The following is a 71245-nucleotide window of genomic DNA, read 5'->3' as shown; positions in this document are numbered from 1 at the left end:
GTTAAAACTGTTTTAACTTCTGTTAGTCATGGGTGGCATCTGGCAACACATCATGACCATCCAATTACACAGATGATGCTGTACTGTACAATATCACGATCCAGTAAACAATTTACTTGTGTCAGTTCTTCTGTCTCATAGCTATCAGATCAGTTTCAAGGTAGATGTGTGTCATCCTTGGTAACTGTATCTTTTCTTGATCTTGAGTAGATTATCAAATATAATTACTCTTGTAATTATACCGCATGCAGATAATCTAACTCTATCAAGGGGCCCAGTGATGCTATAGCTCGTATAGAGATACGAGGGACAAATAGTATTCTTAGCAGACTATCACTTCCTCAGCTAAGTTATATATATGGAAATGCTACCGTTATGGCTGCTTTTTACGGACAGCGTTAGATAACACTTACTCATATATATTTCTTAGTGGGAACGATAAATACCTCATACTGTAGAACTTTGACACTGAATGAAAACATAAATGACACGAACACAATTCTATTTAATGTTTCATTCGGGGTCTGTCAAATACCATGTTCCTAGAACATGTATCCATGTGATTAAAATGACATCTCGTGTCAGGTGGTTTGTAAAACTTAACCATCTTTTAATCCACATGCTAACCTTATCGCGGTAATTAGTGTTCCTGCTAATTACCTTGGTCAGTGACTTTTAAGAGTATATATTATCTATATTATGGAGTTTCACAATTTCAGTCATGAACTCGAAATGATCCATAATTTCAATAATACTCAAGGCAACAAAATGATATATAAATAAACATTCAATTCATGAACAAAGCTTTATGATTAACTTATCGTATTATTGACTTCTAGATTATTACAAACTAACATAGACCATAACAAGGGGCCCACTGATGGTCTCCCCTGCCACCTAATCTTGGAAATCATGAGTGTCCAAATAGAATCCGGTTCGTTATACAACTTCCACCACCAACGGAGTACTAATGAGATGTTTCGCAAATGAAGGTCCGGAAGACCTAACCCTCCCCAATTCTTAGGTAAGCAAACTAGATTCCATTTGTAGAGGGAGATTGCCCGGCTACTATTAGCCGAGTGACCCCATAAGAAACGTCGCCGAGCTCTGTCTATGCGGGCAATGACCCATTTTGGGATAATGAAGCAGACCATGTAGTAGATTGGAATGGAGGAGAGTACCGTTTGAGTGAGTAATAACCTACCACCTCTGCTTAGTAGTTTGGACTGCCACCCCTAGAGCCGATCCTCTATTTTTTCAATCAGTGGAATGAACATCTGCTTTGTGGGTTTTCTAATGGTGAGAGGCATGCCAAGGTAAGTCGTCGGGAAGTCCGATTTTGGACAACCCATTATGGCCTCAATGCATGGTAACTTCTCTGGAGCGATATTCAGGGGGATAAAATTACTCTTCGAGAAGTTGACCTTCAAACCCGATAATGAAGAAAATAGCCTGAGAACAAGTTTAAAGGAGATTAAAGAGAGGATGTCCCCATTTGCTATTATAGCGGTGTCATCTGCGTATTGGAGGGCCAGAATGGAGTCTTGAAGCTTGTTCGAGAGGGAAGCTTGTGAAATTGCACTTGGCGCCTGCACCATTCTTTGGAAAACGTCGACACCTAGGTTGAAGAGCATAGGTGACAACGGATCACCCTGACGAAGGCCCCTCCTATGAAAGAAGGCAGCCGAGTATTCACCATTAATGATCACCTTGGAAGAGGAAGTAGACCACATAGTCCTCATCCAGCAAATCCATCTCGTTGGGAACCCGCGTGCTTGCATCACTCTTATCAGGAAGGACCATTCAATTGAGTCAAAAGCCTTCTTGAAGTCAATTTTTGCAAAAACGGCCGGTGTTCCTTCATGTGATATGTGGTTGAGTAGCTCTCTAGTGGTGACAAAATTTTCCGCGATTTGACGGCCATGGACGAAAGCCGTCTGATTTCCAGAAATCAGACTAGGTAGAAACCTTCGTAATCTATTGGAAAGAACCTTGGAGATGAGTTTCGGGATCAGGTTAAGAATACTGATCGGGCGATAGTCACCGGTGGTCACTGGGTTGTCCTTTTTTGGAACCAAGACAATTTTTGCTTCATTATACGGGGCCAAATCAATGGTGTTGTTGAAGAAGGATTCAAAAATGCATAAGATTTCATCTTTGACCTCGGGCCAATAGATTTTCAGAAACTCATTCGGCAATCCATCAAGGCCCGAAGCTTTTCCATTTGCCAGTTGCGAGACTGCCTCCTGAATCTCCTGAGAAGAGAATGGGATTTGTAATTGTTCTAGGTTTGGGTCCGGAGAATAGAAAGCGGATGGGTCAAATTGCAAGGTTTCAGAGTTGGATCCCAGCATCTCTTTCATTGCCGCACAGAAAACCTCCCTTATTTCGGCCTGATCAGTGATAATGCGGCCGCTATCTTCCACTGACAAAATCAGGTTTCTTCTTAATCTAGAAGAGGCAATCGCATGAAAATAACGCGAGTTCCTATCTCCTTGAGCTAACCATCGACAGCGAGATCTTTGTTTCCATTTGCTTTCGATATTGGTTGCCAATTCATAAGCCTTTTCTCGAATTTTAATTCTCATCCTGAATTCATGATTCTCCAATTGGCGATGCTCTTCAATCAGATCGAAAAAGTGGAGGGCTTTTTTGCATAAATCAAGTTGCTGGTCCATTTTACCGAACTTCTGTGAGTGCCATAATGATAGTTGTTTGTGAAGAGACTTTGATTTCTGATGGAAGCTCAGGATCGGTTCCTGAGATGAGCTGATCGTTCCCCATAGGTTCTGGACTATGGTTTTTGGCTCACTGTAGTTGAACCAAAAAGATTCCAACTGGTATCTTCTGTGTTGGTTTTGCAGACCCTTGCAAGTGAGGAGAAGAGGGGTGTGGTCAGAGGCCAGTACACCAAGAGCCTCCAGAGTGATCACTGGATATGAGACAGCCCAATCGGAGGTCAAAAAAACACGATCAATCTTAGAAAAGACAGGGTGCGGTCTGTTGCCAGTCCAGGTGAAGGAGCGGTTATGAAGAGGGACATCAAAGAGGCTTGCGTCTGTTATGAATTGGTTGAATAGTTCCATCAGCCGAAAACTTCTCTGGTTGCCAGAGCGATCTATCAACCACCGAACAAGGTTGAAGTCACCTCCTAATAGCCAGTGAGCATTGGCGTTTGAAGCGGCATATCTCAGTTCCTCAATGAAAGCCGGTTTGATGGTGTCATCACACGGCCCGTAGGCATTAGTCACCATTAACAGTTCTCCACTAGCTATTTGTTGTAAGATGACCGTCACCGTATGCCTGGTTGACCATGAGGAAATCATCCTGAAAGATCTTTTCCAGGCGATTATTATGCCCCCAGCCGATTCAAACGCCAAATTAAAAGCAACATCAAAAGAAAAAAAGGAAGGCAGGAACTTCATTACCACTGATAAATCAACATTGTTACACTTAGTTTCTTGTAAAATGCAAACGTCACACCTCGAACTTCTAATCGTATTCTTAACCACCAAACATTTGTCATCTCCTCCAAGACCCCTAACATTCCAAGAAAGACATATGAATTTTTTAAAAAACATTAAAAACGGTTTGACTGCAATCTTCGACTCGACCCAAGCTAACTAAGCCTGAGTAGGCTCCTCCCCATCTGAAAGTAGGTCTTCATCAGAGTCAAAGTCCATATCCAGTCCTTCTTCATCAACTGCCATATCTAAAGACCCGGCCTGGGTAGTGGGGCCGAGCTTCCTCTGTTGGTTATCCTTTGCTAATGCCTCTGTGATATCTGTTGCTTTGAGCCCAAGCCCTTCAGCTAAATCCCTGCACAGCCCATATTTTACTGAGACTTCATAGAACCCATCAAGGCTCTTTAATATTTCAGCGGCTCGTTCTTCAGCCCGTTTGTTTTTTGCTTGTTTAGCAGCGGTAGGTGCCTTTTGTTGTGATAACTGTTGGGGTTTCCCGGTGGGTGCTAATCCAAAACCCCTTTTAGGCTTAAGTTGCGGAATGACCGTAGAACAAAAATTTCTACAGTCAACTTAAGCTCAGGATTAAACGGGGTATGTCAGGAAACTTTCCAAGGCGGTCCACCTTCAGTATTCCTTTGGCATCAAAACCCAATTTAATCCTTTTTACAGATCTACTCCATGATTGATTTCTAAAACTTTAATCTACTTACAAATTAAATAGATTAATATAACATATTTATACCTTGTTTCCAAATCACAGTTGGAATGCAGACCGAGCGAGTAGAGCCTCACCAGGGAAGGAATCGACTCGGAGCATCAGACGTCTGATGCCTCTATCGGTTATCCACCAGGACTAACCAGAGAGCGGTTTGTTTCTTCTGCCAGAAATACCGTAAACCGCGGAATTATGCAAAAACACTATTCATGGGGAAAAAGACGAAAACCCGTAAACACGAATTTTCGGTTGCTCAGTTTCATCAATATGCAAAACTGACATACCGCTAAATTCGGTAAAACACTATTCATCGATCCCGTAAATATACTCCACAACAACCCGCAAGATTATACGTCAACTACGTATAACTTTCTTTTCTCAACCGAAACACTATTTGGGAGAGAAACCGAGAAAGAGAGAAAATACCGATCCGTTTTGACACGAAACCGGTATGAGTGAATTAGTTAATTTCTCTCTACCCCTCCACCCATATTTATAGGGTTTAGGGTCGGTTGCCAAAAGACTAAAATGCCCTCCAAGTTCGGCCTATTTACAAGGTATGCCATTGAATGGATAAGGATGATGACATGTGGATAAGATCGATGACGTGTCATCTGGATAGGATCGATGACATGTCATGCGGATAAGCACGAATCTGAAAAGACCCGAATGCCCTCGGCCCGAACACAAATAATGTTTGTATAATTATTCTGAACAATTATATATATTTTTCTGCGGTTGTTTGTTTCGGTATCGATGACGTGTCATCTGGATAGGATCGATGACATGTCATGCGGATAAGACGAATCTGAAAAGACCCGAATGCCCTCGGCCCGAATACAAATAATATTCGTATAATTATTCTGAACAATTATATATATTTTTTTTGCGGTTGTTGTTTCGGTAATTTATACAATGTGTCATGCACATTTATAAATTAACCGGTTAACTTTTATACAACGTGTCACACACACGTTTATAAATTAACCAATGTTTTTGCTTGTTATTTTTACATAACATTTATAATTTAATTATAACACGTATAATTAATTATAACCATCTTACTATTGATCATAACCAATTTATAATCAATCACAATAAGATTCTCCGATTAACTCCTATATGGTGTGACCCAATAGGATCTGTGTTATGTTGGTAAATAGAGTTAAAACTGTTTTAACTTCTATAATCATGGGTGGCATCTGGCAACACATCATGACCATCCAATTACACAGATGATGCTGTACTGTACAATATCACGATCCAGTAAACAATTTACTTGTGTCTGTTCTTCTGTCTCATAGCTATCAGATCAGTTTCAAGGTAGATGTGTGTCATCCTTGCTAACTGAATCTTTTCTTGATCTTGAGCAGATTATCAAATATAATTACTCTTGTAATTATACCGCTAGCAGATAATCTAACTCTACCAAGGGGCCCAGTGATGCTATAGCTCGTATAGAGATACAAGGGACAAAAAGTATTCTTAGTAAACTATCACTTCCTCAGCTAAGCTATACATATGGAAAAGCTACCGTTATGACTGCTTTTTACGGACAGCGGTAGATAACAATCACACATACATATTTCTCAGTGGGAACGATAAATACCTCATACTGTAGAACGTGACACTGAATGAAAACATAAATGACACGAACACAATTCTATTTAATGTTTCATTCGGGGTCTGTCAAATACCATGTTTTTAGAACATGTATCTATGTGATTAAAATGACATCTCGTGTCAGGTGGTTTGTAAAACTTAACCATCTTTTAATCCACATACTAACCTTATCGCGGTAATTACTGTTCCTGCTAATTACCTTGGTCAGTGACTTTTTAAGAGTATATATCATCTATATTATGGAGTTTCACAATTTCAGTCATGAACTCGAAATGATCCATAAATTCAATAATACTCAAGGCAACAAAATGATATATAAATCATCCAATTCATGAACAAAGCTTTATGATAAATTATCGTATTATTGACTTCTAGATTATTACACTAACAATAACTTCTTGAATAGAGCAGGATTTGGTGGGATAAGAATAGGGAGCCCCTTTTTGGGCTTCTGGGCCGCTTTTTTTGGGTCCAACAATTTCTTTCCTTTTTCACCTTGCATAGAGGAGCCTCCACGTGCCCTGCAAATGGGGATCACCCCTTTGTCTTTTTCCTTCGTCTGGCCTCTGCAGTCCGTATGGGGAATCAACAGACTGGCACTGGAAGGTTCAGAGACGACAGTGTTGCACGGAATGGCATGAGCTGGCTTTTCCGGATTAACCTTTTGTGGGAAAATCCTCCTCAAAATTTGGACCGGGGGTTGGTTCCTCTGCGGCACTTCCCTGTTAATGGGTGCAGCGGGTAGGCTAGTAGGAATATTGTCACCCGCACCAAGAGAGTTTGGTGAATTCTCTGTTGGGGTACGTTTGCTCAGCGGGATTTGGTGTGGCATGACCTGTGGGACTTCTTGTGGTGGGTCAGGGAGGTCATGTGACTGAGAGCTATCCCCGTCATGCCTGGTTGCCGGCGACCCCATGGCTGTTGCAGAAGGTTGCTCCTGAGCAGCCGCCAGGTGATCGACACCACCCCATGAGAGCTTGAGTGTGGGGTCTGTTCCATCTAGTATAGCCTTGACCTCAGCCGGCAAGGTGGCTATATCCAAACTTTTACAAATTTCAAGCAGGGCTGGACGGGATACGACGAAGTGCTCCGGGATACTTGGCTGGTTGGCTCCCGCTTTTTTCTGTGGCTTGGAGAATTTGGGTTTGATCTTTGGAAGCTCAGAAGCTCGATAGAGCGGAGCTCGGAGCCAGTTTTTTGATTTAACCAAGACGATGTGTTCTGAACCGAGGTCATGCATGGCTAATTCTTGAGGGACCCTTTCTAGGCGATCCACCGCCACTATTGCCGACCAGACAGATAAGTCAGCAATGTCTTGAGGCGGAGCCGAACCAACGAAGGTACCAAAGGTTGAGATGACCTTTTTGACCTCCTCTTCCCTGAAGAGGTGGGGTGGAATGTTGTGAAGGTCAATCAGGACTTGGTATTCAGGTAGGGAGAGCTTGGCCCCATCAATCTCCGACCAGGGTTGGAAGGAGAAGCCAGCGTCCCATAATTCCGGTGTGGTGGCAGAGATGAAGGTTTCGGGGGCCATTCCATGTGGCAACAGGATGAGGAAGCGGTCAGGGGCAAGTCAACTAATGGAGACCTCAGTAGGTTGCACCAACTTGGTTCTTTTGGCAAACCCTAAAACATCCTGGAGGCTGAAGCAGAGCTCCTTCCCATGCGTGTCAAAAACAACCCCTGCCTCGAGTTTTTTAAGTTCATCAGTGATAGCCGTGTCACGAGAGACATAGTAGGATAATCTCTGCGGCCGGTTATTCGGGAAGGAGTCAGCAGCTCTAGGGCAAGGCTTGAGCAGTTCTTCGAAAGGCGTGGTCAATTTGGGAGGGGGAGCCGGCTAGTTGTGCTTGTTAGACCAATACGGCATGGCCGTCGGGTTGAGTGTGTTGGCAGTGCACCGGGAGGCCATATGACCTTCGCCCCAGCATTTCCCGCAACGCATCGGATTGCGGCAGGCAGCGGCATTGTGGCCGGTTCGGCAGCACCTGAAGCAGCGGCCGCGCCATTCGGCAAACTGAGAGGAGGGAGGGAATCTGAGTTTAGTGGGGCTGTGAGGGGAGAAGTAGTAGACTGCCTGGGATGGTGGAGATTGGGGAGGGGAGGGGGTCAACATGGTCATTTGACGGGGCTTTGGCTTGGTTTGGTGGCTCTGGTAGGGTTTCTGAACTATTTGGGAGAAGAGTGGCCTGTTGCTGAAGGGGGTATATAGGTTCAGAGGTGGGTTCGGCTGGGCGGAGGAGGAGGAAGGGTTTCCTTTACGGTAACTAACAAGCTGCCACTCTCCCATCACTCTTTCCCGATCAGAATACCTTAGCGGACCGTTTAAAACGAATTTAGTTTTATATTTTAACCGAAGTGGAAGAATAGTAAGGAAAACAAAAAACCTAGTATCCATAATATTTTGCTCTAAATTATATAAAAAAAAACTATGTATAAATATGAAAATTTTCAAAATAAATGAGAGTCAAAAATTTCAAATTAATCCGTCCCCGCTACTTATCATCAAAAGTAATCGCACATATTTTGATGCAGATGAGACTGATATCTTATCATCAAAAGTAATCGTAGATATATTTTGATGCGGATGAGACTGAAATCTTACCGAATTTGATATAATACCTATAGAATCGTCTCAGATTCTCTAATTTGAATCTTTCTGCAATCAAAATATAATCTGAGCAAGGAGGCGAATACGGAATTACTTAAACAATTTAATATGAGCTGTCCGCATATCATTTGGAAATATTAATCACCGGAGATTAGGTACCATACCCTGATCCGAATTCGTCCCGTACAATATTTCATACGCAGATTCAAGATTCAGCTCATTCGTTTACTCGTAGTAACAAAAATATTTGATTTACATCTTCCTTGTACTGTTACTCTGTTAGGTATCCATTTCGAAATACTCTTTTTAAAAAAAATATATAAATTCTGAAGTTTATGGAAAGAATGAAAAAGCTTGTCTGTGGATAACTCGCGAATAATTCAGAAGTATTTCATGAATTATTCGTAAGATTTGCTAATTATATACAAATAATTAGGAATTTGTTTAATTTGTCAAGTTGTCTCAAAAAATACTGAAGATTGCAACTGAGACATTTTATAGTAGAAAAAAGAAATTCTCATACAAAATTATATATTTTCATAAAAGAAATAGACCGATGAAAATAATAATTATTTAATAATATCCATGAATGGTATTAAAATATATATTGGTTCTAAATCCAAATTATATATAAAAGCAATTATTTAGTATAACAAAATCCAATGAGAAATAACATTGATTCGGTGTAAATTGAAAATACCATAATATAGCTATATTATATATCTTATATCTGTCAGAGAGAAAGCAAATATTAAACTACTCTATATTTTGATCTTATTCATTGAATTATCCAGAAAGGCATTTGGATTTTAACAGCAGCAGCTTTAAGCTGTGCTATTATATATACATTTAGAATATAAAAAAAAATGATTAATCGTATATCGGAGGTGGTTGTTACACTGAGATTAAGAAATTATTATAAGCAAATTTTCTGGTATCAGATGATAAATTATTTGCTGGTACCGATTGGTACGAGAGTATAGAAACAAAGATTTTATTATATTTAGTTAAATAAAACAAAATTAAATTTCATTCTAAACAACAATTTCAATTACATTAAAATAACTTTTGACCATATCAATGTAACAAGCAATTTAAAAAATACATAAAGAAATAAAGACATGACTAAGTCAATCATCAATAAATCCAAAATTTAAATGATATTTAAAAAATAGAAAGAAATCGGCCAAAAAATCAAGTGTGTTGATAATCACATGACATTTAAAAAAATGAAAAAAAAAATCAGGTAGAAAATCGAGTGTTTGATAAGGAGTTTAGGAAAGTTTTCAAAAAGAATGAAAAAAAAGAAGGAAGCATAGATTACGTGAGATAAAGAGTGTTGGGGAGGTGTCGGCGTGTACGTGTCTAAATAAATATGGACTTCTTACAATAAAATATCAAAAAGATGCATAAAATAAATAGAGACATACTATTTGATCTGAGGACTGATATTCAATCTAAAATCTCATCTTTTAATCACAACTATAGACAAATCAAAATATCTATGTACCTAATATAAGAGAAGAGATGTTTAGCTAGACAATATAGATCTCACATGAATTGTCTTTACAACTCCACAAAAATGCAAATATCCGATTTAGAAATGTTAGAAATTTTGACAATGTAATTACTTGAATAATTCCCGAATTAAAATAATAATAATAATAATAATAATAATAATAATAATAATGATGATGATGATGATGATGATGATGATGATAGTGATAGTGATAGTCACGATGACGATGACGATGATGATAATAATAATAATAATGAGATTTACTTCCTATACCACTTTTAAGATAATAAAATTATAAAATTACTTTTCACCATCCGATAAATCAAGAGCAACATTAGAAAGCTAATTATACTAATATATAAACTTTTTGGTAACAAATCTTATAATTTAGAATGTTATAAATTGAGAGACTATTAAAATATTTATTTTTACTCTCAGATAGAATGAGAAAATAAAATAATTCCTATTTAGTATTGTTTTATTCTCATCAAGTAAATCGGTAGCTGTATATTAGTAATATTTTTGTGGAAAACTTATCAAATAACATCTATGTGATCAAATTAACAATAACTATTCGTTTTTTTTTATTTTAGTTAGGCTATGGTAATATTCATAGTGCATATTAGTCTGTACTATAGATCTAAATTTAGTTTAAAAGTTCTGATAGTCGATCTGAACCATTTAACACGACCTCTATATAAATATGTATTTATAAACTAAATGTGACATTATTTTAGATTTTTTTTTACGATTTGTTTAGAAGGATAAAAAATTACTTGATCCGAAAAAATTTGGACCATCCAAAAAAAGTTATTCTCTACTCATCTTAAAACTTAGTAAAATATTTAAAAAAAATGTTACAAGTATATATGAAATATTCATATAGATACCATATTTGATAGATTGTTAAAACTTTTAAATAAAAAAAGAAATCCGTAGCACGCACCAATCCCACCCTATACATATTAGTCTGTACTATAGATCTAAATTCGGTTTAAAAGTTCTGATAGTCGATCTAAACCATTTAACACGACCTTTATATAAATATGTATTTATAAACTAAATTTGACATTATTTTAGATTTTTTTTACGATTTGTTTAGAAGGATAAAAAATTACTTGATCCGAAAAATTTGGACCATCCAAAAAAAATTATTCTCTACCCATCTTAAAACTTAGTAAAATATTTAAAAAAAAATGTTACAAGTATATATGAAATATTCATATAGATACCATATTTGATAGATTGTTAAAACTTTTAAATAAAAAAATAAATCCGTAGCACGCACCAATCCCAACCTATACATATTAGTCTGTACTATAGATCTAAATTCGGTTTAAAAGTTCTGATAGTCGATCTGAACCATTTAACACGACCTCTATATAAATATGTATTTATAAACTAAATTTGACATTATTTTATATTTTTTTTTACGATTTGTTTAGAAGGATAAAAAATTACTTGATCCGAAAAAATTTGGACCATCCAAAAAAAATTATTCTCTACCTATCTTAAAACTTAGTAAAATATTCTAAAAAATGTTACAAGTATATATGAAATATTCAAACCATATTTGATAGATTGTTAAAACTTTAAAATAAAAAAATTAATCCGTAGCACGCTCCAATCCCACCCTATACATAATAACATAATCTCTCTCATTTTTATTTTTGTACGAAAACTCAGTATTAAATATTTAGGAACTTAAGATCTCTCTGATCGGATAGGATATTAATTCTTGGAATCTTAGTAGCCTTTTTCATGTGGTATTTCTTATTTTTGTTTCTCATATCCTCCTGTCAGAATGTGATCCACTATTGTATCGGAATTGGATCGAGTAAAGAATTTGGAACTTGTTATAATTTACGGGACATATTAATAAGAAACGGAAAACTTTAAAATCCGTGTCAATTTATAACAGACAGTTCGAATTTAATTTGAAACCTCTCGGGTACCTGTGATGATCTGAACTCCTATTATATAGAAGTTTACTATCATGACAGCGAGTAACTTAATAAAAGTACAAATTAATGGATAATTAACGGGTCAAACGTGGGTATCCGATTACCCAATTTATTCCCGACCCGACTAACTCAAACACACCTCAGCACCAGGTTAAAAAAGGGATTTTCATGTATATCCCTTAAAAAACTTAGAAATTACATATCTAAAATTCATAATATCATATTTACCCTTTCTTAAGTTCAGAAATGTATCAATTTACCCAATAAATTGTATTTTTTTTTATAAAAACTCATATTAAATTTATAAAGTAAAAAAGTTACCCTTTATAAGAAATATATATATATAGATAGATAGATAGATAGATAGATAGATAGATAGATAGATAGATAGATAGATAGGCTAATGTGCTTTCGGTAGCATATGGGCTGAAATACCCACGGTCCAAATTTGAAATTTCAAAATTCAAAAAGTCGATCTGAACCGTTCATCTTGTTCTCCATATTAATACATGCTTGGAGACCAAATTTTACATTTTTCTGAATTTGTTTACTAATTATTAAGCCACTTTGAAAATTGCTGATCCAACGGTGGCTTAACAAAACAGTAAAACCGTTGGATCAGCAATTTTCAAAGTGGCTTAATAAATAGTAAAAAAATTCAGAAAAATGTAAAATTTGGTCTCCAAGCACGTATTAATATGGAGAACAAGATGAACGGTTCAGATCGACTTTTTGGATTTTAAAATTTTAAATTTTGACCGTATGTATTTCGGCCCATATGCTACCGAAATCACATTAGTCTATATATATATATATATATAGAGTTAGGCTGGGGTGCTATGGATAGCATAGTGGTATCTCGTGCTACGGCTCAATATTCGAGTTTTCAAAATTCAAACGGTCGATCCGAACCGTTCATCTTATTCTCCATATTAATATCTGCTTGGAGACCAAATTTTATAATTTTCTGAATTTTTTTACTTTTTATTAAGCCACTTTGAAAATCGCTAATCCAACGGTTTTACTGTTTTGTGCAGCCACCGTTGGATCAATAATTTTGTAAAATACTTAATAAATAGTAAAAAAATTCAGAAAAATGTAAAATTTGGTCTCCAAGCAGATATTAATATGGAGAATAAGATGAACGGTTCGGATCGACCGTTTGGATTTTGAAAACTCGAATATTGAGCCGTAGCATAGAGGCCTTTATGCTATCCATAGCACCCCAGCCTAACTCTCTCTCTCTCTCTATCTATCTATATATATAGGAATATGCTAGCATGCTACACGTAGTAGCATAGAGGCCCTCAGTGTAACGGGTCAATATTTGACTTTTCAAAATCCTAACGGTCGATCCGAACTGTTCATCTTGTTCTCCATATTAATATGTGTTTAGAGACCAAATTTTACATTTTTTGGAATTTTTTACTATTTTTTTAGATTTATTGAAAATCACTGTTTTTAGTAAATCTGGACTATAAAAAAACAGCGATTTTCAATAAATCTAAAAAAATAGTAAAACAATTCCAAAAAATGTAAAATTTGGTCTCCAAACACATATTAATATGGAGAACAAGATGAACGGTTTGGATCGACCGTTAGGATTTTAAAAAGTCGAATATTAAGCCGTTGCACGGAGGACCTCTATGCTACACGTAGCACTGTAGCAGGTTCCATATATATATATATATATATATATGGAATATGCTAGCATGCTATGCATAGCATAGAGCCCCTCCATGCAACGCCTTGGATTTTGACCTTTCAAAATTCTAACGGTCGATCCGAACCGTTCATCTTGTTCTCCATATTAATATGTATTTGGGGACCAAATTTTACATTTTTTGCAATTTTTTTACTATTTCTTTAGATTTATTGAAAATCGCTGTTTTTTATAGTCCAGATTTGCTGAAAACAGCGATTTTCAATAAATCTAAAGAAATAGTAAAATAATTCCAAAAAATGTAAAATTTGGTCCCCAAACACATATTAATATGGAGAACAAGATGAACAGTTCGGATCGACCGTTAGAATTTTGAAAAGTCAAAATTTGCACAAACTACATTTTTTTATTTTTTAAATAAAGGATAAAAATTATAAAATGAGAACTTTATAAATTTAGAATAAGTTTTGATAGAAAAAAATGAGTAATTTGTGAGCTTTTAAATTTAGTAAAAAAAAAAATTATATTATGATTTTAGAGAAAAATATAATTTTGAAAATTTTGAGGGACATACATGAAATTCTTCCATAAATAAAAAATATAAATTTTTCGTGCACTGCCATAAGGAAACAGCTATCCTCTGGAGAGGCACAAAGCAACCTAGTATTATCACATCTGGAGCATTTATTACTCTTCAAATAATTTACCCCGATAAGATTTGATTGTAAAATAAATACTGTAAGCTAATAACTAAGAATTAATGCCATTTAGTGTTACAACTATAAGCCCGGAAAAATGGTTACAGATTATTAATTACAACATGCTTTTTCTTAAAAAAAAAATCAGAACAAATCTTCCATTAAAATAAAAAAAAAGATATGATTTAGCGTCTAATTTCATCAAAACAATCTCCATTTAAGGTAGATATATTGCCTCGGTCCAAATTTCTCTAACTCTGATTTATACCGAATGATCCAGAATCAAGTTAATTACATTGAGCATCATCACCAGTTCTAACTCCTAAATAATTGCTGATTTATTTAATCTGTATAAATGCGGGGTTTGATATATATATATATATATATATATATATATATATATATATATATTACATGTAGCATTTGATCTAATTACAACCGTCCAATATTAATTAATTATACGTAAAATTGCAAGAAGCAAATGCAAAAATAAAGATATTGACAATATTATTTTCGCTTCATTTCACGCATGGATTCGTATCCTCACACGTACCTGATTCAACACAATTGAAACGGATTGTTCAGATTTACTCTCAGTCGGTGCTTGTTCGTGATGGTGCCGTATTATTTTTGCACTTACCAATAAAGTTGAGGAGGAGCTTAACCTAATTAATCGATCGCGCTTTAAACTCGCATCTGTTGTCATTATGAAAAAAACACAGTTTGTATGATCATTATCGGATTCAAGCTGTTCAATTATAATAACATAGGTTTAATTGCTCAAGTTGGAATGTATCGGATTAATTAATTACACATTCATGTTATTAATTGCAGCAATAACATAAAGATCGATATACTAACTCTTAAGGTTATTGTAAAGATTAATTTCAACACAATCGCCTAATAGCTTTCATAATAATGATTGCTAAAAGATATTAAATATTCAGACATAAGCCCTGGAATTTTTTTAAACATATATATATTCACTATTTTTCAAAAAATTATATCAGTATATTATATAAGAGCGTGTTCGAAGGATCTATTTTCCATGACAATTCATGAAAATTTTGATGGGACGAGATTTAGATTCCGAAACATATTCGGTAATCTTTTAATCATAAAAAAAATTGTCCACGAAAAATTACATGAGAATTAAATTTATACATGGAACAAAAGAAACATGATGTTAAACTTAATTTTTTTCTCTCCCCATGCTATCTCTTGCATGCTCATTCTCCCTTTGCATCTTATCAAGTTTGTTTTTTTATTTTCATAACAAGTACATTTTATTTAATTTCTTTATTTTATTATAAATTATTTTTTATCCGTCACTTTTATTCAGCTATATTTTCATCATTAATTTGTTCATTTTTTTCATTACAACTTTTACGTTTTATAATTTTAATTTGTTTGTTTTCCTAAATATTATATATTTTAATTATTATACTTTAAATTATTAGTATTGATCAGAAATTTATCAATAATTATTAATAAAAAAAATTATTATTGACAACTCAATAATTTTTTAGAAAATATATATAGTTTTTCATGAGTATGTTTCTCATTTAATAATTTCTCATAATTATTTTCATAGTAATATCGAACATTAATTTTAGCATATTTCTATTGTCATTTTCGAACATACTCCAAGGATATGGATTCTCTTACCAATGATCATTTAAAAATTAATAATAAGAAACATTCAAACTCTCATAAACAAATGTAAATATTGGACACTTAGAGATTTCTTATTTAATTAGAAAAAAATGAAATTGTATACTAATGAGTTCGATCGGAAGCACACTCTTAATTATATGTATGATAGATGTCTGGTAGCATGCACCTCAACTAATTAATTAACAAGGTCTCTTAGAGTTAAGAATAAAAATAAAACAAAGGGTCTGTTTATGACCAACACAAAATCAACGATCTACGAATATTTTAATATAGATCATAAGAAAAGGAGAAAATTTTAATAATTAATAACCAAATGCATACAAAAAACGCAGGTAGCACGATATATTTCAAACTAGTTCTTGAGACGACAATTTTCAAACTATAGTAATAAATCACACTAAATAGTAAATACTAAAACAAATAAAACTAAAAATTATATATGTATCTATCTTCTTCCCTTCAGTTAACTGCGAAATGGTTATCCCATGCCGAGGCGCTCTCCACGCTCAATGGCATCATCAGCGTTGTCATCTCCTCGGTACAACCAAACCCGAAACCATCTGCATGGTTAAACCAATTCCTCATCTCTGCATCAACCGGCATTTTATCCTCGCTTGGCTGCGGTGCAGCAGGTGCCATTGGCATGACATGGCGTGTTGCCTGAATGGCCATCATCGTTTCACCGCTAATGTTGTAAGGCATCCCTGAGCGGAGCTGATGTAACCTCTCCTGTACTGTCTTGAGACGCACCTCCACAGTACAGGCAAGCCCGGTTATTTCCTCAATGGATACGATGTCAGACAAGCCACGCTGGCCCGTCATCACGTCGTGCATGAGCAATTTATTCTCCATATCCTTGTTCTCCCGGTCGACCTTGCACAGTCGTTCCCGTGCCTTGGTCATGTGCATGCGCAGGAACCCCTCCTGATCGACCATCTTCTTGCACTGGTCCAGTTGCGGCATGTTCTTGAACTGAGAGAGCACTTGAAGCGCCTCCTTCGGAGAAGACCACACTTCTGGTTTTGGGTCCTGTGGGCCATAGATCACTACGCATGTGTCGACGCCACATAACGTGGAGAGCTCGCTGGCCTTCTTGATCAATCCCTTCTTTCGCTTCTTGAAGGTGGCACGGCGAGTCGCGTCGTTTTGTATCCATGCCAGGTTCACCTTCTTCCTGGCCATGTTGAATTGATTTCGCCTTTTTTTTCTCTTCTTCTCTTATATATCCTCCCCTCTTGGTTTTTGGGTGTTGTGATTTTTGTTGTGCTAATTAAGCAAGAAGGTATGTGTTTATATAGGTTGCAGGGATGGGAAAGGAATCAATTAAGTGATTCCATTGATGGTAAGAAATGGTGACAGGGATTTCTCGGAAGATACTGGTTTGATTCCTCTAGAATTCTGACTGTGTGTTATACCTAGAATGTGACAAATGACCCCATCTAATTGAGAAATATATGGATGTTTTTATTTGATTGGTTTGTCCCGTATATTACGTTCAAATTCGTGATCCCAATTGTACGGCAAAAATTGAGTAATCGACTTTAATTGATAGATCTCTTGGTGCATCAAAATGTTTTGGTTTTGTAATAGTGACATGTTTAAGTTTTGGTTTCTATTAGACAGTTGACACAGAAATGGAGGTATCCATTCGGATGAAGCACAGGAGGAGCATTTGCAATGATTTCTAGCATTCAATTCTGTAACAAGATTCGCTGGTTTATATTTTACTCAACTTGTTAACCGTGGTTTAAGGTTTGCTGCATCCTGCATATAGGTACATAGTACATTCCACGGACAAAATTGCAGAGAAAGATTGTACATTATATCCTGCCATTGAAGCAAATTATGGCAACAGCGAATCCATTATTATGCATTGAGATCAGTGTATTGATACATATATCTATGATCTTTAATTTCTTCCAATTCTGTAATTAAAGCGTGGATGGTTACGACAAGACTACAATTAAATTAGGGTAAGGGTATTGACAATACAGTTTTGGTTTCATGCAATGCACAACCAATAGAATTAAAACGGCACTGTGTATGATTCTTATGCTGCATGAAGCAAAAAACTGTTCCGTCAATATCTATACCCTACAATTACTACGTTATATCTGTACATAGACAAAGGACAACTAATAAAATATTTCCCACGCAATCATGGATGATCAATGGGGATGCCCTACCCCTACGGTGTCCGGATCCCGCCAAGTGACCAAAACTTTGAGTTTGCATCCAGACCGTCTGATCAAAATCCGAGTTAATCCAACTCGACATACAATGCACGGGTCCCTTAGGGGGTGTTTGGTTCGCGCTATAGGTCATTCCAGGGAATAGAAGGATTCCAGGGCATGTATCATTACCATGTTTGGTTCGCGGATGACCATTGCTTCAACATTCCCTGGAATGAGCATTCCCATGTTTGGTTCGCGCTATAAGTATTACAATGGCTATAGACATAACTTCACCATTTTTTAATTATTAACTAAATAAATTATGTTATCTAATTTTTTATATATTGTTCGAAGATAAATTAATAATCAGAAATTATATTAATGTAAAAAAAAAAACACATAACGTGAAAACACTAAAATTTCTGTGGCTATAAGTTACTGGAGGAATTTCTGAATTTCTGAATTCAAAATTACAATTTGAGTTACTGGAGGAAACTTGAGTCCTGTTCAACGACAATCCAGACCGTCAAATTAGATCAGAAGATCAGATATCATTCACTGCATCAATGCCATTTCAACATCAGGAACTCATTGTTTGGACAAATTATAAACACCTTGATTAAAATTGTATTTATATATATATATGAAAATGATAAATGTTTGTACTTATAGTTGTCTAAACAATTTTCTCAAATTAATTTAGTCGACTCCTGTCATAAAGGAGTCATAATTTGAGTTCGGATCTCCTAAAGTAACTCAATTTTTAAGTTTAGATCTGGACCATCAGATTAAAGAGTCTTGTGCACTTCATCTTTATCCGGATTAGTCTGAATTTGAATCGGATGGTCCTGATCCAAACTCAAAAATTGAGTTACTTTGGGGGATCCGGATGACCCTGATAATTTGTGAGGTACGTCTAGCTTGTAGTAGCCTAGTAGGGTTGTTAATGGATCCCATTCGGATTAAAATTTAAATTCATTAAAATTAATTTTACGAATCCTCATATGGATTCATGACAAATAGAAGTAAGAAATAGTTTCATCCCTGTAATCGGATCGGACAGCACTAATTTCAAATGACGAATTTGAACTATTGAAATCTATCTATTTTATGAGTGATACGTCTATATACGGAAATTTTAAAATTTTGAATTAATTTTAAATACATTAAAATTAATTTATAAACTTTCTAATTTTGACCGCTTGACTTTATACTAAATTAATGCAAAATTTTGAAATTTTTGTATGTAGATGCATCACTCGTAATGTAGATAGATTGCCACGGTTCAGATTTGTCATTTAAAATCAATTCAATCAATGTTAAAGTTGAATTCACAAAAAAACTTGATGAATTTAAGAACACCCTAATTATACTCTAGACAATATATAGACATATATATTTGTTTGAATTCACCGTTCGAAGTCGATTTGATAGATTTTAGAATTGGTGTTCTTAAATTTTGAGGTTTGTACCTAAATGCTCATGTTTATGTCTTATATCTGCCTGTAAGAAGAATTTGCTTAATTTTGAGTTTTGATTAGATTTTGGTTCCGGTTTCTTACAGAGGGGTTGTTTAATACAATTTTTGTACCAGCAATGCATGCGTTGGTATTATGTTAGATTGGGACAAGGCTTTCACTGTGTTTGAATATTACTTTACTAAGACTTATTTAACATAGATATGCACTAACTTGTGTACTGACTTAGTGAATAACTCATGATCTACTTATTATGCATATGAAAACTAATGCAAAGATTAAAACCGATCTACTTCATTAGTTGTGCGTTTACATGCAAAATTTATAACTTTTCGAATTTATTTAGTATTAAGTCAAGCGGTCAAATGTGTGAGTTTTTAAGTTAATTTTAATACATTAATTTTTCAATATTTCTTTCGATTGATTTGATACTAAAATAACTCGAAAATATAAAAAAAAATTATGTAAACGCATCACTCATAATGTAAATCGGTTTAAACGGTTTGAATTAGTCGTTCGAAGTCAATTTGATAAGTTTTAGAGTTGGTGTTATATAGACTAAAAAAACACTGATGTTATACTAGCCAAACTCATGAATATGCTTTCACAAGCAAAGCAATGATTTTGCTCCAAGATTTTCTTTGTTTCTCATCAAGTGCATCTTTTTGGTTGGGACTGTTTTGATTTTATAGACCTTATATTATAAGGCAGTTTATCTTCATCATAGCATATGATTAATCAGGAGGGACCGCTTAATAATTTTTATTTAGGGGGACCACTAAATAATTTCCAAAATAATTATGGGGGGCCGCTGACCTCCCATTTATCCCTGCAATAACTTCTAACTAGGGGCCGCACAATAACTCCCACTCCTCACTCCCATTTAATAGATTGATTTATTCTTTCATAAATAGAGACCATGGTATAGGGATTAATATTTACAAATTCAACATAAATATTTTGATGTTTCAAACTAAATACTAGTAATTTATTTATGATTGAGCGGTCTCTCCATTATTATTTTAAAAATTTATGTGGAGATAAATGGGGGGTGAGAGGTGCGGGGTTAATTATTAGCTTCATCTGTGGTCTCTAAAAGAATAACCAAAAAAAAAAAAAGACACCAACAATAAACCATGGTAATTTTGCTTAATACTAAATCTATTAGTTTGATATTCAGTACAGAAAGTATTCTAACACGTAAAACTATAATGAATTGAAACAAACTAGCATGCTAGATCAACAAGATCGGATTTGCAAAACCAAAAGAAGGCAAGAAAAAAAAGGAAAATAAATGAAATGAAATCATGCTATTTTGGTTAGATTTCACTACACTCTAAGATTGATCTATCGATCATACTTAGACATATAAGTTACATAGAACAACTAATCAACTACAGTAACAAGGATTCTACTACAAATTAACACTAGAAGGTCGATCCCTGAATGAAATTAACCGTCCTTCTTTTCCAAAGCTCACGAAAAAAACTTGTAGCTTTTTGCACTGACGATGATCGAATGTAGCCCGCCAATTGGAGATGAAATCATCAACATCAAACCAAGAATGATGCAAATCTGAGAATCATTATCACATATATTGCAGTTAGAATATTTTGCCTTCAAATCTATGATTTATTTTTCAATGTATCAAGATTCTTCAAACTTTAGTGCCAGAGTTTCAATATGTAAGAAGCTCCTATATATATATCCAGCCAGTTAAGCGGTTTTACTGTTTTTCTTCAGAGATGCTAATAAACTACTAATGTGTAACATGTAGAAATTTAAATTGATCACTTACCCAGTTAGCAAACCATGACCAGCCAAACCTCCTAGGCTTGTAAACACATAGCCACATGATGCAGGGAAGCTTAAAAAAAAAATTGTGGTGTCAATTAAGATTAGTCGTTAATATAAATCCTTTCGTATATGTTAGAATATGTTTGTATTGACTTACGAAATAGGTTGTCGGTGCCAAAGCGAATCCACCGAAGAATCCAAGTAGACCGCCAAAGAAAGGAATGCAAATGGCGACTATCATCGTAAATCCTGTGTGCATACATATACAAATAGTTCTATTACCAATTGTGAATAACAATTATTTTGATTGTTGCTAATTTAGAGTTGTACTGATGAAGAAGTTGAAGCCAGTAATACACTATATATGCAGATGAGGCCATGTAAGCTTGCTTTATTTTAGATGGAGGATAGTTTATGGTGACACTTGAAGTTGAATATATATATTTTTATAACTTTAATACGCATGGTAGAGAAATTATTATCAGTAAGAGAGTAAATAATTAATACCAACATAAGTAGAGCGAGTCACCAAACGAAGCATGAAACATGGCTTAAAATGGAGTTGTTTTACAAGAAATGTTTCCAGCATGTCAAACACAGGCATGGCATAAATCTGCAAACAACAAAATTGACATTAAACCGGATCTCATTATAACCCTTTATATGAAAAAAAAAAAAAAAAAAAAACATGAATGACATACCCAAGTCTAGTTAAAGCACCAATATTAAAGAAAAAAAAATTAGCTGACAATAAACTCTTCAATAATATATATATAACTGTTTAAGAATAGATTTAAGCACCTTCGCCTTTATGCACTACTTAAATTGTTTAATTATAACTTTTTTGATTCCTATATATGTCTATTTCTGGAATGAATATTTGATGCTTTGCATAACATCTTAATGGCCAAAAACATCGAGAAATTAACATAACCTAAGCTAATTAAACACGAGGAAAAGGAAAAAAAAGAGGGTAAAATAAATAAAATGCAATACCTGATAGCTTCCAATGACATGGATCACTACAAACATATTTGCAGCCGCGATAAGCCACCATGGTTTCTCGAGAGAAATCAGGATATTATCTTCGACTGAATTACCGAATGCCCAGTAACCGATCAATGCGACCGGGAAATAGCAGACTACAACGATAATGTACGCAACAAGGACTCCCTTCCACATGGGCTTTTTTGACGGCTTTTCGGGGGAGGAGGGAATGGTTGCCTGGATTTCAAGCACCACATTGTGCCCTGCGTATGCAAATGCCACCTCACCAAGGCCACCGAGAAAACCGAACACATTGGTGGAAGTTTTCGTAGACCTGTAACTATAGTCGACATCAGGCTCCTTGCCTCTCCCGAGCGCAGCTGTCCAGCCGATCGTGGAGTACCTATGATTTTAAAAATTATGAAAAATTTAAGATGGTTCATGATGATGGAATGAATTATATTAGTACAGGAAAAGTAATGTATAATTTTTGGTTATGTTTGTTCATGTTTACTTATTTTAAATTAGTCTATATATAAATGGATAAACTCCCTTACAAAACAGAGTCAAACTGAAGGTGCCGAAAAATTTAGTTAAAAATGCGTACGTGAGAGACATGACGGCGGCTGCGAAGGACACAAGAGAGATGGAATTGAAGTTGGGGCACTGCGAAAGAAATAAGTGACACGTTCCAAAAATCATGATGAAATAGCTAAGCCTAATTGGTTTTTCATTGGGCTTGACGAGCTCCATGAACTTCTTGAGCGACCTGCCACCAGTCACCATGTACACAATGTTGGTCCCGACCTCGACAATTAGTTGTTGAGGCACCACAATCCAAAGACCGAGCTTCTCACCGAAAGCGTGCTGTCCTAGCTCATGATACCGATCAAACCTCTTGCCAGGGACCATCTCATGCATCTCAACCATCTGCCAAAGAGTGTACAGAGTGATGACCCATGATACCACTAGCACCGCAATACCCGGTCCCCTGAAAAATATGTTTTAGTAATGTTTCTTGTAAATATGAATAATATATATAGTACTTTTTAATCTTAACATTGAGTTCAATTTCTCTATTGGATCAGAAAGATGATGAGAAGTTGGAAGTTTGGAGAAAAAAAATCTTACCAACCAAGCTCAGACATGGCATAAGGTAGAGTGAGCACACCGGCGCCAACCATGGCTGTGACATTATGAAATGCTGAATACCACCACTTAGCATTTCTCGAAGAAGTGATCGGGAGCCACTCGTCAATGTTCTTCTGTTCATCTGTTTTTTCCTGATTTGAAGCTCGATGAATCATCTCCATTTTTACAATAAATTGATCTAGTGAATGCTCACAATATATATCAAGATTTGCTATATATAAGAGAGGATCTTAGAGTGAGATCGAGAAGGAGCTCAGAGGAATGCATGGTATAAGTAGGTGAGATAATGTAATTTTTAGCGAAAGAACAACTAAGGGAGCAAGCAAATTTAGCAAACAAGGTAGATTAATTGCTTATTTTTGAGGGTGCTAAACATATCCTTTTTTGGATGGTGTCAGGAGAGGAACCGAATTCTCTGCCCACCTATGGGCAGGAAAATTCTGCCAATTATTGAGTTTAGCCAATCTTTGTTTGACACGTGGCTGTTATATTTCATCTCATTAATGAGATTAAAAAAGTAACTTTCCAAATTAATTAATTAATGAGAATCTTTCCTCTTTCCTTTGTCTTTTCACCTTCCATTTCAAAATTAATTAAAAAATAACTTTACTGTTTCTTCTTCTTTGTACCTCTCACCGTTGAGGAAAAAAAAATTACATGGAGGCAATCTCTTTTCATGAAGATTTCTTGAGTTAAATACAGTCGCAAAATATTATATTTGTAAGTCATTTTTATATATTTTTTTTATATTTTCTTGTTGCATACAAGTCAAATTTGAAAGCCTTTTTTACCATAAAGATTTCAACAACTCAATGATACAGTACCAGTACTTGGGCATTTTTGTCATGAATAAAATAAGATTAGGCTATTAAGTTGAGTGAAATCAATATATCAATTTGTCCTTTGTTATCACCTCAAAATTAGTTAATGTTGTGTAGTTAGAATTTTTTGTTGGTATTTTACTAGTAAGGTTATTGGTACTTAGTTGCAACTGTTTCAACTTTAATAGCTGACCAAAGCTTCTTGAGATCTAACTCGTTAGTCATTTGAGAGACAAGTCTAACATGCAAACTATTTGAATCATTTAGATGGTATCAGAAAAAATTTTGGACTTGAATTTATGCATTGACGTGGATTCTCTGCATATTATTCAACAAATTGAAACTTCAAGCAAAAACCCATCAAATATACTCAACGAATTGCCAGAACGTAAAATAAAGTTTTCAAAGAAGCCCCCGAACTCTCCTTATTTTACGATTTAGAATAGAAAGGTAGTTAACAATTTAAACTTTTAGATTTGGTTAATTTATTTAAGTTCTAGTTTTTATCACGTAGTTGTAGCTTTTATTTTAGCTTTTTTCTCTTCTATTATTTTTAGTTTTCCTTTAGAGGAATGTTGAAACCTCTCTGTTAACACATAACGCCTGCCTACTGGCTTCTATTAAAAAAAGAAGAAGTTGAAATGACAAAGGAGAGAGAAAAGATTCTAATTAATTAATTGATTTAGAAAGTTATTTTTTAATACTCATTAATGGGATGAAAGATAGCAGCCACGTGTCAAGTATAGATTAGCTAAACTCAATAGTTGGCAGGATTTTCCTACCCATAGGTGGGCAGAGAATTTGGTTCCGTCAGGAGAGTTTATTTGCTGCTGCTTTTCATGCCAAGATATTTTTTTTTTGAAAAAAGTGGATTACCACTTGTTTCAGTAGAAACAAGGTCCTTACATCAAAATAGACATAGTTCAGCATGAAAAATATAAAAAAAAAAAAAAAAAAAAGCAACATAACAAAATGGCTTAGGCATAACTAGTACAACAAATGCCAGAAACTAGAGTAGAAAATTTAAGATAAAAGCATAAAAACTAAGCAAGGTCAAGTGAGCTGTCGATAGAAGATGATGAACTAGTAGTAGCTGCAGATTCAAAAGTAGAAGAGAGTTGTACCAAAACACCTTGGTTACCGATAGATTCAAAAGCAGTATCAATGTCATCCATTTCAGCTCGAGTCCTAAGGTAATCAAAAAGATCCGACCCTTCTAAACCATGACCAGGATCTGTGTTTTCTGAATTCAATGGGCTGTTCTGGGTACTTGAATCCGAGTTGATTATCATGAGACCTGTCTGATTCAAGAATGAGACATCCATAGGTAAAATTAAAGTTAATTTTAAAAAAGTATCATCTAATTTAACTTTACACCAAAAAGATGTTAAGGCAATAATTTGAAGGCCTAATGAAGAACTAGATGGAACTACAGTGTGTTGGAAGCAAACTTTATTTCTAGCTAACCAAATTACCCAAATAGTTGCTGCTCTAATCATTTCAATGAGTAATATGTCTTTCAAGGAAATACATGCATCTAGTTGCCATAAATCAGAAACTGAAGAACAATTAAAGGAAAATGAATTATGTGATGCAATCTATATCCAAAGAGAATTAGCTATAGGGCAGGTTACAAAAAGGTGATCAATGGTTTCAAATGCACCACAGAAAGGGCAAGAAATGTCACCCTGCCAACCTTTATTAAGCAAATTTTCCTTAGTTAAAATTTTATCTTGCATAACCAACCACATAAACACCTTAATTTTGAGAGGAATATTGGAGTTCCAAAGTGTATCATAGATTTTATTAGGGATACCCATATTCACTATCCACAAATATAGAGAGTGGACTGTAAATTTTCCACAAGGACCCCATCTCTAAGAGATATAGTCAGGTTTGGACAGATCAAAAAAAACTTTATCATAAGTAATGGTAGAATATAAAGACAGCCATTCATTAAGATAAACACCAGTTAATTGCCTATTAAAAGATAAGGTTAGAGTAGAGTTATGAAATGCATCAAAAACAGAGATAGAAGGATCAGAAACTATACTAAATAATTGAGGAAAAGAACAATACAGTGCACAATCACCAAACCATCTATCAAGCCAAAAATAAGTATCCTTACCAGTACCTATACTTCTATTAATTCCTAAGTCAAAAATAAATCTGAAAGAGAGAACACTAGACCAAAACGAAGAACATCTAGAACAGGATAACCCTGAAGAGCTATATTTGGAGGAAAGAATTAATTTCCATTTTCCCACAACAGTGAGATCTTTAAACCTATACCACCATTTAGCAAGTAACGCAATATTCAAGAATTTCAAATTGAGAACACCAAGACCCCCTTGATCTTTAGGGGAACAAATAACTTCCCATGAAATGAGATGATATTTTCTCCTTTCTGAAGAATTACCAGCCCAAAGAAATTTTCGTCGTATTCTATCTATAGTGGCATGCCAAGATATTAAGTACCTCCTGCATAGATCTAAGCCATCCAATTTGATTTATTGGTTTAGATCATTATTCATGAACCGTCCAAATTAAATATCCCTTTAAATTACAAGTATGTTTTTTGTTCAATTGATTTTGTGTGAGATTTGAATTGAGAGATCAGAAATTAATAGTAAAAATCGCACTATCTCCCATGAATAGTAACATATGTAGACCACGATGGAGATTCTCTCTCTTCCTTTTTCTCTAAAAAAAGTAAAAAAAGGTATGTTGCAGGAGATGCAGGATTTTCATTATGACAGGGAAAAAAATATTAAATTAGATTTAAATAATTAATTGAATTCAAACTTATTAGATAATCAAGTATTACATAAAGCATTACATAAAACATGATAAAAAAACAAAACAATATTTTTTTACTTAACAAAAAAACAATAATAATATTACCCTTTTACATATTAAAAAACAACAGCAACAAAAATATTTCATCAGAGAGTCTGTTTTTTTTTTTCGTTTCTGAAGCAAAGAGTAGATCAGCGGAGAGGAATTAGAGAGAGGTAGAGATCGAATTTGATCTGCGAAAAAGAAAGAACTAGATCAGAGAATTCAATCTATGCTATAATCAAATTGGATTAGTAAATTAATTGTTGGGCTCGGATTTTGATTTATTTAATTTATTGGACTCTGCTTTAGATCAAATTGGACTTATCTCTAAATCTATTAGATTGTTGAGTTCACATCACAAATTAAGGTATAGAATAATTATTTTCCAAACGTAGATCAAAGATCCACAATTCAGTCCCGGTAAATTGGTTTTGTGCTTCGGGTGCATCCGCCACTAGCATATTAATTGAGATATTGTTAGAACTATGAACCATTGGGGGAGATTGAGTGAAAAATGTAATATTGGATAGTAGCATTGCTATATACACATCATTTCATTTCAGGGATTATTTAGGTTTTTTTTAAATAAAATATTTGGGGCTATCTTCATTTAAAAATTGAATTAAACTGATTCATGATTAATTATTCAGATAAATTGAATAACAATATTATACTTCTGCATAAAGTATTCATATTGTTTGGTTGAGCCTAAACTAATTAGGGATAATTTCATATATACTACTTAAAAACTGTGAAATATACATATTTATCATCCAAATTTTTATAATTATGTAGTTATCATCCTAAAGTCTAATAACTTACATATTTACTCAATATAACTTTAGTATATATCAAATATATGCAAAACTTAAATTAATTATGTTTACTATTCTTAAAACTATAATTAATCAAGAATTAACTTAGCATCATCTCTTTCTCTCTTTAGAACTGACTGTTCTCCTTTATACTCGCATCTAGATCTATCTATCTCCTCCGGCGCGAGTGTTTCTTCCTCTTTGCATTCCATAGCCTTCTCTATCTTTTCTTTTTAGGTTTTCGGTTTGCTTGGGTTTGATGAGGAGAAAATTTCAGCGGACAAGAGAGGAGGATAGGTTTTAGTGTAGAAAGGAAAAATCGCAGTTCGACAAGGAGAAAGTTTCAGCAAGGCGGGAGAGGACGATAGATTTTAGCGTAGAAAGGGAATGTCGCGCCAAAAAAATGGAGGGATTAATTATATGCGTAGAAGGGAAAGGGACTAATTAAAGTTACTAATTATATTCTTTATAATATTAAACTTAATTAATCTCTAATTAATCTCGGATTTTGATTAATTGAATAAATATACGAGTTATTAGATTTTAGGATGGTAAATATATAATTGCAAATGATAATTACATAATTTTATAGTTTTTTAGTGATATATATGAAATTCTCCCAACTAATTAATACAATGCCCCTTCACAAATTTTTTTCGGTTTAGAGTTTGATTGAGTTTTATTCAAATATACTGAATTATGATAATGTCATTAAACAGACTAATAACGCTATAAAGATGACTTTTACTAATATATAGTTACAAGTGGCTTTCATAAGCAAACCGACCAAGGTATAAACAAATATACGGCCGGTAATTTGAACCAGACACTCCAATATTCTCCTGTTGAGACCCCTCCAACCAGATCTATATAATTAAAGAGGAGAGTAACTAGAATTATGCAAAAAAATTGATTTAGTGGTAAAAATACGTACATATAATCTGATGTAGATGACCATAGTTCAAAATTTAAATAGAAATTTTTTATGAACAATTAAATAAAAGTTGATAGACTAGATTTCTATCTTTATATATACAAAAGTCAAAAACTAGACCGACGTAAATTGAAGTCCAATGATTGATAGATTAGAAATACAACTAGACCTATATGAAGAATCCTATCACACTTCAATATTAGAGCTCTATCCAACAATTTGAAGTTAACTTTCGAGTGGGACTATAAGAAATTCCTAAATGACCCACTGAAGTTATTATATAGAGGGTGTTCGACAAGTTAAGTGGGCTTAAAATTTAAGTTTCTCTAAAGAAGAGGTGTTTGACAAGAGAAATTTAAAAAAGTGACTCTTTAGCTTTCTTAAAAAGGCTCAATTACTTAGTTCATGTGAAATGATAGCTTAAGAATTGAGGCATGTGAAATGATGGATTAAAAATAGAAAGCATTTTGGTTATTAATCTGCTTCTCCGTTTGAGTTTGTTGCACGTGCCAATTTTTTTTTTCATGGACATGATAATTACGGATGCTGATAACACCACAAAAATTATTATTAACATAACTCACTTTGAATATTTTAAAGAATAGATAATTTTATCCCTCAATTAGAATTTTAATCAAATAGTCATTTACTTTTTTTTTAATTAACAATCTTCTTAAATATCAATTTCTAAATTTGTTGTCATCCTTTCAAGTTCTCTTCCGTGATAAAAAAAATAGCTTACTATTAGAGGAAAGAGAAGAAAATATTTAGCATTTTATCATCTAATTTTGAAATAATATGCTCCAATTACCGCTTAAACTATAATTTTTTTGCTGATGTAATTAATTCCTATTTCTAGTAATGTTATTCAATTAATTGAAACTTTTTGTTGACGATATTCTTTGTTAGTAAATTACATAATTTAACTTAGTACTTAGACCAATATATATTTAAATCTCATAATTTTTAATTAATTAAATCTGCTATTTATTTTATGTAATTTTTTTTACCTTGGTGATCTTATAGCACACATAATTATACTGTTGATTTTGATTGAAAAAATGTACAAATATATAACCGACTAATTTCACAATTATTACACCAATTAATATCTATACAAGTGGACTGTTGTTGATTAAAGTAATATCAATCCAGAGCTGACTTAAAAAAAATATTATATATTTATCTACAGACAGTTTCCGTGTTATATGAAATGGTATGCCTTAGTTCATTAACTTTTTTGCTTAATGCATCAATTCGAAGCTTGTAGGTTTTCAATTAATTTGTAATGAAAAACCATGTAGCAATATAATGATGACTAGAGTTTTTTTTTTTTTATTATTGTCAACGTTGGTTGACTATATATGAAATTTTGTTTGTAGAATTTTTATACTGTTATACATCAATTTCAAATGATACAAACTATTTTTTTTTTTTTTGCGGAATGAAAATTTTGTTTCTTTTTTTGATTTACTGGTTACAAGTATATATATAAAAAAAAAAATCTACTACAAGTAGCAAACGTATAAGAGGTTTATTTACTTTCTTAGATTGAAATTTAAGAAAACTAATATTGTGTATTAATTGTTAAAATTTAAGAAAACGTACAAGTAGCAAACGTAATTTGGTCTTTGTGGAGACAAAGGAATGAGATGATATTCCATAATGTTAAACAATCGGTTTGGCTGGTGGCAACTCAGGCAAAGGAGGATGCAACACTTTGGGCTCGTTAGTGTGGGAAGGTCAGAAAGATGGACTGTAGTGTTGTGAATCAGAATAGCTGAAAGGGTATAAACAAAAAAATTACTGATGTAGTTGTGTTGTAATAGGAATAGTTGTTGTAATCAAGTTTATTAATATAATCTTGGTAGCACCTACCAAGTTTTCAAAAAAACAATATTGTGTATTAATTGTTAAAATATAATCAAGCTATTAAAGAGGCAATTAGTTGCAAAGTTGTTAATCGAAAGTAAAAAAAAATACAATGTTATTGCAATAACAAATAAGATTTGTGTCCTACCAGTCTTTAAAAAAAAAAACAGAAAAAAAAAAGATTGTGTAAATATCAGTTCCCGATAATTACAGAGAATTAGGTTTGCCTATGCTGCGAAAAGAAAGTTTCATCTAATTTTTTTTTTTGAAAGGCTTGACAGTGGCTATCAAGAAAGTTTCATCTAAATCAATGTCAGATTTAAATGGTCTAATTTGTATTAAGATTCAATTTGTAATAAGATTCGTAGGAACGATTTTAAACTGAATAAATTCAAATGATTCTATAAATTTAAATTGTTCGTGTCAAAAAAACACATATTGGACGCAGAGGCAGACCCACATGAGGACAGAGGTGTCAGTTAGGGGTGTCAATGGGTATAGTACGGGACGGATGGAGGCATTTTTACATCCATACTCATTAAAATTGACTTTACCCATACCCTACCCATACTAATTAAAAATTAACCTTATCCTATCATATCATTATCTGTTAATATTATTGGATAACGAAACAGTAGTGGGTAAATAACATATAATACTAACATAATAATTAGTTTTATTATATTTTACAAACTAAACATCAAAAACTCATTCATTACACACATATGTAATTGCATTTCTAATAAAAATAATGTGCAATCAATTTCAACTAAATTGTTTTTTATAAAGGAAGAAAATTCAAAAACACAAATATATATATTTAAGTAGGATGGAAATTAAATTGAATATATATTTAGATTTTATAATTACCCTATAGGGTAACAAGTACGAAATAGTCATTACCCATACCCTTGCCTATTTGGTTAACAAAAAAAAAATCTTATCCGTACCCATCCCCAATAAGCTAACAAAAAAAATATATTACTCATTCCCGCCTTATTGAATACGATACGGGTCAGGTAAACAACTAAAAAGGTACCATTGACACCTCTAGTGTCAGTCGCCTCTTCTAGATTTTGAGTTTTATTAGAGATCTATTGGTCCCGACTGTCTTTGCTTCTTCTGAAAATATTTTTTGCCCTCTTCTAAATTTCTAATTTGTAATTCGAGTTTAATTTAGAGTTAAAATTAAAATAAATTTCTTGTATTATGATTGGAAATTATAATTACAAGTTAGAGCATCATAAATTATAAGTCAGAGCATTGAAAAATATAAGTTAAAGCATTATTTTTTTTATCGAGTATTCAATTAATTATTGGGTTTATATCTAATTAGCTATTTAAATCAGTTTTGTTATTTTTTTTTTATCCTCCCTAATGAAAATTCTGAATCCGCCTCTAGTCAGACGGTTTAAGTCAAACTTTGGACAAGGCTTTGTTCCATTCCTTCGGACAAAAACCCCAAACCTTGTGATGACATATTCAATAAATTTTTAGATACAATTTCACGATGTATATTATCATTTGAAATTTTTTATAGTATGTGTCTGCTATATTTTGATGATTTGGAACTTATGTGAATATGGAATATCAAGATTTTTAACGGATTAAAGATTACTATTCTTTATGAGTAAGACTTGAGTGCTATGGATAATATAAGGTCATCCGTGCTACGGCTTTAAAAATCTATCGTATAAATTTCAAATTCGATTTAAGTAGTTCAATAAATTGATTATATAATAAACTTGTAGAATACTAATTTTTACTATTTTTTGAATTTTTTTACTATTTTTTATGATTTACGAAAGATGGCAATAAATGGTCTAAAATATCGATAATTTTCTTTTATTTTGTAGGCCATTTTTGTCCATATTTCATAAATTATAAAAATAGTAAAAATTAGCATTCTACAAGTTTATTATATAACCAATTTATTAGATTACTTAAATCGAAATTTGAAGATTATACGATAAATTTTTGAAGCCGTAGTACGGATAACCTTATGCTATCTATAATACTCAAGCCTTACTCGTTCTTTATATGAATTTTTTTGACGTCGTTGAGGGAAAAAAATAATTATCAACATGAAACGATTAGTTTATTGTAAAGCTATCATCATTAGAACTAGCTTTTCAAATTTGATTGTATCTTGTTAGATTCAAAAGGCTACTCGTAGAGGGAAAAATACATGCCATGTCATGTGTCATATTGTGATTAACATGTTGTGATTTCAGTCTTGTGTTGTAACGTGCCATACTGTAATTAAATTAATTTTTTATGTGTCGTGTTGTGATCAAAATTTTAAGAGATAGTCACGCTACGTGAGTCACACCGTGCTCAAACGTGTTGTGATTAAATGTGATTTGCTTGACTATTTGATTATAATTTATGTTAGTTTATTCAAAATTCATTATTTAACTCACGTGACCGCATGTCGAGCCATCCCGTGTTAAATTTTCTTATGCTAGTTATAACACACGATACGGCACACGCGAACCGCAACACGCAACCGACATGCGTACCGTATCATTCCATACCATACTTGTACCGTTCTGTAACAAAGCCAACTATGTCGTACTATTTTTCTCACTCTAACTACTCAATACTAATTAAATCACCGTTTTCTTATTATATGAAAAATAAGTAGTCCTCTCATCTACCATTTGTTTTCCATTTTGATTTTTTATTTTCATGATTCTAGATTTGCTCGGTTCCAGCAAACACCAAGTTATGTTTGTAAATTAAATTTAAGAAGAATAAATCGATTCAAAATTTCGATGTATGCACCAATCCTTTGAGCCGATAGTAAGCCTGAAAAATTCATAATTAAATTTCAAACAATACAGAATGAGAAATTGAATTTTGAGGCGGTGTATACAGGTTGTACGTACCTACATGATTGCACTAAACAAAAGAATCTTTTGACGATAACAAAAGAAAAAATGATAAATTTGATAAGAGGAACTGACAGTCGTTGAGTAAGCTAATCAAAATACACCACGTCATCCCTATTTGCATTCATAAGATCAATTTTAAGCAAATTTAAAACTAATAATAGAATTTGCACTTTATAAAGTCTTTACAATAATTAACAGACCGCATGGTCTGAACTAGTGTTGTAAAAAACATCTATTTAGACCGATTAATTGACTAATTAGTTGTTAGCGGTAATTAAATCGTCATAAATTTTTCAGATCAATTATTCTCAATTATTTCTAATTAATTACTTACGGTATTATATTTATGTGACGACCGCATACCTTGTTTACAACTAGTGGATTGATTTTACCCCAGTCGGGTATACCCGCCCGTACCCGCCGCCCGGGGTACTCGTGCCCGAGCTCGGGTATGGATCGGGTACTCGGGTACGTGGGTACGGGCAAAAACCGGACCGGACCCGTTATTTTGGACCAATATCCGACCATACCCTACCCGAGTTTACCCGTACCCGACTAAACCCGTACCCGAGTACCCGTACCCGTATACCCGACCACTGTTCATCCCATTTCAAAATTCAAAAAATCTGATTTTTTTCCCCCCAAACCAACAAAAAAAACCAGAAAAAAACTAAAAAAAACCAACAAAAAAACCAAAACAAAAAAACCAGAAAAAAACAGCAAAAAAAAAAAAAAAAAAAAAAAAACTCGTACCCGTACCCGCCTTACCCGTCAAGGGTACACGGATAAGGGTATAGGACGGGTAGGGTATGGGTTTTGAAAATTATACCCGCCATACCCGTACCCGAATACCCTTGTACCCGTACCCGAGACGGGTATACCCGGGGTACCCGTACCCGCCCGAGTTGCAAACCACTATTTACAACATCGATGAACAATTAAAAAATGACAATACCAAACCAACCAAGATCATTTCTCTCTGGTCGAAAGGACAGAATTTCTGTGCATAAGCGGAAAGAAAGTCACTCTCCTACTCCATACGTATCAGGCCACGTGTCCAATTCCTCTCCTTTCCTACACCAACGCCGCTCGCGTGTTTTGGAGGTCTCCACCACATTCGGGACGCAAACACCAGGCATTAAACAATTGCACAGTGAGTATAAGTAATTACACGCGCCTTATCGTCTGTGATTTCACTGACAGTAGGACAACGAGCTAGTGGACCTCAGAATTCGGGAGCAGTTAGACGTAGGCGCTTGTGCTCCAAGATTATCCAACGAAACAACGTACAATTTTCTCTCACCTTGCAGCCCCTTCTAGAATTTTCCACTGGCACCCATGTGGTTTAGCATTAAATCTGTGCACCGTAAGAACAAAGAGAGACCCTTCCCATTATCTGATTAAAAATAAATACGTTCTAAACAATATTGTCAGTTAGTGTGAAAAAAGCCAGTAAAAAGCTAATGTTTTGAAAAATAATCACTGTTATTGTGATCTATTTGAAATTCTAAATGTGTCCAAACTTCATGTAATAGCAAAGAATTTGAAAATTTTGAAGCATTTTTGTTCTCTAATTAAAGCTTGCTTATGCTAAATAAATAGATAAATTTTAATACCAAAGTTGTTCCAAATTGTGGATATTATCTTTATTGTAAATTTGAATTATTTTTAGTACTAGCTAATCATATAACATATACAAATGAAAAAAAATTAATCTTGTTAATAAAATTAAAATTTATTTAAAATAACTAAGCATTTTTTTTCTGGAACAAAAAAAAACTCCGTTTTCAAAATGTTATTCTGGCTCAATTATTAAATGCAAAAACCAAACACAGCGATACTTCCAATAAACCTTTCTCCACGCTGATAAAAACCTACCCCTTATCTCTTCTCTCTCGGCTGCGTGACTGCGTCTTGCTTTCAAAACCCTCGACTTTAGTTCAGCTTTAGCACACTCTTCTCTATTGTAAATTAGTTCTAGGTTTTCCGAGAGATGGCGTGCTCAGCTACTCAAATCCCTGGTTTCACACCAGTAGCTCCTTCTAGGCGGAGCAGCAACTCCTCTTCGGCGGTCTTCTTTGGTAAAAACCGCTTCTCGAACGGCCTCGCTGCGGCCTCTCTCCGCATGCGACCAACTTCTTCTCGTCGACGTGGCGTTCTACGAGTGGCTTGTGAGAAGGTACTTACAATTGGTAGATTACCTGCAGGGTTTGCTGAATTACTGATTTGGTTGTGAACTTGTAGAATTAGGTCTTCATTATGGGTTAATCGTATTTTTAACCTTTATATGGGTACGCTTGATAAGTTTCCTGCAAATTAAAACTAGAAAAACGGTATAAATATGTCAATTTCTTTCATATCACTTGTTTGCAGTACCATGTGCAATGTCTAGCAAGTAGACAGGACTGTTAAGTTTTCACTGTGGCATGTTGCATCTAACATAATATTTCATATTCAGTTATTCAACTGCATTTCTGAAGTCTCTAATCACTTTTGTCAGTTAATTTGTTATTTAGCTGAGCATCAAAGTTAGATTCTTAACCTGACGTGCAATGCTGTTATCTAACAGGTTGTTGGTATTGACCTTGGCACAACTAACTCTGCAGTGGCGGCCATGGAAGGTGGAAAACCAACTATAGTAACCAATGCTGAGGGGCAGCGCACCACTCCATCGGTGGTGGCCTATACCAAAAATGGTGATAGGTTGGTCGGCCAGATTGCAAAGAGACAGGCAGTGGTCAACCCGGAGAACACGTTTTTCTCCGTGAAGCGTTTTATTGGGAGAAAGATGTCAGAGGTGGATGAGGAGTCAAAGCAGGTATCCTATAGGGTGGTCAGGGACGACAATGGAAATGTGAAGCTCGACTGCCCTGCTATTGGAAAGCAATTTGCTGCTGAGGAGATATCTGCTCAGGTAATTGTTCTTTCTCTAAAAAAGGGTTTTTTTACAGTGCCCAGAACCCCAAATTGTCACATATGCTGTTGGAACACAAAATACATCAGATGCGACCCTTACAAAATATTAGGAGTTATCAAAGAACTCAAAATTTTCTCTTATTCTTATCTATAGGGATACAAAGTTGCACCTTGCTTGGCATGTATGTATCTTGGAAATTTTTTAGTTCAGTTTTACCAGAAGTGAAACATGAATCAGATATAATGTAATTAATTCTTCCAACCTGATTAGGTATAATAAATTTATTAACTATTTGATTCTGGATTTTGGTTTATGAGTTTGTGAACAAATGAAGTGGAAGTGAGCATTCGATCAAATTTCGTACAACTCATATGGAGTAATTTGCCATACTTCTTATGTATTATGCTCTTTGTTAAATGAATCTTAGTGCTGAGCATGCTCTTGATTACAGGTATTGAGGAAATTGGTAGATGATGCGTCCAAATTCTTAAATGACAAGGTTACCAAGGCGGTGGTCACAGTGCCTGCTTACTTCAATGATTCTCAGAGGACAGCAACTAAAGATGCCGGTCGTATTGCTGGCTTGGAGGTTCTTCGTATCATTAATGAACCAACTGCTGCATCACTTGCTTATGGTTTTGAAAGGAAGAACAATGAGACCATTCTTGTCTTTGACTTGGGTGGTGGCACCTTTGATGTATCAGGTACGGTAAACATCCGTACTGTGTTTCAGAAGTAAGCTGTAGATAAGAATTTTCTGTATTTAGTAATTTCTTATTCATGAAGTGTTTGTGCTGTGATGCAGTTCTTGAAGTAGGAGATGGTGTGTTTGAGGTGCTTTCCACTTCTGGTGATACTCATCTCGGTGGTGATGACTTTGACAAGGTTAGTTTTTTGTAGGTGCATTGTTTGATTAGGTCTACACTTTTTTTTTTTCCTTCAAGTAGTTCACCACTGAAAACTTGAGCCGAGGAATTTTTTTGAAGTGTTTGTTTGTAATTCAAGATTCTCTATTGTGCATCTAGGAACTGAAATAACTGTTGTCCTTGGTCCAGTGGAAACTGATCAACAGGTACCCTAATGTTTGTCAGTGGATGTGCATCTGCACTCTTGAGTGAAATATCTACTGTTAAGTCTTGTGAGGTTTAGGTGCAGATTTTGTGAGGTATCCAAACTTCGAGTTCCAGACCTGATGCAGTTGCTAATCGACATATCTTGTTTCCATATTTAACAGAGAATTGTGGATTGGCTTGCTGCTGACTTCAAGAGAAATGAGGGAATTGAGCTGCTTAAAGACAAACAAGCCCTTCAGCGCCTCACCGAGACAGCTGAGAAGGCCAAAATGGAACTCTCATCTCTGACTCAAACCAATATCAGGTAAATTTCTTTTGTGAACCTTTCTTTTTTTTGTCATTTTCTTCTCCTTTTACTCCCCACTAAAGTCTTTTCTGAATTTTTTTTGTGGAATCTCTTTAGCTTGCCCTTCATCACTGCTACTGCTGATGGCCCCAAGCACATTGAGACAACTCTCTCAAGGGCTAAATTTGAGGAGCTGTGCTCTGACCTACTGGACAGGTATTGCAATTTAGTATATTTTTTTAGATGGCACTTTATCCCATCTATTTGTCTTTTTGTTGTGGCTGATTTTCTCCTCTGTTAAATAAACAGGCTGAAAACTCCCGTCGAGAACTCATTGAAGGATGCTAAGCTGTCAATCAAGGACATAGATGAGGTTATTTTGGTTGGTGGGTCCACCCGTATGCCTGCTGTGCAAGAACTGGTCAAGAAGCTGACTGGAAAAGAACCCAATGTGACAGTTAACCCTGACGAGGTCGTTGCTCTTGGAGCAGCAGTTCAGGTTAGCATCTTCATTTCAGTACTGCAACCTTTCATCAGATAAAGGGTCAAGTCTAATAATATTACACTCATCTTATTTTATACCATCAAATGTTTGCTTTTGATCAATCCATGCAAAAATGGACTAAATCAGCCTGCATCTTTTCCAAGTAAGTACAACAATCTTCCAATTACCAGTAAGCTTTCCCAAAATAAGGCAGCAGTTTAGTTGAGTAGGATGAAACTGTTCAATGTGCTGTGTGGCAGTTTTCCACTGCATCTAATTATTAGAAATGTCCCTCATATTGCAAATGAAATTTCTAGCAGTGTTATTGACTCTGTTTATTTATGAAAATTCTAGGCCGGAGTGTTGGCTGGTGATGTAAGTGACATAGTTCTGCTTGATGTGTCCCCACTTTCCCTTGGCCTTGAAACCCTTGGTGGTGTCATGACAAAGATCATCCCAAGGAACACAACCCTACCAACATCCAAATCAGAAGTTTTCTCGACTGCAGCTGATGGCCAGACAAGTGTGGAGATTAATGTCCTCCAGGGTGAGAGAGAATTTGTGAGAGACAACAAGTCCCTTGGTAGCTTCAGACTTGATGGCATTCCCCCAGCCCCGCGTGGTGTGCCACAAATCGAGGTGAAATTCGACATTGATGCCAATGGTATTCTCTCAGTTGCAGCCATTGACAAGGGCACTGGGAAGAAGCAGGATATCACCATCACTGGTGCCAGCACTTTGCCCAAGGATGAGGTATGATGTCTTAAAGTAAATATAAGATGAGATTATGAAAATTATGGCAACACTGCAGGATGGTACCATTCCTTGCAACATTTAACTGTTTAGTACCATTCCTTTATTGTCGGTTTCCGTTTTGGGCCTTTTAGCAGATCAGCAGCTTACATTTTTTTAAGCCGATTTGGAATTTCTTGAGGCTCTTGTAGTGAATACAGCTGAAAATTCAAGTGTATAGCTGAAGAGGTCGATTATTTGTACCAAATGGGTTGCTTGTGAATCCTTATCTTTTAGATAGTTGTTTGCTGACAATTATTTATGAAAATGCGTAGGTTGAGAAAATGGTGCAAGAAGCAGAGAAGTTTGCAAAGGAGGACAAGGAGAAGAGAGAAGCAATTGACACCAAGAACCAGGCTGAATCAGTGGTGTACCAAACTGAGAAACAACTTAAGGAACTGGGAGACAAGGTCCCTAGTGACGTGAAGGGGAAGGTTGAGGTCAAGCTGACAGAGCTCAAAGATGCGATCACAAGTGATAACACACAGTCCATAAAAGACACAATGGCTGCCTTGAATCAGGAAGTCATGCAGCTTGGGCAGTCTCTGTACAACCAACCTGGTGCTGGGGCCGCCCCTGGTGCTGATGCAGGGCCCACCCCTGGTGCAGATGCCGGGCCTGCCAGTGGGAAGGGACCTGATAATGGTGATGTGATTGATGCTGACTTCACTGATAGCAAATGATGATGAAATTAATTATTTGGTAGATGTTATGAGTTGTGATCAAGAAATATTTTTCCACAAACTTGTATAGGGCTATTGGCAATTGGTGTGAGCAAGAGGGGTTCCCTGGTTGTATTTTATTAGATTTTTGGCGGTCTTATCCAGCCCTATCTGTTGTGGAGTTTTGAGAAGAGATGATTGATTACATACAAATGTAGTTCGAAATTATTTAGTGTAGCAGTGAAATTTGTCTCCACTAAAATCAATAAATGATCCATCTCATGTGCTTGCTTCTGGCCTTTTGTTGTTCTGCAGCAACCACAAGTCATTTCTTTTCCCGAGTCTTTTGTTTTCAGTGTAACATTCATGTTTCTTTTGTTATTGGCATGATACCTATTTTCCGTCCGTTGACTCATTTCCTCAATCTCTCGTGAACCTATGATGCATTTAAGAATGTATATCTATATGTCGATGTATATGTTTATTATGTTGATGTATATTAATATCCAATATGGGGTAAATTTCGTCTTAGGTCACTAAACTTTGCTATTTATCACGAATTGGTCATTCAAATTTGATTTGTCTCTTTTCAGTCACTCAACTTTATTATTTATTACAATCAAGTTTCTCTATACTTTTCTATTCAAAATACTAACGGAGTATACTCATTCAGTTAGTATTTTGAATGAAATATACTCATTATGTTAATATTTTGGATGGAATGAGTATATTCTATTAATATTTTGGACGGAATGGAAATATTCCGTTAAGATTTTGGATGGAAAAGTATAGAGTGACTTGATTGGAAAACAAATAACAAAGTTGAGTGACGAAAAATGGACAAATTAAACTTGAGTGACCAATTCGTGACAAATAACAAAGTTTAGTGACCTCATGCGAAATTTATCCTTAATATGCATGTCTATTTTAATTAAAATAATTATTAATAGCTGTTACGTAATATTTTATTAAATTAAAAATGCAATTTTGATGGTTGTTTTGATCATTCTTCAAATTCATATGCATTTGTCTATTTTAATTAAAATAATTATTGATAGCTGTTATAAGTTTGATTGTTCGTCGAATTATCATTGTATGCAGGTTTGATTAATTACTTTAAATGCATATTTATTTATTTGGTTTTTCCAACTTCGATAAACAAATGGAAACAAATAATTCGAATCACGTATAAATGTATAATATTTCTGTGAGTAAGGCTTGGGTGTTATGTATAGCATAAGATCTTCTTTTTCATGTTTTCATAAGGTCTTCAGTGCTACGGTTTCAAAAATTTATCGTATAAATTTCAAACTTCAATTTAAGTAGCTCAGTAAATTGGTATAAATTTTAAATTTCAATTTAAATAGCTCAGAACTTGTAGAATGTTAATTTTTTCCTATGGGTACGGTAAGTTTAAAACTCAAAACTGCTGTAAGTTGTCAGATAGCAGTTTTAACCTCGCATCCTAGTCTAATTAATTCAGATGATTACTGAACACAATTAAGGCTTCTCAGAATCGGTTTAAAAAGTTCCGTGAGCAGGGAGTATATTGCCGAGAAATTATTTCTCCATCGCAAAAAAAGTAGGCAGTAATCATTGAAATTAATAACTGTAACAAAACAACTATCTCATTATTCACCTCAAACCAAGTTATGGAAATATGTCCTTGGCTAATTGGCTAATAATCCAGGAAATAAAACCAATACGGCGCTAGCTACCTATCAGCAAAAAATATATAAAAAGCAGAAAGGCCAAATCAGTTCTTAGCCTTGAGAGCATTGTTCTCCTTGATCCTTGAACGGTTGTTCAGCTTCACAAGCCGCTTTACATCCTCAAAAGGCAGCAACTCAGGATCTTTCCTCCTGAGCTCACTCAGAGGTGGCCGTTTGTCGAGCAAACCCCAGAGCCAATCAGGGTATTCTTTCTCAGGCAGTATCTTGGGATCGGCGCCTTCTTTGAGAATGTTTGCTCCAAACACAGTCGTGCTCTTGATTTCACTGCTAAGGACAGAGTCCTTTGTGCCATCAGCTGCCCCGCCTCCTTTACCTCCTTTCTTCCCCTTTGCAATAGCAAAACCTCTTATTTGCATGATTGGGGTTAGGTTTTTCAGTTTTCTGTATGTCATTGCCATATTTAAATTGGTTTTCCTGTAATAAGACAAGAAAGCAAAAGACAGAGAAGTGGTTTACACATGTTGCAATCAAGAGTTACCAAACAATATACTGCAATGTTACCAGCTTGGTTCTTATATTTTTTTGAGTTGTTTTGGAACTGCTTTGGTGTTCCTTGGCTTATCATAACAATACTGCTGTCCAGTTTGTAGCTATACCAGTCAGGTAATACCAGTATGGGATAAAACTAGGAACATGGTACTTTAATAATATTGTACCAAACAAACCGAAAGTAGGTAGGTAGAGAATTTCTATTCTGCAGCTCAAGTAGGCCTGTTAATGGACAAGAGACCAGACGTAGGTGTGGTACAGACAACAAAACGGTGCAGGCTCATTACTCAGTGGAGTGGTACAAGCATGTCATGACACTGATTGATATGGTGTTAGTATGGTATATCTCATGCTGAACATGGAAAAACCACCTCACCGCTAAAGTTCACATAATAGTTTATCATGATAGGGTCAAGTATATTACATCTAAGTTGCACAACTCAACTAAGAGCAGTAATAACTAGAAGGCATATTGCTTTGCTAATATAATAATGCCGTGATTAGGATCTAGTAAGACTATTTAAAGATAGTAAAGATAGTAAGGCTTTCTAAGAAATAAGGTCATAACAGTATGGATTTGCTAATAGAAGATCCAAGCAATAATATTATGGCTTTCTAAAAGTTCATGATAAAGACATGTTTGCTGTTACTAGTAAAAAGTAAGATATACAAAATTTACAATGTTGCAATGACAGATTAACCCAAAAAAAATGCTTTTAAGATGTGATTTTGCATTAATATGCAATTCAATCCACCAAATAACCTGATGAAAACCAACAATCACATCATGGCCGAACAAACATATCTGAATTTTTGCACCTTGAAGCTGAATGGACCGTCTAAAAGTTCGATATAAGCTGGATTTTGATGTTCTTAACCAGTATTTGAAATGGTACCATGGTACCAGTTAGCTAACAGGCTCCTCTTTTCAGTACTGTTATGGGGTTTTGTGTACTAATGTGTACCTAGCTCCTTTTTGTTGCCAAAACACACTGAAACATATGAATACAGAAATACACACTAATAGAAGTAATTGTACTTTCAAGTAAAAAGCAAGTTCAAGGGATGCTCCTACTTGGGGGCAGACATAAGTAGAGGGAAAAGGGGCTAACCCCACCCTATAAATTGTAATTTTGCAAATTTGTCCTTCATTTTTTTTACTTTTTACAAAAATTAATACAATAGCCCCTCTCATAAATGAAATTACAACACGGACTTATTCAACCAGTGGCCAGCACCCCCGATCCCAATTTTCTGATTCCTACTTCAAGTCTATTTGAATTTCATCCAGATGCAAGATTCAATAATCATGTTTAGTGTATTGGACTGGATACATAGTTTTAAACGGTTCAAAGCATTCTTCTCTGTAATTAGAACACATTCTTAATTGCCAAATTCAGATTTTTGTTTAGGCAACACAATTAACAGATTTTAGAACAGGTCACGATCCATAAAAACCCAAATCATAAAACTGTCAGGATGCTCAAATTAAAGAAAAAAATGGACGCATAATGCCAAATTTACAAAGTACTCAAAATCGAGATAACTTCAATGACAGTACCCGCATTAGATTAGAGAACTTGCGGGCACGGAGAGAAATCAAGTTTTCGCTCAATCACACGAGAGACACGAAGTTGCGGTTCAAAAAAAGGGAGAGAGAGAGAGAGAACCTGAAGGAGTGCTACCGCTGGGAATCAACAGTGAGAGAAACTATCGCAGCCCTAGCGCGCCTGTGGTTTTAGTAAATCTCTCGAGGTCGTCCAGTGACATGATTTCAATTTCAATGCTATACTAATTTAGAAATTGAGTGGACTGTTTAGTAATTTAGATCTTATTGGGCTGGGCCTGGGCTTCGTTTATATTTTAATGTCCTTTGTGAAGTCGTGGGCTAAGCCCGTTTTGGTTTTGAGTAATGAAGAGTACTTCATTGTTTCTTCTCAAATAAACAGATCAATGTTTTTTTTTTTTTTGACCTCTCTTATCTTCTTGTACTAAACAGAAAATTCCAGAGAAAAAAAAATTAACGTTTTTTTCTTCAAATTATTTTTCTTTATATAATTTTTACTAATTTTCTCTCATTTGTTTAATTATTTTCTCAACAAGGATTAAATTAATTTAAGGATTGAAGCCATGGGACTTCTCGGTACATGATATAAGATGAAACATATGGTCATACGCATTCAGTTTGATTGCGAAAAGAAAAACAAAATATCAGGGCGTGTCTCGAAACAATAGAAGAGAAATGTCTGGTGACTGGTTTGTGTTTAGGCCTTTGTTTTGTACATGACACATCAACTCGGATCAATATTATTGTTTTATTGTTGTTTTCTTGAGAATAATCACACAATAGAGAGGATGTAAACATGCAATGTTCAATATTGATGAAATTAAATTATAAATATTGTTTGTTTTTAAAATTTCTTGTCGGTTTTGTTCCAGACAATGTGAAATATTATCTTTATCAAATGCAGAGGTGGAGCAACTTAAATGAAATAAGAGTCAATTGACTCCTATTTGTTTTTAAAAAAAATTATACTTGTGTCTTATTTTGTATATAATTTAGAGTAAAATATTATAAATAGTATAAAATTGATCTCTATTCACAACTTAAAAATTTTATATAATTAATTTTCATTCACGTTGTTTACATTCGCTCCTGATCAAATGCATCAACATTTCTTTTTCCCTTAGTAGTGTAATTGACGCGAGATATATCGACGCATCCAACAATATTTGCGTTTGAAATATGAAAAAGAAGTTGGCAATTTAAACTATTTTTCACCAAGAATCTTTATCGTTAGATTTTCCATTACTTAGACGATACTTAAAAAAAGTATTGCGAACTACGCATCTAGACCTTCAGATATATATATATAGAGTAAGACTACGGTGAGTTGCGAAGTAAAACATGTTTTTACTTCATGCAATATCTTCATTTTCAAAGTTCAAATAGCCGATCCAAACCGTTAGATGTTTAATCTATATTAAAATATGTTTGGAAACTAAATTTTACATTTTTTAGAATTTTTTTACTATTTATTAAGACACTTTGAAAATCTGAAAATACGGGTGAACAGTAAAAACAGTAAAAATTTCTGGACCGCTGGATCGGCGATTTTCAAAGTGGCTTAATAAATAGTCAAAAAATTCCAAAAAATGTAAAATTTGGTTTCCAAGCACATTTCAATATGGAGATCATGTTGAGCGGTTCGGATCAACATTTTGAACTTTAAAATCGCAAAATATGAGCGTGAAGTAAAATAGTCGCTTTACTTCGCAACTCACCGTAGCCCAACTCTATATATATATATATATATATATATTTTTTTTTTTTTTTGCTCTCAAAAAGAAGAAAAAATATTAATCGAATTGTCATGTTAAAATTGAGGAAGAAAGCACAAACGACCATATATATTAGAGACATGACTTATATATCGTCGCACTTTTGTCTCAAAATATACACAGGAACAAAAAAAAAACAGAAATTATAATTTTAAGGACGAAAATAAACACTTCGTAAGACCAGTATCTGCTTTATGAACCGTTTTATCATAAACGGATCTAAAGTTTAATTAGGAGTAATTCAGTCACTCATGTTAATTATAAATTAACACTTTTTATTCTTATAATTTTTATAAATATGTATATTTTTAGCTTTTCTCATAAAATCATATTATATTAACTTCTTTAGAGTCCTCAATTTTATTTTTTCTACGTATTATTATCTTTTGTTAATAGTATTTTAGAGTAAAGAAATTTGACAAAAAAATTATTTACCATCTTCAAAAAAAAAACCCATTTACCTCTTTTATGTGAAAATTCAAAATAGACTTTTGTCGCGGGGACCCATAATGGACTGGTCGCCATTTCGTTTTTTTAGAAGGATTCAAATTGTGGTCAAAGTCTCGTTGTCTAGAAATAGTAATATATATATATATATATATATATAGAGTATGGCTAATTTGCTGCTGGCAGCATTTCAGCAAACTGCTGCCAGCTCTGTAAGCCGTTGGATCGTATTTTAGATTCGTGCATTTGATGATGATGGGACGCTGATTTTATTTTGACGGAACGGAAAATTTGAAAGGGCTTTGTTAGATAAAATTGGGTTTTGAAGCGCCTCCCTCCTTATTTCTCTCGTGCACCTCCCTCCTTCCCTCCTTGTTTCTCTCTCGACGAAGCAAGTCCTCCCTCTCTCGTGCGCCTCTCTCGGAACAAGAGCTCCGTCGACTAGTTAGAAGAAGGTTTCCCTCTCTCGTGCACCTTTCTCCTTGGTTTTCTTCACGGTCCGCCAAGCTCGCACCAGGTCCGCCCAGCGAGAAGTCGCTCCGACGACTCGCCCTCCCTCCTCCCTCTCTCGTGCTTTCCTCGCTCAGCCCAGTGCCTCTCGCTCTTATCGCTTCTGGTTTTCTCACAGGTTGATTATCTTTCAAAAACCCTAGATTTTTTTTCAGTTTGCCTAATTTTTCTAATTTTTCTGGTTTATTTCGAAAAAATATGTTGTAAAGATAGATAATGAAACAGGTCAATTTTCTTCAATTTGAATTTTGTCAATTTTGGTCAATTTCAAAAAAATATTTTTTCTGGTCAATTTGAATTTTGAAGAAGAAACTGGTCAATTTTGTTCTAGAAGTGTTACGTGTGAAATTAACACCTGTTTATCTTTGTGAGTTAATAGACTAAATTATCTACAGTAGGTTATGTAATTTACTGATACTTGAAGGGTCTATCATTGTGAGTTAATAGACTATTCTGGTTTAGAAAAGGATTTGATCAAGATATTCTGTGTCAAGTTGCATTCGTCTAAACTCAAATTTTGAATTAATAAAAAAATGGAACAACAAAGGCTAGTCCAAATTGCTTACCTGAATTAAAATAGCTCCTTTAATGACACAATTAGTTCAAATTGCTAACCTTGCCCAAGATTAATGTTGCAATTTGTCTGAACTGGTATTTTGTGGATCCCAAATGCATGATCTCTCATTCTTGTTATTTTTATACTGTTCTTCTATAGTTTCTTCTTTACTACCGGTTCCTCATTCTCTTGTATTGATCATCTCATAAAAAAAAAAAGGAATTCAATTAGAGTATAGAGACAAATTTTTTATAAGTTCTCCAGCTCAAAGTGTTCGCATATATAGTTTGTAGCAAATTTTATTAAGCTTTTGACATGCCATTTAAGAACAATAATGTTTAATTTATACATGTTTGCAATCTACCCTTGATATTTGGCAGCAACAGTGTCTCTCCTAACTTTCATGGTTTGCGTAGGGTGGAAGAGAAGAAGAAGAAGGTACAATATGTGAAGATATCAATTTTGCACCTGTTAACCACAAAATTGCACTAGGGTGGAAGAGAAGAAGGTACAATATGTGAAGATATCAATTTTTGCATCTCCAAGAGGATCCTATTGCTCACTTATGAAATTCTAGCGTTTAAGAAGTATCAATTTCTGTTTGAAGAATTCATAATGTTTATGTCTACTAAGAGGTAAGGTACATGGGCCTCTTTATTTTGTACAAATACCAACAAATGCATCCATTTATGATTAGTAAGCAATTTTCATAAATTTGATAGGCTGATTTGAATATTTCTGTGTATTAGGGTGATCTTGGTGGAAGAATTTGAATTCCCTTACTCATCAGGTACTTTTTATTTGGACATCCAAAGTATTTTTTTATCATAGTTCGATGGTTATTGTAGCATGAACTTTAAGTGTTTTACTTTATTCATGACCAAATTGAGTAAGTGACAGATTATTCTTAGACTCTTACCTCTTTGCTTGAAATTTAGTTCCTTTTCTTGTAGGGTACCATATTGTTTACCAATTTAAGACTGTTTAGCATGTATTCTAGTAATGATTCTAGTAGTGTACCATATTGAAAGGCTCATTGACCATGGGTTCAATGCTAAACAGCCTGACCAATCAATTATGTGTTCTTATTAAGTTTAATTTACTTCCTTTCATGCTCCTTTTTAAATGACCACGGAACCTAAATGATGCAGTTGGAAGAGATAGCAAAATACTTTCATCTTCCACTGACGGAAGCCGCTAAGGAACTCCAAATTTGTACCTGTTCTCTGAAAGCTATCTGCCACAGGTACCGCATTGCTAGGTGGCCTCAAAGAAATGTTTTTTCTCTTTATTATTTTCTCATTTTCTTTTGAGAAAAAGATCAAAAGAAACGCTGGGGTTTGCCTTTGCCATTTAAAAGGGTAAATTGTCGACTTAGCATTTGTTCAATTTTCTGTCAATTTATGTGATTCTTTCACTTTTATTTCTGTTTGTAGAGAATGAGTGATGAAATTTTCTTATGTGTTTGCTGGCACCTCTGGAAGCAAAGAAATGTTGTGATTTTTGGGGCAAGGTGGATGGATGAATATGCACTAGCGAATAGGATTGAGGTGGAAGTGAAGATGTGGAGCAAATACTGCTAGGGAGATGTCTAAATTATCTTTTTTTTTGAGTTTTTTATGTGAGCTGTAGAGTTGGATTATTTCTTTCTTGATGTAATGTAGTTATAAAGTACTGTTGTGGTACAGTACAGAACTGGTACCAATAGAGGGGTCTAGATGTAACAACTATTTTTTTTTGTTAATGTTTGTTGAGGATATATTAGGGATGTTCTTTGTTATATGTTATAGCTTTTTGTCAATGTAATAGACAATTTTCAATGTAATGCAGCTTACAATGTAATATTTTTTTATTTTTACCGTGATAGCTTTTAGAGTGCTTGTTACCTATTGAATTGCATATCATCAAAGAAAAGCAAGAAGAATATAACAATGAATAAATTTTTGGAACCCATTGAATTGCATATGCATTGAAAGATGCTAAATTAATTTCTTATGGAACTGTCAGATTGTCTCTCATTTTTTTCTGTTTTTTTTACAAGTACCAATGTATGCAAAATGCTTCAGGGAATAACCATTATTAACAGCAATTGAAGAAAATATTAAAAGAAATTATTCTTTATATTCCACAAAGAATTCATTACACGTGTTGAAATGTTACATTGATAAAGCATAGAATAAAACAACTCTATTATCTCAATCATACATATTTTCAAGTTCATACAAGCATCCAATTACATGTCATTAATTGTCATCCAACATCCAATTATATTCACTTCCATTATCTCATTCAGCCTTTAGCAGATGTGCTTTGTAAAATACAAGTATCCAGATAATTCTCCAAAATTGATTGTCATAATTTCCTGAAAAGAAAGAACAAAAGATAATACACATCAAATAGTTGCAAGGAACGAAAGTGGTGATAATCTAACTGAAATAGCCGAAAGGGAGATAGTTGACTACTGTAGAAAATTTGCTCCAAAATTGAAAACCAAAACATAAAGAAAATTTGCATAAATTTTGATATATCATTGTAAGCTCCAAATGTATAAAATGTGCTCTTTGGTGTTTGTGAGCTTGTAGAAGGCATCAGAAGCCTTGTCGGCCAGAGCTCGGTACTAGATAGATACGACCCCAGTCACAGACACATTATCCTGAAATACATAGAAGCATCAACGAAATGAGAAACATAATATATCTTTCAAGAATTGGTTAACACAAATACTTTCTTTGCCCTTACCAATACCATTTCACCACCACTCGATTCAATTTCGCAACCGTCTTCCCCTAATTCCAAAATTAAGCAAACAATATTACTTGACAGATATAAGCTACCTGCTCAATGATATCTTCAAGTTCATGCCCAAATGACTTCAATTCTTCAGCATATCCATCAGTGATACCAAGATTTCCAATCGCATTGGTTAAAGCACGTCCTTGAAGGAACTCCATTGAGAGATAATAGGTCTGCTTAGGAACATCCTTGTGGAATTTGATGTATGTGCTGTTCCATCTCTGCAAAAACAAATGCGAAATTCAATCATCAGCATCTGAAAAATCAAATAAACTCCACAAATTAAGTTCGTAATCGTAACCACAAATTAAGTTTGTATTCTTACAAAATTAAGGCTTATTTGAACCAGGTAATCACGCACACTCTGAGCAGCAGCATAGAAGGTATGTTCTAAATCGAATCTTACAGGGTAGAAATGCGGAGTATACTGTGCATGGTCCACGATGTTTGACGCAATCTCTGACCCTTCCCTGGCGCATGGTACTGCCTCACCTTTCGTATGACCGCCCACAAATTTCAGCTGGCCATTGGATTCCTCCGGCTTTGCTGGTGAGAGAGAGAGAGAGAGAGAGAGAGGAGGGGGGGCGAAGAGAAATAGACTCACGAATTTGTAACACCTTACTAGCGACAGCTAAGCGGAGTGGGAACCCCAGCGAGAAGAGAGCAAGAACTAGCGGCTCGAGAAGGAAGAGCGAACGACGGCTAGGGTTTCCGCTCGCACAGCGAGGCGCGACAAGAGAGGCGACAGATGCGATGGAGAAAGCGCGAGTTCAGATTCACGATTGAAAGGGCACGAGTTCGAACGAGATAGAGCGAGAAGGGAGGAGCTCCAACGATTTCTTGGATTTCTCCCATTTTGCGCAGGGGTAGTTGATGGGGACGAGGAGGAAGAGAGAGAATTCGAAATAGAGAGGTTTAGGGAGTCTGGAGAGACGGGAGGTTGACGGAAGTTCTTCACCCATTACTCCATCGCTCCGTTATTTTTAGATCATCACAGCGCACATCTTAAAACAGATCCGACGGCTTACATATCTGACAGCAGTTTGCTGAAATGCTGCCAGCAGCAAATTAGCCATACTCTATATATATATATATATATATATATAATGAAATGAAGCAATGAAGTTCCTTCCTTAGAAATAGTAAAATGTTACAATGAAATGAAGCGATGAAGTTAAAGTATGTCACTATGTCAGACATGTTAGAATAAAATATAAAGCAATGAAATGAAATGTAGCTCTTACTATTGACATCCTTTCGTTAGAAATGAAATGAACAACCAAAAAAAAAAAAAAATAGAATCGCCACTTTAAATGGTGACTATGGTATTTTTTGAATTATGACAAAAAAAGTATTAGTGGGTTGATTATTTTAAGATGGTAAAAATAAAATTTCGGAGAAATTTGACCGTTATTTTATTGGGATATCCCTATTCAAAACTTCAATTTGAACACTTCTCTAAGTTCTCTCAAAAAAAAAAAAAAAAACGTTTCTCTAAGAATAACACAAGTCATACACGACTCCGAATTCCAAATTTTAGGGACAACTGAACATCCCTCTCTTCTCCAATAGGAAGTTTCTTCCTTCATTTATTATGATCGAATATTCCACCATTCTATAATCGTTTTAAGCATTGAAAAAGATTTCAAAATTAAAGAATGTTCAAATGGTTGGTACTTGGTAGACTTCACATGCTGCCATGAGCTAGCGCTTTTTAATTTTGACCTTCTAGGCTTCAAAAGCAGGGGCCAATATTTCTTTCAAATAAAAAAAAAAAGAGGCCAATATTTCTTGGTAGTTTTTTAGTAGTTCTGTTATAATTTCTCTAAGCATTATAATGCAGCGGGTCACTCAAAACAGAGTAATGATCCATTAAGGATTTAAGTGTAACTTGGTACATGTATAAATCATAGTCAATCTTACAGATCTGTGGATGTTTCCAATTCTGATATTGCCAGGTCTGGTCTAGTTGTTCCCACGCCAAAATATTGAGTGTTAATTGCCACACCTGTTCTTCTGTGGCTATGGTATCTGTAGCACTCCATGCAAAAGAAAATAATTGCACGTTGACAAAAAATTTAGACAAAGCAACACAGAAGTACATACAAGAGAGTCCCCAGGAAAATAGAAAAAGGGAATTGCGAAATACATGGAAAGCCAATCAATTCCGTTTCTTTGTGTGTAAGGCTGTAAGCTCCCCAATAAATTGGAGGCGCCTCTACGCGTATTAATCATCCTCTCTGTGTTTGTGCATTTTCTTTCTTGTAGACAAAGCCTTCTCAGCTGCTCTCTTTCTCTCTCTAGATCTCCAATGGCTTCCTCCACCTACGCTAGATGGTTGAGGCCTGAGGTATGCTACAATAACTTACTCTTTTCCTGTTCTCTATAGACTTTTTATTTAATTATGAAATTGGTTCTGATGCAAGATTTGGTTTGTTATAAAATAATGTACTAATATATAAGATGTTAATATTGAGGTGTTCTAAAATTTTTCGTCTCTGCTCTAGTCTCAAGCAATGAACATGAAAAGCCTCAAGCAAATTATCTTGAAAATATGAACAATAATATCGTGTGTGAGGCTATCATAATATGCATATTACGGATTGATCTGTACTATGGATAGTATTTCTATTTTTAAAGTTCAAACGGTCGACCCTAAACATGATTCTTTTTTTTTATGAAAATGCACTCGAAGACTTTATTTTACATTTTTTTAAATTCTTTTTATTACTTTTTAAATACGTAGAAAATTACTTGATCTAAAAATTCTAGACCATCATAAAGTATTGATTTTCTACCTATTTAAAATATAGTAAACAAATTTTTAAAAAAATGTAAAATTTGATAAAGTACATTTTCATACTAATATTATGTCTAATGGCATAGATTGGCTGTTTGAAATTTGAAAATAGATATATGAATCTATAGCATGGATTGATACATAATATGCATATTACCATATCCTTACACTTATACCATATAATATTTATAAATTTTGATTTTCATCCTACAAGTATGATAATTATTCTGGTTATTTAAAATTTGATCGATTTTTAATGATATGAATTTTTGCAAGATCTTATCTTTTCATTTTATTGAATTTTTAGGTCTATCCACTCTTCGTCACAGTTGGTGCAGCTGTCGGCTTGTGCGCAATGCAGCTGACGAGGAACATCACTGGCAACCCCGAAGTGAGGTGAGTAATCACTCGAAACAAACTTATCCATAGATAATCTACAAAAACAATTAGAAAAAACAGATTTACCTATATTTTTCAATGTTAGTATATTCTCATAATTCTTGGAATCAATTTAAACAATTTTACTTACATTGCAATTTTTGTCAAATGTAGGGTTACCAAGGAAAACAGGGCTGCGGGCATACTTGACAATTTTGAAGAGGGGGAGAGGTACGCGCAACACGGTGTCAGGAAATTCGCGAGGACACAGTCGTCTGAGATCATGCCCAAGTTAAACAACTATTTCTCAAGTCCGAATTAAGCGATGCTTTGTATTCCAAATTATAGCATTTTGTTGGGGGTGGTTGGCGTGCATGTGAGCGTCTCCTAGAGAGGAACCTTCTCTTTTTTTATATCAATTTACAGTTACAAAGATGATTGTTTGTATAATTAACTACCCTATTTTAAGGGTCTCAAAAGGTTTTCTGGATATAAAGACTGCTTTCTGGATGTTGATAATCTTATTACTAATCCTTTTCGAATGAGCCCAGTTTTAGGATGTTAATTTTAAATGTGAACATCATTTCTATCAGAACAGTACAAACATAACATGAGTGATTCTTGATTTCAATTTGTGAAGATCCAAACGAAACGCCAAATTAGCAGTCGGTACATGTCCTTAACATGTCTTAATCAACCCAAGAAATATTGCAAACGCTCTACGAAAAGGAAGAGAGAAAAAGGTATAAATTTGTATCCCCAGGTACCTGAGGTGCAATATATAAATCTGAACCGTTCTTTTAACCTGGCACGAATCTCAAAATGGACCGGATTGAGTTAGACCCGGATGAGATTATTCTGGGCCGGCTGTTTTTTATTGCACCCTCGGGTGGAGGGGACACGCACTAAAAAAAGTTTAAAAAAACATATTGCAGCACAACTCCTGAGCGAACCATAAATTCTAAGAAATCCAGGTGGATAGCAATTTAACAGGCCTTACAAGATGAGGTCAGATAAATTTCTCGTTTCACCGATCAAGGAAAAAAAAAACTCATATACACCCTCTTTTTACAGAAGCCACTGTCATTGTTAGTTAGTACACACCTGGGGGCCTCCTAATCGCCCATTAATCGGACTCCTTGATACATGGCACCAGGGCAGAGATCATCTAAAGTATCCACATTTCGAAAGCCACTTAGTTCTCTAATGCAAATCCAACCTCGGCGAGAGAGGAATTCACGGAAGTCTTCTTCAGTGTAGAAGGTTCTCTCTTCTGTTTGCACTGGCATGCGGTCAGTATCGTCAAATGTGCAGACTTTGATACTTATCCCTGTTTTTTCAGAAACCAATTCATTTTATATCAGTAAAAGAAGCATTCAATTAAACAAGATATTACTACACAAACCATAAGACAGATACATAATTGAGAGAAGAGCTCAATTAGCACCCATTTTCTTTTTCATTCAAGCACTTTAAAAGGTTATCTTGGCATTTTACAGGACCTCTTAAAAGTATTGTATTTGGCCGTTCACTGCAAATTACTGCCAGTATTCCAGTACTGACCTGCCATAATATTTAGAAAATTTAATTCAAGATTAATTGAACTCATTTTTTTTTTAATTTAAGCACTTACAGAATGATATTTCGGTCTTTTACATAATTTTTAAAGACACTCATATTTGACACTAACAGAAAATTTACGAATGGCCCACTAAGACCTCCAAATTTTTTATAAATGTAAACAAACTGATATAATTGGGATATGCAATTGAGAATTTCTCTAATTTTCATTTAAAGTTTTGATTAAAGCAAGATTACCCCTCTTTGACAAAAATATCCCATGACCTTATCAGTAATCTCTGTACTGCATACACCCTATACATTTGTACCGAAATAATCCAATTCATATAATTTCACATGGTTCTTTAATTCTTTGATTTGTGCATTTATACTCTGTAAAAATATTTCTCAAGTTGACCCGGGATCGGGCTTTGGCAGGTTCACTGGTACAGTGTGTAATACGCTTTAATAAACACCATGTAGTATAAAACCATGAAGACTTTGTTATATATGTTTTTTCTGAACTTCTGCTTATTAAAAAGGCAAAGTCAACATGAAACCTAGCTAGCAAAACCCATGGAAGTATAAAAAAACTGAGATGGTGAATTTCCAAAATTACCATCATCAAGATGAAGAGTATATGTTCCAAGTGGCATGTCCCTGTCAAAGCTCCTAACCACGTCATCTTCATCTTCAAGCCAAAATGCTCTTCTTGTTCGTAGCCCAAATGCACATTTTATGGCTTCCTTTATTGCATCTGATGTGCCATCGATACCTATTCTTTTGGTGTACTCCCCCCACTTCACCAAAATTACCCTTCCGAGAAAAGGTGCTTGATTTTCTTCACCTGTAATGGAATAAAAATAGATTAAAATATTTCCACCTCAACAAGAAAATTAACAAATAACTATTGGAGTACCAAACAAAAACATGAAATTGTATCATTGTACCATTTGTAGGGGTATCTCTCCAGTTCCATGGATTGGTACCATTTGTGGCAACTGCTTCAGCAGCAGTTATGGCAAGAGGATGCCTATCGCTCTCTAAATGCCGGTCCATGCTAAGTGTTGACCTGCCACTTCCTAAAGAAAAAGAAAAATAAAAATAACAAAAATAAAAACAATACAAGCTCATGGTTATGTTTAGTCAATGAAAAATAAATGATCAGGCAGAATCATTTATATACTTTTGTAATTCCTGCCAATATTAACTATTTACTATAAATGGGGGGCCTCTCCCCAGAATACGATAAGTGCATTATTACGTAGTTGTTCAAGTTGTATTTTCTGTTCAGCATTAAAATGACAAAAAGAGAAGGTAGAAAAATACGAGAGATACCTTCAGCAGACCCAAATGGAAGACTTGGATCTTCAAAACCTTGAAAAGATAAATAAATAAATAAATAATAAGAGTAAAGAATTAATCTTGAATTGTGGTAAGAAGAATACAAACCTCATTCAAGCAGAAAGAAGAAATTGCCACACTAAAAACGTACTATCACTATAGTAAAATGATCAGCATCGTTTGCAGGATATGGCAAGAGATGTTTCTGCACCACATATGGCCACACAGGATGAGATGTCCTCAAAGGGCGGGCCCGAGCCAGTCAAGCTTTTGCAGTTATGCTAAACTCCTTCAATGCTTATTTATAGGGGTTGGGTTATCCTAATTTTCTTTACATCATGTGGGACAATTGAGCATGCTGTCCGGATCAATCTGGATTTTGGTCCTTTCATGTTTTTGCCCCTGAAGTTCCATAGATTTCCTTTTTAACCCAACAGTTCTTTAGCCCGTACCTAACCAGTCCATTATTTTTCTGAACTTAAAATTCCATTTTTTTTTTTTTTTTGGAAATTGTACTTTCCTTTTGGGTACAATGTCTGCACCTGTGCTGTTTGGAATGTGGCACTTGTATGCGTTACAAACTAAGGTACGAATATAATACCTTTGTCAGAAAACTGGAGATACGAATCAACCTTTGAAGTGGCAGCTGAAGCCGTACCAATGGCCACACTGTTTGTAGGCATGGGACTCTTATAAGGTGTGTTCTTGGTACGCTCTTTAAGTAACTCATCAAGCTCCTTGTAGTAGGAAATCTTGGCAGGCCCACTCCCCTTCGAGTGGTGCTTTGCTTTCTTGAACTCTTTCAGCAGATTTCGCCACTTGTCAGTGCACATTGTTGGAGACCGGTCGTATCCCTTTTCTCGCATCTTCGCTGAGATTTGCTCCCATAAATGCCTGATGACATCACCGGATTAGCAAAAGAAATTATAATAACTGGTCCAATACTATGGATATCTGAGATGTGCTGTTATTATATTATTAACCTTTTAGGTACCTTTTTCACGTTGCAAGTGAAGACACTAGCATTTTCCCATACATAAGAAAAGCAGTACCTTAATACCAAATTTCTGAGTCCATTGAAAATTATTACACTACTGCAATAAAGCAGCACACCTGACATATTTGTTTGTCAATTGTCCATACACCAGTCAGCAGTCACTGTTTATGTCAGCCATCTCTTATTATTTGCTCACATCACATGAACAGTATGACACCTAAACCTAACTTGCTCATTCCCAATTAATAACCTAAGCCACAACATATCATCAAGAGATACTACTTTCGCCCCAAATCATAAACCTAGCTGGAGCTGAATTACATAACCACTCAAAAACAACAAATTGACACTGATTACTTATTCCTCGGTTAAATTAGCAACACTGGAAATGATAAACACCACACCTGTTGGATTTAGTGGTGTTAAAGTGAGAATCCATCTCGCGCCGGAGCGCAATAAGGCAGAGCGTCTCCTCCTGGACCCAAGTCTCGGCGCGTTTCTTAGGCTGCTTAACCTCGCTGTGCTCCTCACCGCCGCTGTTCTCGGCAATCATTATCTCCTGCTGGATTAGCATATCATCTTGTGCCTTATCCTTGTATGGATCCACTGAAAGCTGCTTATCTGGCAGGTACATCCCGGTACCGGGCTGCGAGAGGAGCTGGTCTAGTGCGACTAGCGACATGTTATGACGAAGAGGTCAAGGCGCGCTCCCATTGGAGGAAAAAGAGAGCGAGTTTGGGAAAGGTTTTAAATGTTTGATTCCTTTTCTTTTTGCTTTTAATGATTTCGTTCTCTGTGTTGTTTTTCTTTTTGATCGCTCAGAGGAAGAGAGCGTGGCACAGAAGGCGGTGGGTTCGGTCGGCACTCGGCAGTGGACTGGCGAGCGGTGAGGGGCTCTGGTGCTCTCCAGTCTCGAAGGATCGGTTTTCAGTTAAATTGATCGTTCGATCAAGATCTGACGGTCAATAATTACATCTCATAGGCCGTTCGGATTCTGGATTTATTGCCCGGGAATCATCGCCCGTTAATCCTAGCAGAATTTTGGGCCCAAATTACATAGCCCATTGGACTCTTCCAAAAGAAAACGAAGATGGAAATCTTACTGAATACAAATTACATAGCCCGCTAATCGATTGTCTTTGTTTTTCTTGTGATGTTTTTAATTTGTCTTTAGGAGACGGTCGGATCTATATCGAACTAAATTTGATCGCATGTCTGCTATTTGGTTCGTATTAATATTTGTACGAATTAAACAAAATTTAAAGTTGCCATGAGGTTTCGATACGTATCGGTCTCAGCCTTATTAAAGAAAATTGAAAATATGTTTATGTTTTTAAAGTTGCCATACTTTTTCCTTTTTGGAAATTTCTGGCGACAATAAACTTAGAGTATCTACATCTTTAAAACTCAATAGGATTTCTAAATAACTATTAACTACTTTTTAGAAATTATGGTCTCTAAAGTTTCTAACTCTCACATCCCTGAAACTCATTTTAGAGTTTCTATTAAGCCACGTCAGCAACAAATTAAAAAGGAGAAACAATTTGAGCCAATTATTTGACCAACATAGAGTTTATAAACAGTTTCTTAATAAGAAACTTTCTTGCATAGTTTCTAAATAAGAAACTCTCCCACATTCCTGAAATTGGATTAGAAACTGCCACATCAAATTAAAAACTCTAATAGTTTCAGAAATATAGATGCTCTTAGTACAAAATCATCACAAAACCAAAATTTTCTTTTTTTACTTAGTAATTGATATACATTTTGTAATATTTTACTTTGTTTTATGTAATTTCTCTTCTCCAAAATTATGTCAGAGTTAAATTATTCTTGTCTCTTTAAAAACATAAACATATTTTCAATTGAATGAGTCTATGGTACCGTGCATATTACGATATGGCACCGTACTACGGCTCTATATTCGAGTTTTCAAATCCTAACGGTCGATCCGAACCGTTCATCTTGTTCATATTAATATGTCTTTGGAAACCAAATTTTACATTTTAAAAAAAAAATTTACTATTTTTTTAAACATTTAGAAAATCACTTGATCTGAAAATTCTGGACCATCCAAAAACAGTGATTTTCAATAAATTTCAAAAAATAGTAAAAAAATTTCAAAAAATGTAAAATTTGGTCTCCAAACACATATTAATATGGAGAACAAGATGAACGGTTCGGATCGACCGTTAGGATTTGAAAACTCGAATATAGAGCTGTAGCACGGTGCCAAATCGTAATATGCATAGTACCATAGACTCACTCTTTTCAATTTGTGCTAATAAAGTGCAAGTAACTTCTAAGCGCATTGAATATACAAAGTTGAAAACAGTGATCCCCACACCTAAAACACAAATTACTTTGTGAGGTGTTTAAACATATAATACACAATGTTTGTACTTAGTTTTATGATATTCATGTCTAACATAAAAAAAACAAATCTTAATGTTAAATTATCCACTGTTTAAACATGGACTGTATGGTCTTAATATACATAGTGTTGTGATATTTATATCTAGTATCATACATAAATGTTTAAATTTGTGTATAGAGAGCAAAACTAGGGTGTGATGTGCTCACCAAGAGGAGTTGGTGAGCACACCTTCAAAAGACTATCAGATTGAATTCCAACTACGAATTCAAACCGTTGATATCCAAGTAGTTCGTGAGTGATGTATGTACATGTAAAAATTTTAAAGTTTCAATTTTTTTTTTAGCACATGATCAAGTGGTCAAAATAATGAACATTTTATAAGTTAACTTTTTAATTGTTTTATGTATTAATTTTTAATTATTTTTTTTGACCGCTTGACCATGTACTAAATGAATTTATATTAGTATTGTGGTGTTTATAATAATTTATGAAAATTTTATATTAGTACGAATCCAAACCGTTAATTCTGAACATATGAAGAGATTGTTCTTAATTGTTAGTAATTGACATTTCTAGCAAAAAAAAACGGTTATTTGGAAATATTTTATAAAAAATAGAAAGGATGGACCGCATAAACTAAAAAGCACATAAGCCAAAAAGAGAATTATCATTTCTTTCTGAAATAGAGATGGAAGGAATTCTTGATATGCAAGCTCTCTATATTTGGAAATGAAAACGATAATTATTGTGCTGCAATCCTATTATACCTTTTATCTTGTCCAAACTAGGCAATAATATTAAGCTAGCTTAAAACCGCTATTTTCAAAATTATATGTAATTATCTATTTTTGTCTTAGTCTCAAGTATATATACCCTACTTCTCTTCAATTTGTGAACCTCACATGCTATCAATCCTTCAACTTCTCTAATCAAAACAAACCCCAATCTTGAATTTGCTATGGATTGCATGAGTATCTCAGCGGTCACCCCTCTGTACCCCGCTTTAATTAAGCAACAAGCCAATCTTTCTGAGAAGTTGGTGTTAATCTCCCCTGTTGCGGAGCCAGTTCAGCCGCAATTTATTATTGTTGAGATCAGCAGTCCACACAATACTGATGCAACAAGATGGCTGGATAACACCCATTACCCCATCAAAAAATTCATATTGGTCATGCCATTTTTCTCGCCGGATGGTGAAGTGATGGAGAAGAGGTTTACTTGTGTCTCTACGGATCGTCCCATGGGCCGGGTACTATGGAATCATACTAATCGCTGGATGAAATTGAAACCAAGACCTCACTTTCCTTCCTTGGCAACCTATTTCTGTCTTGGTGAGAGATTCCAAAATCCGATCAAACAACCCAACCTTGAATTTGCTTGGGATTGCTTGAGAATGTCGGTGTTCACTCCACTGTACCCCGCTTTAATTAAGCGAGAAGCCGATCTTTCTGAACCAAAGTTGGCGTTGATTTCCCCTGCTCCGGGCCCAGGTCAGCCGGAACTTATTGTCTTCGAGATTAGCATTCCAGACAATGATGCAAAAAGATGGCTGGAATTAACCCATTACACTGTCAATATAAGCACATTATCCGTGCCATTTTTCTCGCCCGATGGTGAGGTTATTCAGAAGAGGTTGATTTGTGTCTCTACAGCTCGTTCCATGGGCAGGGTTCTATGGAATCAAACAGATAGTGGTCCGAAATTGGTAGATCCAATTCCAAGACCTTCTGCTATGAAAGCCTATTTCTGCATTGTCGAGAAATTTGACAATCAGATCAAACAACCTAATCTTTCCGATAGTGAAATATATATGGTGCCAAGTTCAGAAGATGCACTTTTGAGCAGCAGTATGCCAGAATGTTCGGCAATGATGGCCGAAGATGAACTTCCTCATCATGTTGAGATGCCGGAACCTCAAGCAATTAAAGTTGATGATGACATTCTTAATATACTCTCACCAGCTACACCTGAACACCATCTTGCACATCTACTTCCGGATGATCCATTTGACATGGGTTCACCTAATTCAAATGATTAAGGAATTAGGAGATTGCATGATGAGTTCTGCGAGATGCCCTAGTTTATTTTTTATGGTTATTCTTTATTTTTGGTTTTTGGTTTTCTATTTTTTATTTTTAGAAGAGTAGCTTTCCTTTATTATCTTTTGTAGTTGGACGCTCTCTCTGGCAAGTGAATTTTATCTCTTAAGGATTTGAGCAAATTATTTGCATAGTTTATTGTTGTCACTCTTTACTACATACCTGATACCTCTACATCTGTTCTGATTTCTGAACCATTTAAGTGTTATAACACATGGTTCTTTAATTCTTTCATTTGTGCATTTATACTCCATTATATACAACCAGTACATCTACTGAATCAGATAATTGGTATAATACAATGGTTCTTATACTTCATACAACAATTTTTTAAGATGCCCCTGGTGCTAACAAAGTTTTTATTTGTTAATTGTAATTCATTTATTTTTTAAAGGATTGGACTTTGGCTAGTTCACCGGCATAGTGTAATGCACTCGTATAGAAACCTAAACGACTTTTATGTATGAATTATGATTTTCTGAACTTGTACTTATTAAATAGGCGAAGCGAATATGTAACCGTATCTAGCTAATAACCATGAGGTGTAAAAAATAGCGGTTCCAAATCCGGTTATTCCAAATACTTAGAGCATTTACATCAGTAACATTAAGAAAAAAAATTTAAAAAAAGAATTTTTACCACTTAAAAAGTAATGAAATTACATATTTTCTACTCTAAATTTTAGAATTACATATTTACCATTCAAATTCTAGTAACTTACATATTTATCTAATTAATTAATTGAAAATTGAAATTAATATAATTAAGTACTCTCTTCCCCTTCCTCCTATGCACAAATTATAATCACTCCCAGGAGCGAATTCAAAATTTCGATCAGGGATAGGCACAAAATACTAATAAGAGTATAATTTTTTTTCTCCTGATGAATTAGAGCAAAAAAGCAGATAAAGATCTAAAAAACTCACGACGTGACCACATATGTCACGACACAACACGATTTAGTCACAACACACGATTCCATCACAGCACGACATTGCATGTGTACCGGTCACGTGTTGTGACTCGCGTGTCTTGACCATTCAGTCACAACACACGATTCCATCACAGCATGACATTGCATGCATGTGTGCCGGTCACGTGTTGTGACTCGCGTGCCCTGACCATTCACGTGGTCATTTTTCGAAAATTTGACGTCACGACACGTCACGTGAAAGATTTGATTACAGTATGACACATGGTCACGTGAGTCACGTGTAATTAGGACTATTAGATCTTAATTGAATGATGAATCTTGAATAAACTAATCTAAATTATGAAAAAAAATAGTTAAACATGACCGGTCATATTCGGATACGACACGTGTGGTCACAGCATGCCTTGGTCATGGCGTGACTAACGTGTTGTGATCATTCACATGCCATGGTTATCCTTTCAAATGTAGTCACGGTACGTCATGTGATTCAAGTCATAGCATGACTAGTTACGACATAATATATATTTAGATCCTTAATAGCATATCTCTTTTTTTTCTCTTGGCGAATTAATGATTCTTCACAATGAAGTAGAAAATCGGACCACGTATGTTTTCTTTAATTCTTTTATGCGAATTAGCCTGAACTGACTTTTTTTTCCGTTAAATTTTCTTCTACTTAACTGTGAATTAAATCCAGGAGTAGGCACGAGTATAAAATACCACTAAATCTAAAAGTAGTACACACTGTTGAAATTGTGCCATTCCCTTCCTCCTGCTAAATCTCTCATTCTGATCGCTTCTAACTCTCCCCAACACCCCTCAAAATGCATCTCAAGCATCCACCAATCCACCAATGAAGATAATTGAACTTATTTACCGAAGCCTATAAAGGTATATCCATCTTAAAATCTATTTGTTCTTGGAGTAATTCGAAGTCTTCCAAGTTTCAATTCATTCAAAGTTGCCTTTTTCATTTTATTATTTTGCCCAAATTCATTCCTGTTCCAATCTCAACATTGTCTTATAATTTGTGGCATCTTCTGTTTCCATCTGGTACGTACCAATCTCCAATCTCTACACAACTGAAAATAGTTGCACAAATAATTAACTCTCAACTTTATATGATCCAGCATTTTTCAAATCTAAATATATGCCTAGCTAGAAGTGATTTGAGTATTGGTAAATGCGAAGGGAAAGATATTGTAACAAATAGAGTGCTCATATTAATCTTATATCATTTAAATTAGAGGACGAGGAAAGAATTCAAAAGCATATCGAAGTAATTAAGAAGTCAAAGTAATGCAGTGACATGCAAAACCAATCTCAAATGCAAAATATTTTTTTATTTGTCTAACAGTTATGGTTTGATATTGTTTTTGTCAATGTTTGGGCATATTTTCTTTTGGTTCCAGTATGTACCGACTTGGGTAGTCGGGTGTGCTTCTCAGTATTAACTTATTATGCTAGTTTTTGACGGCCAAATTTGACTCTAGTCTCTTGTATAGGAAACAGGACAGGAACAATTAAAATATCAATGTCTTCGTACTGAAATGAGTTGTTATGTAAAGCCTACGGGCATGAAAGATGCAAAAAAAAAAAAACAATTAAGGTCAAAAGTGATGAAAGAAATTTTACGAATTAGAATATAAATTTTTGTTGTTTGAGTTTGATATTAATTTGGTTTTAATCTGATTTTAAGTCAACTTAACAGAACTTAGACAAACATATATTGAGACCTAAATTAAAAATCATTATTGGAACTGGTACAATATGTATTTATGTAGTTCGTACTGATCATACAATACAAGTACATGTGCTAGTAGCATTAAATCCAGTATACGAAAATTGGCCTCAACAAGTAGACGAGGAAAAATACCAAATTTTGCATACTACAAGGCTACAAGCTATATCGGCCTCACTAAAATTGCTACGAATTCTGATCGAACGGTCCGTATCTAAAATAAAAATTTAGATTACTTTAGAGAGGATCTGGCCCACGTCCCTACTTCATCCATCTCTTTTGCTCTCTCCCTCTCTCTCGTCAAAGCAAGCAGCAGCAACCAGTTTTGACTATTGACTTTTGACTTCATACTCATATATTCATATCCGATTGAAAAGCAAATTCATTAATTAACACTTAACAGTAGGGATTGATCGATCATCTATCGATCGATGGAGGAGACATCGTCAAGGAAACCGATGATGGCTGAGCTCGACATGCCGCTGCACAACATCGGTTGCAATATAGATATTCTCTCTCCCTCTCTCGTCTCCGGTCGCCTCCAAATCAGCCAACTCTGCTGCCAGGTTAGCTCTCATAGTCATATATACTTCCTCTCTCATGAATGCTAGATCTCTAACACTCTCATAATTAAATTATACTAATTAACAACTATACAAATTAAGCCTTTCAAAGTGTTGCACGGAGGCGTATCGGCCATGATAGCGGAAGGTCTAGCGAGCATTGGGGCCCACATGGCATCGGAGTTTTGCAGAGTTGCCGGTGTTCAGCTCAGCATCAATCATTACAAAAGTGCCCGTCTCGGCGATCTCGTATTGGCCGAGGCTTCTCCGGTGCATGTCGGTAGAACTACACAGGTAGGTGTAATTTGTAGTTCAACTTCAGTTTCTCTCTTCTTTTTTTTACTAATTTACCCCTACAATTTTCATTTTTTATTTATATCAAACAACCTTATCTAATTTGTCTTTGCCCCTTAGTTTTCTTTATCAAAGAGAAGGACGTTACAATTCTATCCATATCTTCTTCTTCTTCGCCGCCTCCTCCTCCTTCTTTCAGGAGAAATTTCATGTATACCCTTCAAAACCTTGAAATTACGTACTCCCTCTCTAAAATTTATAATATCAACATTTATTAAATTTCAATAACTCACAAATTTATCTAATTTATTGATTTTTATTACAATTAATTTTAAATTTATAAAGTACCATTTTATAAATATTATATAATGAATTTTAGAGGGAGCTTTGTAATATCGAAATCTTTGAGGAGTATACATGAAATTCCTCTTCTTTATATTCTTTTTACAAAAAAAAAAAATATATTCAATTAGTCTCTTCTAATCATCTACAATTAATAATATGGGCTTTCTATCAGAGATTCAGAGGGTAATTAATGCATGGTTTATATTTACATTCTTCTCTATTTTTATATTTTGGTTTGACTTTTTTACTCTACTTTTATATATCTCTTCTTCTCCTTTAATAAAAAAAAAATATATCACTTTATTAAGGGGTACATGCATGAATTAATTTGAATTTAACTAATTAGGGTGCAACCGTGCAAGAGAATTTGCTGATTTTGTCTAATTAATTAAATGGGTACCTGCTACCTTATTCCTTTTATATATTAACTATTATTTTTATTTGCACTGAGAGCAAATTAATTGCAATGGTTTTAATTAAGAAAGAGGTTAGAGAGAGAAGTAGGCAGGGTTTGACTGGTCGCTGACTTTGCACATGGTGTCATTAATTTATTAAGTCTGAATTTAATATATAATGATAATCAACAACTAGAGTGTGTGGCTATGATAATATTTCGGGTAGCATTATGAATTTATATCTTTATATTTGATTCGAATGGTTAAACGTGATCTTTATGAAAATATATTTGGAAACTGAATTTTACATTTTTAGGATCTTTTTACTGTTTTTTTAATAAAAAGAAAATTACGACTTTTAAATATATGGTTCACAATTTTTAGATTGAGTGAATTTCTACCTATTTAAAAGAAGAGAGGGTTCAAATGCCTCTATTTTTTGTGTCTCCACCATGTCTCTATTTTTAAAAACATTAATAAATCAAAATTTAAATCACAAACGTCAAAAATAAAACCGTTAGATGTAATCTATGTTATTTTCTCTATGTGCTCTAAAAAAATATTATATTTCGGTTTTGTTTTTATGTGAATCAATCATTTGAAAAAACAACGTCTAGAAATTATCTATATTAGTATATTTTTTACAAGCTCTTGATGACAACTAAAATAAAATTGAAATGTCACAATTTTTTACACGTGCATAGATAAAATGATGTTGATCATACCCAACAGGTTTATTTTGACTTTTAAGTTTTAAATTTTAATTTATTAATGTTTTTAAAATGGAGGTATGATGGAGGCATTTAAGAATAAAAAAATTCTAAAAAAATATAAAATTCATTTCTAAGAAGATTTTTATATAAAAATTACATTCAACTTTAAAAATCATAATAATGATATGAATTTATAACACGGCTTCATCCTTAATATCTATATTACCATATGTGTAGCCTCATTCCACCAACTAATAATTACAAATTAATTTAGATATTAATTAATTAATTAATTATTTCTATCATGCATATCTGAACAGGTATGGGAGGTGAAGCTTTGGAAGATAGATGCTTCAACTAATGAGAAGATAGCTCAGCTCTCGTCATCGAAGGTGACTCTCTTGACGAATTTGCCAGCGCCGGAGCACACAAAGGACGCCTCCGAAGCTCTTCGCAAATACATCAGCAAGCTATAGATCTTTATATACCTATAATTCATACTTTTCCAAAACTATATGTAACTAAATTAATAATGAAAGAGAGATCTCAATCAGTGGCAGATTCAACAAGAGGTAATCGGCTCAATTGATCTTTATTTATTTTCAAAATTCCGTGCTAGCTTAAACATGATTTTGCTACATAATTTAGAGTAATATGTTATGAGTATTGTAAATTACTATCATACTCATGCCTCATCGATCATCGTGTCTTGCGTGTTTTATCTTCGTTTTCAAAGTTCAATCAGTTGATCTGAACTGTTCAACATGATCTCCATAATAAAATGTGTTTGGAGATCAAAGTTTACATTTTATATATTTTTATAACTATTTCTTTTAAGAAAGATAGATACAAAATTATTGTTTTCGTACCATTCAAAATCAGTGATTTTGTATCTATCTAAAAAAATTAGTAAAATACTTAAATAAAAATATAAAATTTAGTTGTCAAGTACATTTTAACATGAAATTATGTTAAGTGGTTTAGATCAATTTTTTAAATTTTTAGAAAAAAAATAACTGATGTAAAGCATGATGAATTGATGAGACATTTAATGTCTCCTCATGTATGTATATACCTAAAGAGGCTAAAATTAATTGTCGGCTTGCGAAACCGAAAAAATAAAAACAAAAGGCATGTTCTAATCTATAGTTATATATGTATTTATAAAGCAACATTACATAAATTTTATTCATACAACAAGTTATGAATTTTTAATTATAAACCGATCGATCCTTGATACATACTAGACGATGAGTAGAACTAGGGTGCTCTTAAGCTCACCAAAGTGTTTGGTGAGCTTAATTCTAAAACTCATTAAATCGATTTTAAATGACGAATTCGAACCGTTGAAACCCATCTACCTTACGTGTGATGCATCTACATGTGAAATTTTTGAACATTCGAATTAATTTAGTATAAAGTCAAGCAGTCAAAAAACGTTCAAAAAATGAATGCACTAAAATTAATTTATTAACCTTCTAATTTTGACCAATTGACTTTATACTAAACTAATTTGAATGTTTAAAAATTTCACATGTAGACGCATCACACGTAAGATAAGCAGATTCCAACAGTTCGAATTCATCATTTAAAATTAATTTAATGGATTTTAAAGTTAAACTCACCAAATACTTTGGTGAGCTTAAGAACACCCTAGTTCTACTCCTATACTTTGGTGAGCTTAAGAACACCCTAGTTCTACTCCTAGACGATATTCAAGTATCTCTTCTCTATATTCAAGTTATGTATGTTGAAATTGGGATTTATTATGATCTAGCGCCATGGGAGAGTTCTGAAACGGGTTGTAGTATTCGTGTTTTACTCTACATGGCCATGATACAGCTTTGGGATTGGTTAATCTAGGTTTTCGATTTTCTTAAAACCGTGTCTAAAATTATTACTTGCTCAATGAATAATTATTCTATTTATGTTAATCGATTAGTAGTAATTTAAAGATAAAGGGTATGTTTACATGAAATGAGAATAGCTAGAATAGATGGCTATTTGGAATAGCAATGTGCATCCAAACAATATTTTTGCTATTCGGAATAGTTAGAATAGCTGATATTATTTATTCCTTATAAATGTTGGAATAGCTACTATTTAAAATTGTGAAGAGAGAAGAAAAAAAAAAGGCTTTCTTCTCGGATTTCTACTAACACAATCTCAAAATTATAAAATTGACACCACTTCTGTTATCTTCACGTTGTGACAATTCATTTGAGATCTCACTTGCTTATCTTTCCTCTTAATTAGCAATGCTATTCTTTATCAGTCACAGCTATTCACTATTTCAAATTTATAATTCAAACAATATTTTTACTAATTCAAATAGCATTATTTTTATACTAATTTGAAAATCACTATTTATTTTCTATTTTTATTTGCTATTTTTAAATTTCACTATTCTAGTTATTCTAATAACTTCAATTCAAATGTACAGAGGAAAGGAAGAAAGGTCAAATTAGGAGATGGCATCGAAATCGAAAGAGGGGCGGAAAGAGAAATTGAATTTGCTTGTAGCAGAATGTAATTTGATGATATAACCCAATGTCAAGGTTTCTGTAGATCAGGAATATTGGGTCCAAATTCGTCAAACCAAGTCTGAGTTTGAATTCGGACCGTCCAATCAGAATGTAGACCAATCGAATCTATTGGGTCAAGGAAATGGGCTTTGCTAAGGGAGAACCTTGGAACACTGCTGATCTTCTCAAGTCGAGTTCTAAGAGCTGACAAAACCAGGCCCAAAAGAGAAAAATGTTGTGACGCTATGAGCGTGACAACATTTCCAAAATTGCTTCCTGTTCGCCTCTCTATCTGAAATATATTTTTCCTTTTCTCAGTGAATATTTTTCTTACTAAAATCAGGACTAATTTTAAAAATAATTTAAATATTTCGTGCTATATTTATTGAGCGGAATTTGTATGGTCATATTGTTAAAATATTTCGTGTAATATGTAATGTATTGCAGAATAACCCTTTAAATATATTACAGGTATCACACTCAAAAATCAACAACAATGCCAGTATAAACATTGAACCACCACCGACTGAGCCTTGACTCAGCAAGAAATTGAAAAATAAAGAAAACCTCTCAATGGACTCTATGATTGGCACCATGTCATAAACAAAATCATACTTTGCATTCTTTTCAGCATTCAGTACTTAAAAATAAGAAGATGAAAAATCCACTAATCGATACTGCATTATAGATTAGTTGCAGTAAGTGACAGAAACATGCAATGTAAGTACTTCATTTCTATTCTCAAATTGCTTTTTCTTTTCTACCGAAAACTAAAACAATTATCAGATGATGTTATTTCTGTTGACTAACTAAAAACAAGCCATCAACAAAAACAAATTAATATCACCACCACAGCTGTTGCAGGAAGCTCTTGAACCCAACCCAACCATGTTACACGATTGCAATTACAGCCTTAACCTTCTTTCTTCTCCTTGCTAACACCTCTTTCTCTAAAATACTCCATCCAGTTATTCCAAATCCACAACCAGCTTACCATAATAGCAGCACCAACAACCACAATCCAAGAAAGAGAAATCCAAATAGGCATCACGTCCCTCGCTTCATGTTTCAAAAGAGAAGTACTCATCTTGACAAAAAACAACGGGCCAGCAACCACCCTCATGACGGTATAAAGGGCATAGAATGGTGGGGAGAGAACCCAATAAACCCTCTTTGCCAGATCTGAATCATCCTTTCTCAACCCAGCAAGGGTCCATACATTCTGACAGAAGCTGGTAATTTCAGCGAACACAAGAAGCACCATCACAGAGAATGCACCATGCAAGGCAACACTGCGGCATGTTATAAACACAAAAAGTGTGGCAAGGTGATGAGCTATAAAGAGGTATTCTCGGGGAGTGAAGATTAGGTAGTGAACGAGATCCATGGTGAAATAGGCAATGCTAAATTCCAAAACTGCGTTCTCTGAGTTTGTGTTGGGTGAGGCAAATCCCCAAACAGGTTGCGAGCGAAGCGCCGAAATGGCCAAGATCACAGCTGGAGACCCATGAAATAGTGAGATTAGGCAGCTAGATGCTTCAGGTCGAAGTTTCTGGTTCCAATTTCGGAAGATTACGAAATAACCAATGATATAAATTACGCAAAAGATTGAGAAAAAGGTGGGAAACATTGAATTGAATATGGTCTCCATGGACAGGAATTCGAATAGAAACGGGATGCCTAACACAGGTGGCAAAAGAATACAATTCCCAGAAAATAAATCGAGAACTGGAAAAATATCACCTATTGTAAGTTGTAACCTCCGTCTGATAGAAGAAGTGAAACGAGGGCTTAAAAAGCACAACACTTTCTACTAGGAAAGGCGCCTAAATCGTGCACGAAACGACAATTACGAACAAGCACACAGCACCAATAATTCAAATTCTTTGGTCTCTAAGAAATCAATAAATTTATTGATATCTCCACAGTTTCGTGAGATCTTTTCAGAAGCTATCGAAAACAAAAGGAGGTGAGGTGAGGCGTCTAAGCGAAAGCGAAAGCGCAGCTCCGGAGGAGTCTCGATGAGTCGGAGACTCTCCCTGAGGTAATGCACTGTTTGTATTTTCAATTCTAACCGTCCAATCATAATATGGGCTAATCCGACCCAAGCTGCCCGTTTAAGATTTGTGTGGTAATGTATAATGAACTGACCTGATTCAAACTCAAAAATTGAGGTACCGTAGGTGGTACTCAGTGGGATTTGGGTCCTTGTTTTGAGATCCTTGATTTTTTTTAATTTGGGAGTCCAGCTACTGGAGGAGAGGTGTAATTAAAGAAGAGTATGGTTAATATAATATCAGTGTCATTTCAGTATATATAACACCAACTCCAAAACCTATCAAATCGAGTTCAAATGATGAATCCAAACTGTTCAAACCGATCTACTTCATT

General features: G+C 34.6%; 8 protein-coding genes and 2 long non-coding RNA genes across 11 annotated transcripts; 4 read left to right on the top strand and 6 right to left on the bottom strand.

Moving 5' to 3' along the window:
• Positions 1-16385: 16385 nt before the first annotated feature.
• On the bottom strand, positions 16386-17119 carry LOC144565210 (agamous-like MADS-box protein AGL80). Its single transcript, XM_078314898.1, has one exon. It carries the CDS (start codon positions 17117-17119, stop codon positions 16397-16399), a length of 723 nt encoding a protein of 240 aa, XP_078171024.1. The 3' UTR covers positions 16386-16396.
• A 3620-nt stretch (positions 17120-20739) lies between these two features.
• Positions 20740-23765, bottom strand: LOC144565203 (lysine histidine transporter 2-like). Its single transcript, XM_078314886.1, has 7 exons — positions 23505-23765; positions 22981-23364; positions 22383-22776; positions 21894-21999; positions 21544-21635; positions 21388-21456; positions 20740-21164 (listed from the first exon to the last, which is right to left on the bottom strand). Exons 1-7 carry the CDS (start codon positions 23684-23686, stop codon positions 21066-21068), a joined length of 1326 nt encoding a protein of 441 aa, XP_078171012.1. The 5' UTR covers positions 23687-23765; the 3' UTR covers positions 20740-21065.
• An 11821-nt stretch (positions 23766-35586) lies between these two features.
• On the top strand, positions 35587-40208 carry LOC144553357 (stromal 70 kDa heat shock-related protein, chloroplastic-like). The gene is made up of 9 exons (XM_078301487.1): positions 35587-35884; positions 36275-36619; positions 37074-37326; positions 37428-37507; positions 37857-37999; positions 38099-38197; positions 38291-38480; positions 38820-39218; positions 39533-40208. The coding sequence occupies exons 1-9, from the start codon at positions 35699-35701 to the stop codon at positions 39938-39940; spliced, it is 2103 nt and encodes a 700-aa protein (XP_078157613.1). The 5' UTR covers positions 35587-35698; the 3' UTR covers positions 39941-40208.
• Positions 40209-41479: 1271 nt separating this feature from the next.
• LOC144553374 (large ribosomal subunit protein mL54-like) lies at positions 41480-42050 on the bottom strand. The gene has a single exon (XM_078301510.1). It carries the CDS (start codon positions 42048-42050, stop codon positions 41676-41678), a length of 375 nt encoding a protein of 124 aa, XP_078157636.1. The 3' UTR covers positions 41480-41675.
• A 4241-nt stretch (positions 42051-46291) lies between these two features.
• Positions 46292-48825, top strand: LOC144553391 (uncharacterized). 2 transcript variants are annotated; one of them, XR_013511365.1, is made up of 5 exons: positions 46292-46558; positions 47413-47631; positions 47746-47786; positions 48148-48242; positions 48433-48825. It is a non-coding gene; the product is annotated as an uncharacterized LOC144553391 (long non-coding RNA). The 2 variants fall into 2 exon arrangements; XR_013511364.1 differs by lacking the exon at positions 46292-46558 and having other exon boundaries at positions 46955-47631.
• Positions 48826-49142: 317 nt separating this feature from the next.
• Positions 49143-50701, bottom strand: LOC144565197 (uncharacterized). Its single transcript, XR_013514855.1, has 3 exons — positions 50115-50701; positions 49831-50010; positions 49143-49649 (listed from the first exon to the last, which is right to left on the bottom strand). It is a non-coding gene; the product is annotated as an uncharacterized LOC144565197 (long non-coding RNA).
• A 1276-nt stretch (positions 50702-51977) lies between these two features.
• On the top strand, positions 51978-53477 carry LOC144553381 (uncharacterized). Its single transcript, XM_078301522.1, has 3 exons — positions 51978-52139; positions 52897-52985; positions 53142-53477. Exons 1-3 carry the CDS (start codon positions 52101-52103, stop codon positions 53287-53289), a joined length of 276 nt encoding a protein of 91 aa, XP_078157648.1. The 5' UTR covers positions 51978-52100; the 3' UTR covers positions 53290-53477.
• Positions 53478-53896: 419 nt separating this feature from the next.
• On the bottom strand, positions 53897-57857 carry LOC144553366 (trihelix transcription factor GT-4-like). Its single transcript, XM_078301499.1, has 6 exons — positions 57273-57857; positions 56473-56765; positions 55866-55904; positions 55478-55609; positions 55147-55374; positions 53897-54297 (listed from the first exon to the last, which is right to left on the bottom strand). Exons 1-6 carry the CDS (start codon positions 57548-57550, stop codon positions 54083-54085), a joined length of 1185 nt encoding a protein of 394 aa, XP_078157625.1. The 5' UTR covers positions 57551-57857; the 3' UTR covers positions 53897-54082.
• Positions 57858-64407: 6550 nt separating this feature from the next.
• On the top strand, positions 64408-66901 carry LOC144565186 (1,4-dihydroxy-2-naphthoyl-CoA thioesterase 1-like). The gene is made up of 3 exons (XM_078314868.1): positions 64408-64585; positions 64685-64876; positions 66650-66901. The coding sequence occupies exons 1-3, from the start codon at positions 64451-64453 to the stop codon at positions 66803-66805; spliced, it is 483 nt and encodes a 160-aa protein (XP_078170994.1). The 5' UTR covers positions 64408-64450; the 3' UTR covers positions 66806-66901.
• A 2568-nt stretch (positions 66902-69469) lies between these two features.
• On the bottom strand, positions 69470-70929 carry LOC144553350 (DNA-binding storekeeper). The gene has a single exon (XM_078301474.1). It carries the CDS (start codon positions 70503-70505, stop codon positions 69768-69770), a length of 738 nt encoding a protein of 245 aa, XP_078157600.1. The 5' UTR covers positions 70506-70929; the 3' UTR covers positions 69470-69767.
• Positions 70930-71245: the final 316 nt, after the last annotated feature.

Source organism: Carex rostrata, chromosome 1 (genome assembly GCF_964058835.1).
Source record: "Carex rostrata chromosome 1, lpCarRost1.2, whole genome shotgun sequence".
Lineage (NCBI taxonomy): Eukaryota > Viridiplantae > Streptophyta > Magnoliopsida > Poales > Cyperaceae > Carex > Carex rostrata.
The sequence above is the reverse complement of the archived record's forward strand: the minus strand, read 5'-3'. Positions and strand labels throughout refer to the sequence as shown.

Bases quoted from the DNA above. Each gene is read 5' to 3' on its own strand.
- LOC144565210 (XM_078314898.1), bottom strand. From the start codon at position 17,119: ATGGCCAGGAAGAAGGTGAACCTGGCATGGATACAAAACGACGCGACT.
- LOC144565203 (XM_078314886.1), bottom strand. From the start codon at position 23,686: ATGGAGATGATTCATCGAGCTTCAAATCAGGAAAAAACAGATGAACAG. The intron at 21,457-21,543 runs GTAAGTCAATAC...TTTTTTTTTAAG, and splicing joins TGGCACCGACAACCTATTTC to CTTCCCTGCATCATGTGGCT. The intron at 21,165-21,387 runs GTAAGTGATCAA...AATGATTCTCAG, and splicing joins GGTCATGGTTTGCTAACTGG to ATTTGCATCATTCTTGGTTT.
- LOC144553357 (XM_078301487.1), top strand. From the start codon at position 35,699: ATGGCGTGCTCAGCTACTCAAATCCCTGGTTTCACACCAGTAGCTCCT. The intron at 37,327-37,427 runs GTACGGTAAACA...GCTGTGATGCAG, and splicing joins TGGCACCTTTGATGTATCAG to TTCTTGAAGTAGGAGATGGT. The intron at 39,219-39,532 runs GTATGATGTCTT...GAAAATGCGTAG, and splicing joins GCACTTTGCCCAAGGATGAG to GTTGAGAAAATGGTGCAAGA.
- LOC144553374 (XM_078301510.1), bottom strand. From the start codon at position 42,050: ATGGCAATGACATACAGAAAACTGAAAAACCTAACCCCAATCATGCAA.
- LOC144553381 (XM_078301522.1), top strand. From the start codon at position 52,101: ATGGCTTCCTCCACCTACGCTAGATGGTTGAGGCCTGAG. The intron at 52,140-52,896 runs GTATGCTACAAT...TTGAATTTTTAG, and splicing joins CTAGATGGTTGAGGCCTGAG to GTCTATCCACTCTTCGTCAC. The intron at 52,986-53,141 runs GTGAGTAATCAC...TGTCAAATGTAG, and splicing joins ACTGGCAACCCCGAAGTGAG to GGTTACCAAGGAAAACAGGG.
- LOC144553366 (XM_078301499.1), bottom strand. From the start codon at position 57,550: ATGTCGCTAGTCGCACTAGACCAGCTCCTCTCGCAGCCCGGTACCGGG. The intron at 55,905-56,472 runs GTATTATATTCG...TATCTTTTCAAG, and splicing joins TCTCCAGTTTTCTGACAAAG to GTTTTGAAGATCCAAGTCTT. The intron at 54,298-55,146 runs GTAATTTTGGAA...CTGAAAAAACAG, and splicing joins TACTCTTCATCTTGATGATG to GGATAAGTATCAAAGTCTGC.
- LOC144565186 (XM_078314868.1), top strand. From the start codon at position 64,451: ATGGAGGAGACATCGTCAAGGAAACCGATGATGGCTGAGCTCGACATG. The intron at 64,586-64,684 runs GTTAGCTCTCAT...ATACAAATTAAG, and splicing joins TCAGCCAACTCTGCTGCCAG to CCTTTCAAAGTGTTGCACGG. The intron at 64,877-66,649 runs GTAGGTGTAATT...ATATCTGAACAG, and splicing joins ATGTCGGTAGAACTACACAG to GTATGGGAGGTGAAGCTTTG.
- LOC144553350 (XM_078301474.1), bottom strand. From the start codon at position 70,505: ATGGAGACCATATTCAATTCAATGTTTCCCACCTTTTTCTCAATCTTT.